General features: G+C 45.1%; 1 protein-coding gene and 1 pseudogene across 1 annotated transcript; one reads left to right on the top strand and one right to left on the bottom strand.

The window, feature by feature from the left end:
- The first annotated feature begins 42,731 nt into the window (after positions 1-42,731).
- Positions 42,732-71,151, top strand: CHRNB3 (cholinergic receptor nicotinic beta 3 subunit). The gene is made up of 5 exons (XM_004046969.5): positions 42,732-42,883; positions 44,404-44,448; positions 63,587-63,696; positions 64,316-65,198; positions 69,121-71,151. Exons 2-5 carry the CDS (start codon positions 44,422-44,424, stop codon positions 69,253-69,255), a joined length of 1,155 nt encoding a protein of 384 aa, XP_004047017.4. The 5' UTR covers positions 42,732-42,883; positions 44,404-44,421; the 3' UTR covers positions 69,256-71,151.
- On the bottom strand, positions 58,557-59,256 carry LOC101144857 (ribosomal protein uL30-like; annotated as a pseudogene).
- Positions 71,152-72,089: the final 938 nt, after the last annotated feature.

Genomic DNA, 72,089 nt, shown 5'->3' with positions numbered 1-72,089 from the left:
ATAATTTTTAAAAAATATAAGAAGATTTATTGTTTACTTAACAATGAGTCTAGGCTGCTTAGAGCTTGTTTAGCAGCTCAGCAATGGCATCAAGGATCAGGTGACTTCAAACACCCTGAGTGTGTTGACATCTCGTCCTCATGCTTGCTGACTCCTGGTCACAGAGTGGCTGCGGCTGTTCCAAGCACCACAGCCTCACACTGCACCCACAGCAGGAAGCAGCCAGGAAGGATGTGGGCAGAAAAGGGCTTTATTTTTAGCAGACAGGAAAAACATCTTCGCAGAAGTTCCCCCGTAGTTTCATTGGCCAGAACTCAGACATGGCCCTGAGTCTCAGTTTCACTTTTTTCTCTGGCCTCCCAAACAAGAGCATTTCTCTGAATTCTTCAGTCAAACTTAAGAGGTCTTCTGTGTGTCCTCTCCGCCTCATGTCTACCCCCATCACAGAACCTAATGCTTTTCATAGCACCAAATGCCTTCCTTTTTTTCTTTTTTTTTTGGAGAAGGAGTCTCGCTCTGTCACCCAGGCTGGAATGCAGTGGCGCGATCTCGGCTCACTGAAACCTCTGCCTCCCAGGTTCAAGCGATTCTTCTGCATCAGCCTCCCGAGTATCTGGGACTACAGGCACGCCCAGCTAATGTTTTGTATTTTTAGTAGAGATGGGGTTTCACCATGTTAGCCAGGATGGTCTCGATTTCCTGACCTCGTGATCCGCCTGCCTCAGCCTCCCAAAATGCTGGGATTACAGGCTTGAGCCACCATGCCTGGCACACCTAATGCCTTTCTTCCTCAATAAATGCCACCTTTTCATCTTTTTATCCCCCTGGTTCTTGTAGCTTATAGGCACTTACACACGCATTTCTGAATGAATGAGTAAGAAAGGAAGGGAGAAGGGGAAAGACTCTATCCCAAGTGCTCCTCTTTTTCTTTTTCTTCTGTTTCTGTTCTGCCGGGGACATTATCTGTTTTCACAGCTTCAGCCCTGACATGCCTTCCAGTCTGAAGTCTTGCGTTTTTGACTCCTGCTGGAGTTGGGAAGCTCAAATTCAACACATGTAAAATGGAACTTATCATCTTCCATCAAAAATAAAGCTTCTGAAATGGAAATAATATTTTTGGAAATATGTCAGTTGCTTTTCTCTATTGCAGTCCCGTGTTTGATTTCTGGCCGTTCCTCTGCCTCTGGGAGGGTTAGGATTGTTGCAGAAGGAATGCAAGGAGGAGGAGGAGAATGTTCAGCTTTGGATACGCAGAGTAGGTTTTCAATAACAATCGCTTATCATGGAAAATTCCAAATATATCCAAAAATAGACAGAAGGGTACAATGATTTCTCATGTACTCACCACCCAGCTTCACTAGTTATCAAGCCATGATGAATTCATCCATATAACTCACCTACTACCACTATAAAGAAATCATTTAATATCCAACCTGTGTTCAAATTTTCCTTATTTCCTTATTGTGTTACAATTTGTTTGAATCGTGATCCAATTAAGATTTTTAAAAATTTTTTTTTGTTTTTTAATGGAGTCTCCCTCTGTTACCCAGGCTGGAGTGCAGTGGTGCAATCTCAGCTCACTGCAACATCCACCTCCCGGGTGCAAGCAATTCTCCTGCCTCAGCCTCTGAAGTAGCTGGGATTACAGGTATGCACCACCAGGCCTGGCTAATTTTTGTATTTTTAGTTGAGATGGGGTTTCACCATGTTGGCCAGGCTGGTCTCGAACTCCTGACCTCAGGTGATTCGCCCACCTCGGCCTCCCAAAATGCTGGGATTACAGGCAAGAGCCACTGAGCTTGGCTAATCCGATTAAGATCTATACGTTGAAATTTGTTGATATGTTTCCTGTTTTTCAAAAAAGCTATTGGTTCCCTTTTATTACTCTTTTTCCTTGCAATTGATTGTTGAAGAAACCTGGAGTTTCTCACAGACTGGTTTTTGCAGATCACGCCCCTGAGGGGTGGTTTACGTATTACTCTGTCCACTGTATTTTCTGTTAGTTGGTGGTTAAATTTAGAGCTGTTCAGATTCAGGTTTGAATTTTTTGGCAAAGAGGCACACAATGTTTGGTGATGTTAGCAGCTGTTGGTGACCATTGCCTAGAACGATAAAGTAGACGTTGCAAAATTATGATATTTTATTATTCCTTCTTCATTTATTAGATAGCCTACTTCTTTTTTGTTTTTTTCTTTTTTTGAGATGGAGTCTTGCTCTGTCACCCAAGCTGGAGTGCAGTGGCACGATCTCTGCTCACTGCAACCTCCGCCTCCCGGGTTCAAGCGATTCTCCTGCCTCAGCTTCCTGAGTAGCTGAGATTATAGGTGCGCGCCACCACACCCAGCTAATTTTTATATTTTTAGTAGAGATGAGGTTTCACTGTGTTGGTCAGGCTGGTCTCGAACTGCTGACGTTGTGATCCACCTGCCACGGCCTCCCAAAGTGCTGGGATTACAGGTGTGAGCCACCGCGCCCTGCCTAGGTAGACTAATTCTTTAAATAAAAAACTTCTCTCATCAACTCTTTGGTTATGATGAGGTACAATTTTATGAGGGAAGCTGGGCAAATGAATTCCACCCCCTGCTCCATGGTTCTTTTTAGTAGGAAATGATACCATGGTTCCTTTTAGTAGTAAATTATATTTATTTGTTTATTTATTTAGAGACGGAGTTTCACTCGTCGCCGAGGCTGGAGTGCAGTGGCGTGATCTTGGCTCACTGCAACCTCCACCTCCCGGGTTCAAGTGATTCTCCTGCCTCAGCCTCCTGAGTAGATGGGATTACAGGCACACACCATCACATCCCGCTAATCTTTGAATTTTTAGTAGAGACAGGGTTTCACCATGTTGGTCAGGCTAGTCTCAAACTCCTGACCTCACGTGATTCGCCTGCCTCGGCCTTCTAAAGTGCTGGGACTACAGGCATGAGCAACCGCACCTGCCTCGAAATGCTATTTAAATATTACAGTCTGGATGGTAGGACAGCTTAGGGATGGTTGCTGTTTGTAGGGCTTTTCAGTGGATGGTATTAAGAAACACATTTTTCAAAGATAAAATACACAATGAATTCATTCATTAATAGATTCAGATAAGTGGAAGTCAAATTCAGGACTACATTGTCCTTTCTTAGGCCTTTCAGTCTCACACCTGTGTCTCCTTTCTCCCATGCCCAAATCCTGGTTCTCAATGACACTGTGATAATTACTAGTTTGCTTCATCTCACACCCCGAATACACCAATCTCAAAATAGTAATACCAACACTGTTATCAAGATGAAGACTGAAAAGTTGTTTTTTTTTTTTTCATTTTTGTAGTTCTTTTTGTCCTTAGGATCTATTTCACTATGGATATATGATCAAATTTCTATGAATTAACATCTCCTGAACTATCTCACCTCTGTGGGTTATGTCACCGACTTAACATATAGATCCATTTGTTTCATTGTTTGCTATTTTTAGGGATCGCTTTTTTCCTTTTTAAATTTAATTTTGTTTTATAATTATGCAGAATATTTACCTGCTTTCAAAAATTAAATCTACCAGACAAAGTAGGGTCAGAGAAGTCTCTCCTTTATACCTATTCTCTCAACTCTACTCTTGTTTTCTCCATTTGAGTAGGCCTTTTCCTCTTAATGGTGGGTTGTCGTTGTTGTTTTTTAAATAGTCTGTTGCCCAGGCTGGAGTGCAGTGGTGTGATCTTGGCTCACTGCAACCTCCACCTCTCGGGTTCAATGGATTCTCCCACCTCAGCCTCCCAAGTAGCTGGGATTACAGGCATGTGCCACCACACCCGGCTATTTTTTGTATTTTTAGTAGAGACAGGGTTTCTCCATTTTGGCCAGGCTGGTCTCGAACTCCTGAACTCAAGCCTCCACCTGCCTCAGCCTCCCAAAGTGCTGGGATTACAGGCATGAGCCACAACGCCCAGCCCCACTTTATGGTTTTTCTATTTTTAAAAATATGAGTTCAGATGTATTTAAAGAAAAATGTGTGTGTGTGTGTGCGTGTGTGCATATTCATATCCCTCCTTTTAATCATATAAATCACATAGGTCTATCACCTAAATGGTATACACATTTATATGCTATATATGTTTTTCCATTTGCTTTTTCCATTTATAGATATAACCCAGAAATAACTACATAGTAATAATATGTAGAAATATCTTCTTTTTCAGTTGAATGGCTCTCCATTTTGTAAGTGTACCATAAGTCATCCACCAGACCTTCTACTGAGGGACAGCTAAGCGGTTGCCTCTTAGTGAAGTAGTGCTGTAATAATAGCCAAGCGCATGCATCTTTTCATATTTTTGCCACATTATCTTTGGGATAAATACCTAAAAGCAGAAAAGCCAGCTCAGTGAATGACTGCATATGTAGTTTTGCTAGATATTGCCAAATTCCCCTCCATAGCAATTCTACCATTTTACATTCCTACCAGCAGTGTATAAGAATGCCTGCTTCCCCACAGCTTGGTCAAGAATATGTTAAACATTTTTTACTTTTGCCAATCTGCTGGGTGAGATATGATATCTTGGTGAGTTTTTTATTTATTTATTTATTTTTATTTTTTATTTTATTTTATTTTTTTGAGATGGAATTTCACTCTTGTTGCCCACGCTGGAGTGCAATGGCGTGATCTCAGCTCACTGCAACCTCTGCCTTCTGGGTTCAAGCGATTCTCCTGCCTTAGCCTCCCTAGTAGCTGGGATTACAGGCGCCTGCCACCATGCCCAGATAATTTTTTGTATTTTTAGTAGAGACGGGGTTTCACTATGTTGGCCAGGCTGGTCTTGAACTCCTGAGCTCAAGCGATCCACCCGCCTCAGCCTCCCAAAGGGCTGGGATTACAGGAGTGAGCCACCGTGCCCGGCTGTATCTTTGTGAGTTTTAATTTACAGTTTTCTTATTATAGGGAAGACTGGGAATTTTTTCATACGATTAAGGGCCATTTGGATTTCATTTTCTATGACTTGTCTATTTCTCTAGTCCAATTTTCTATCAACTTGTTGGCCTTTTTCTTCTTTAATTTAGAAGCTATTCATATATTTAGGGATGATAACCCTTTGTCTAGAATATTTTTCCCAGTATGTGATATGCTGCTTATGGGTTTTTGGCCATGCACAGTTGTTTTAATGTAATCAAATTTATCAATCTTTTTCTCTCATTGCTTCAGGATTTTAAGCCTTAGGAAAGTTTCCTCTGTGCAAAAGTTTCAAAGGATTACACTCATGTTTTCTTCTATTAGTTGTAGGGCTTAATTTTGCACACGTAAGTCTCTGATCTGGAATTTATCCCAGTGTACCATGTGAAGAATGGAGTCCATGTTATATTTTTCTGCATGACTATCCAGATACCCTAAAACCACTTTTTTCTTTTTTATCTTTTGGAGACAGAGTCTCACTCTGTTGCCAAAGCTGGTGTGCAGTGGCAGGTCATAGCTCACTATGTCCTTGAACTTCTAGGCTCTTGCCTCAGCCTCCTGAGTAGCTGGAGCTGCAGGTGTGCACCGCCAGGTTTGGCTAATTTTTATGTTTTATTTTGTAGAGATGGAGTCTCACTATGTTACTCAGGCTGGTCTCCAATTCCTGTTCTCAAGGATCCTCCTGCCTCAGCCTCTTCAAAGTGCTGGGATTACAGGCATAAGACCACCTTGCCTGGACCTAAAACCACTTTAAAAAATGTCCTTCTTTCTCCACTGATTTGAGTTGCCTCTTTTATTATATACTAAGTTTCCATAAGCAATTGCATCTTGTTCTAGATGTTCTAGTCTGTTTCTTGGTCTGTGTGTCTATTTATGTGCCAACACCACACTGGTTTAACCACAGAGGCTTTGTAATATTTTTCCGTTTCTCCCATTCCTGTTACACATGTTTAGCAGAGGCTTCCTGGCTATTCTTGCTTTTATGATCTTCTAAATAAGCTGTTCATTCTTTTACAATTTATACAATTACAAACTTCATAATCAACTTTACCTCCATGAGGTCATCAAGAGCCCTGGTGATCCAGCCAATTCCAGCTCTGCATACCTAGATGCCTCTTGGAGAAAGACTAGAGGGCTGGGAGGTACCAGTGGGGTCTGGGTGGAGACTGAGCATTTGTTCAAGAAATCAAAGCATCCAGAGACTGAGGTACCAATCTTTGGCAAACTTTTTTTTTTTTTGAAGTGGAGTTTTGCTCTTGTCACCCAGGCTGGAGTGCGATGGCGCGATCTCAGCTCACTGCAAATTCCGCCTACCATATTCAAGCGATTCTCCTGCCTCAGCCTCCCAAGTAGCTGGGATTACAGGCACGCACCACCACACCCAGCTAATTTTTGTATTTTTAGTAGAGATGGGGTTTTTCTGTGTCAGCCAGGCTAGTCTCCAACCTCAGGTGATCCGCCCACCTCAGCCTCCCAAAGTGCTGGGATTACAGGTGTGAGCCACTGCACCTGGCCAATCTTTGGCAAACTTAAAGCCCAAGTACAGTTTCCTGTTACCCAGAAAATGGGATCTCACTTGAAAATTTCAGTTGGTTATGGAGAAATAAAGAAATTACATTTTCTTTACATATCAGCATAGGAATGTGAGTATATTTGTGATGCAACTCCTCTTTCTCTTGATTTTCTTTTTCTTTTCTTTTCTTTTCTTTTCTTTTTTTTTAATAGGGTTTCACTCTGTCACCCAGGCTGGAGTGCAGTGGCGAGATCATAGCTTACTGCAGCCTGGAACTCCTAGACTCAAGTGATCCTCTTGCCTCAGCCTCCTGAGTAGCTAGGACTACAGGTATGTGCCACCACGCCTGGCTATTTTTTTTTTTTTTTTGTAGAGGGTCTCGCTTTGTTGTCCAGGCTGGCCTCTAACTCCTGGGCTCAAACGATCTCCTGCCTGGACTTTCTCTTGGTTTTCTTATTTATCTTAGTAGCATGACCATTTTCCTTGTCATCCAGTCAAGAAACCTCAGGGTTGTCTCTGCACCCTCTCCTTCACACTTCTCATCCAATCAGTCATCCAGAGCTATAGCTTCTGCCTTCACAATGTCCTCTTGGTTTTCAGGATAGATGATCCTCAGGACTTCAAGGCTTTCACCATACTGTTCAGCTGCAATTTTTAAAAATTTATTTATTATTATTATTATTGGAGACAGAGTCTCCCTCTGTCGCCCAAGCTGGTGTGCAGTGATGTGATCAGGGCTCACTGCAACCTCTGCTTCCAGGGATCAAGAAATCCTTCCACCTCCGCTTCCTGAGTAGCTGGACCACAGGCGCACGCCCCCACTCCTGGCTATTTTTTAATATTTTTTGTAGAGACGGAGTCTTGCTGTGTTGCCCCAGCTGGTCTTGAACTCCTGACCTCAAGGCATCCTCCCTCCTTGGTCTCCCAAAGTGTTGGGATTACTGGCATGAGCCATCACAACCAGCCTCACTGCAACTTTTAAAAGAAATGCATTATTTCCAGAGCCAACTCCATGTATACATACACACATACTCTTCTAATCAATTTTAATTTTAATCAATTAGCTTTAAGGAGCAAAGTACACCAAACTCCCTTCATGGCCTCATCTGCTCGCTGTGTAGCATACATGTTGATGGTGTTCATTGTGTGACTTCAGAGCAAAACAGCATGCCTTCTGCAAACTGGTGCCAGTCACAATTAAAAATCAATTTTCTGTGGGCTGCAGATAGATCTCTGTAATAAATATCAGTACACATATCCAGAGATTTTAAAAAATGTATCTTCAGGAACAAAGATTTTAGAATCGAAAAATACTATCAGATTCTAGTCCTGAGTATTTAGCAAGGGTAATAAGCACACATGTCCACCAAAAGACATGCAGAAGAACTCTCATAGCAGCTTTAGTCACAATAACCCCAAATGGCAAACAACCCAAATATCCATCAACAAGAGAATAGATAAATACATTGGAGTGTGTTCCTTCAATGGCAACACAGCAATAAAAAGAATGAACTGCTGCTAAATGCATCAATACGGTGATTCACAGACATTAAGATGGGCAAAAGGAGCAGACCAGTGGGAGGGTCCATGCTGTATGGTTCCATTTTTATGAAGTTCAAGCCATCAAAACCAACTTATGTGACAAAGTCAGAATAATGGTTATGGGAGGGGGTATAGTCAGGGAATCGGCATGAAGGAACCTCCTGGGGGTGGAGATGTTCTATATCTTCATTTACAGGGAGGGCACATGAGTGTATAGCTATGCAAAACTTTACTGAGTTGTATATTTAAGATTTGTACACTTTCCTCAATGTATATTATACATTAATAATAAAAAATAAAATCTCAGATAACCTATCCTCCTGAATCCCCAAAGACAGAAAACTTCTCTAAAATCTCCGTGTTCCCAAATACCTGGCACACTAAAAACCAATATCGTTGCCCAACACCGAAGTCAGAGAATATTCTATGTAAGGGTGCCCCCTGGAGCATAAGTGGATGCACGTTTTACATTCCAGTTGAAATGGAATCTCTCAGCCTCTCATTTCCCACCTTCCCCAGTCACCATGTGAGCGAAGAAAATCTGGCTCAATTTTTGGATATGCAACATGATAGAATGCTACTAGAATTTCCATAAAGGAAAATAGAAACTATCCTGCAAATACATAGCTGGATGCACAGGCAATTGTAAATTCCCTGAAGGTACAGAAACATCATCCTATTAATTGTTTTGTCCTTAGAGCTTTTTGCACTGTGTCTTTCCTGAACACAGTAGAAAATCAGAATGGATGGATGGATAGATAAATGAATGGATGGATGGATGGATGGATGGATAAATGGATGGAAGGATGGATGGATAAATGAATGGATGGATGGGTGGATAAATGGATGGATTGGATGAATGGATGGATAAATGGAAGGATAGATGGATAAATGGAAGGATAGATGGATGGATGGATGGATGGATGGATAAATTGATGGATTGGATGAATGGATGGATAAATGAATGGATGGATGGATTGATAAATGGGTGAATGGGTGGATGAACGAATAAATGAATGAATGGATGGATGGATAGATGGATGGATTGGATGGATGGATGGATGGATGGATGGATGGATGGATGGATGGATGGATGGATAAATGAATGTAACTTTACATTCTCAGTGAAACAAAGTCTAGTCTTTCCTAAATGCATGTTTTCTTTGTGGCAAGTCCTCTGCAGGACTTTATAATTAAACAAGCCTCCCTCATATTCTCCCATCCAGTTCTATTATGTCTTTGATTAAATCGAATTATACCTAAATAGTTTTCTCAGTGTTCTTCCTTGTTGAAATACATCCTGTTTTCATGATTTATGTCATGTGGTGAAATTTTCCGGTGATAAAAGCTTGCATCTATTCTCTCATTTTCTTTCCTGGGAACTGGCGACACCCGCAGTTAGAGTTAAGTTGGTTTAACATACACAAGCTATATAGATATTGGGATTTCTTGTTGACATCTTAATCAAACCATCAAGCATTTCAACCTAAGAAGAGTGAATTTCTCTTTGAGAACCAGCCACATCAGCTGGGGCCCAGGGCAACTCAAGGCCCTTTCACGCTGTGAAGGGGTTGAGTTAACTGGGACTTGTCCCTAGTGCTGGTCTCCCAGCCTTTCTGAGCCCGGATATTTAGCTCCTTGTTTGACTTCACACACCCCTCCCCCTGGGATCCCTCCTATAAGACCCCTTCCACCTTTTATTATTCTAAGCGAGCATGGGTTGGAGTTTATCCATTGGAACCAAGAAAGTGCTGGTTATCACAAACTGTAGACTTCACAAGGCCAGGATTCTGTCTTGCCGTTTTTTGTGTATCACTGATGGTTTCTATGACAGGTGGCCTCAAAATTGGTTTTTGAAGAGATACCTGTCGGCCAGGGGTGGTAGCTCATGCCTGTAATCCCAGCATTTTGGGAGGCTGAGGCAGGAGGATCGCTTGAGCCTGGGAGTTTGAGACGAGCCTGGGCAACATGGGGGCAAAACCCCATCTCTACAAAAAATACAAAAATTGGCTTGGCATGGTGGCACGAGCCTGTGATCCCAGCTACTTGGGAGGCTGGTGTAGGAGGATTGAGCCTGGGAGGTTGAGGCCACAGTGAGCTGTGATCGTGCCCCCACTCCATTCCAGCCTGGATGACAGAGTAAGACCCTATCTCAGAAAAGATATATATCTATCTATATCTATATCTATATACATAAATTCTTTTTTTGGTGGGAGATTGGGGGTGGGGGAGACAGGATCTTGCTCTGTCACCCAAACTGGAGTGCAGTGGTGCAATCATGGCTCACTGCAGCCGTGACTTCTTGGGCTCAAGTGATCCTGCCACCTCAGCCTCCCGAGTAGCTGGAACTACCACCACACCTGGCTAATTTTAAACTTTTTACAGAGACACAGTCTTGCTATGTTGCCCAGGCTGGTCTCAAACTCATAGTGATTGGTTCTTAATATTGACATCCAAAGAGCAGCAGTTCTTAGATGGCTTCCTGTTGTTGCCTCAAACCTCCATGCCTTTGTCTTGCCTGCAAGAGATGGTGCTGATACATCAAAGGACGGCCTATCTGGGACAGGTCAACTGCTTTTCTCCAGGGTGGCGTAGAGGATCTCCTTGGGACATGGTGTCTTCCCGCCTTGCATGACTGTCACATAGGAGGCTGTCTAGTCTAAGAGGATAATCTTTGATGTGTGGAAAGACTGTTCTGTCGTAGCTGTGTTTGGAGTAACCTGTTAGAGCCTATATTAGATGGATAATGGTATCTTTTTTTATTTTAGATGGAGTCTCACTCTGTCACCCACGCTGGAGTGCAGTGGCGCAACCAGCCTGGCTCACTGCAACCTCCCCATCCCGGGTTCAAGCGATTCTCCTGCCTCAGCCTCCTGAGTAGCTGGAATTACAGGCATGCACCACCACGCCCGGCTAATTTTTGTATTTTTAATAGAGATGGGGTTTCACCATGTTAATTAGGATGGTCTCGAACTCCTGACCTCAGGTGATCTGCCCGCCTCAGCCTCCCAAAGTGCTGGGATTACAGGCGTGAGCCACCGACCCCTGCCTGGTATCATTTTTAACACCTATGTTAGTATTTAGTTTACAACTAATAAATGCATATATACATACATAATTGTGTCAATAGGTGGCATGTGGAATTGAAAACTCATTCCATGCTCCTCAAATTCCAGGTTTTGAATGTTCCTCACACCACTCATAAGGACCAAAAAGTGCGTGGGGGTGGAGAGGGGTCTCTGTGGTGGCTTCCTCATCTGCTCAGGGCTCCTGAGGTGGCTGCCCTAGGCCGATCCTTCTCTCCACTGTCGAGATCTTTGCCTCTAGCCCTTTAGGGATAGAAAACTCGACATTCCCAGTCATTGATTGGGTCCTCTGAATAACTAAAATCCATAACTCGAAAAACCCTGTCTTACCAGTGAGGAAAAGGACAACCTGGATCCCCTTTCTCTGGGGCCACCATGTTTGTTTTTGTGATGTTCACAGCTCACCCTCTCCATGTTCAGTATCTGCATCCCACGTATCTGCTGGCCGCAGGTGATCTCCTGTGCTGCTGCATCAACCTATCAACCTGTCTCCCAGCAACAGAGGCCAGGACCCACAACTCCAAAGCTGTCTGCTGTTCAGGCATTTATCATACCTTGATCACTTACCCTACTATCCCAATCAATGAAATGGTGTGTTTAATCAATACTACTTATTTGTCATGGATCCGTGCTGAATCTCAGTGGTAACCTTCATTTGTCTAGTAAGACTGTCTAGATTTTGTTAGAGATTGATATCCATGTGTAAGTCTCTAGTTTCTAGACTGTGTCTGCCTTTCCTTATTCAAATATTTCAGTTCAGGCCAGGCACTGTGGTTCACGCCTGTAATCCCAGCACTTTGGGAGGCTGAGGCGGGCAGTCACCTGAGGTCAGGAGTTCGAGACCAGTCTGGCCAACATAGTAAAACCCTGTCTCTACTAAAAATACAAAAATTAGCCAGGCATGGTGGCAGGCGCCTCTAATCCCAGCCACTTGGGAGGCTGAGGCAGGAGAACCACTTGAACTCAGGAGGCCGAGGTTGCAGTGAGCCGAGATTGTGCCATTGCATTCCAGCCTGGGCAACAAGGGCAAAACTCTGTCTCAAAAAAAAAAAAAAAAAAATCAGTTCAGAACTGTTGGCCAGGACCCATCACCCCCGGAAACTGGAGTAAGGTAACAAATTGGCTGAAAGATTCTTTCCTTGATTTTCAATGAAATTTCTGTGGTTCTAGTCATGGCCAAAGAGAAGTAGCAGGTGGGAACATACTTGGTTATTCCTACTTCATGTTTTCTAAGAAAAATCCCTTTACTCAACCACTACACGTGAAGTTTTATACTTGCCAACTTAGTATTGCTTCAGGTAAGAACTCACAAAAATGAACTCAAACTAAAGCTTAGCACAAGCTGAAACAACAGAGAAAGGAAGTGAGTTCCTTACTTTCTGATGTTTGACACTTTCCCCAGAGAATTGAAAATCATCTCTAATAGGTCTGATGAGCTGTTTCAAAGAACACACCTCCCTACCACTTATAAAACCTGAAAGCTACTTTCCTTAATACAGAGAGTTAACTGAGAGCCAGAGGGAAGAGCAGGGCAAAAAGTCCTGCCGGGTCATCAGCAACCCTCTCAGAATTTGTCTGTTTCCTTCCAGGATCAAATCCAGCATGCAGGTGACTACAGTCCCATCCCCCGGCGTTATCTCACAGTGGTACAGAAGGTCTGTGAGCTGCTGGAGACCCCATGAGCTGGGACAAAGGAGCCGACGGGCAGCAAAGGCTGCTTCCCCAGCCCCACCCTCACTTCCACTCCAGTTCCCCCAGGCAGAAAATTGAAGCCACCGGAGCCTGCTTTGTAATTCCCTACTCACTAAAGAAGCAAAAGGAAATGAAAAGTCCACAATTATCTTTCTGTCTCCCTCTATCAGCCCATAAACTTGGGTAAGGGGCACATTGTTCTTGGAATGGACTCAACAGAATAGTTATAATATCAGAATGACTTTCTTTTAGGTAACCCTTAGCAATAAAGAGATACCCACACACCTTAAAAAGGTGACTAAAGTCCTAATATAAGCAGGCTTAGATTTGCCTCATTCTCATTCAACAAAAGTTTTAAGAGATTTTCAATCCAGGTGCAGTGGCTTATGCCTGTAATCCCAGCACTTTGGGAGGCTGAGGCAGGAGGATCACTTGAGCTCAGGAGTTTGAGACCAGCCTGGCCAACAGAGTGAGACCCCCATCTCTACAAAAAAATTTAAAAATTAGCAGGTGTTGTGGTGCACACTTGTAGTCTCACCTACTAAGGAGACTGAGGTGGGAGGACTGCTTGAACCTGGGATGTCAAGGCTGCAGTGTGCTAAGCCCTGTCTGAAATAAAATAATAAAATTCTATGATTTACAGAACTGTGCTAAGGGTAGGCTCATGCACCTCACTAACTAGAAGCTTAATTTGTGCAGCTTATAGGCCCCTGCCAGGTTAGGGGTGTAATGACCAAACAAAAGAGGGCTGAAGTTTATGCTAGCAGCAAATGAACACTTAAAACACAAAAACAAAGAAAAAACTTTTATGTCAGAAAAAAACTTTATGTCATAATTGCATCCAAACAACGTAATTGCACTCAAACAACAGCTATTTGGGGTTTTGTCTTTGTTTTTGTTTTTTGAGACAGAATCTCCCTCTGTCACTCTGGCTGGAGTGACGTGGTGCAATCTTGGCTCACTGCAAACTCTGCCTCCTGGGTTCAAGCGATTTTCCTGCCTCAGCCTCCTGAGTAGCTGGGATTACAGGCATGCACCACCATGCCAGGCTAATTTTTTGTATTTTCAGTAGAGATGGGGTTTCACCATGTTGACTAGGCCGGTCTTGAACTCTTGACCTCAAGTGATCCATCTGCCTTGGCCTCCCAAAGTGCTGGGATTACAGGTGTGAACTACCGTGCCCAGCCTCAAACAACAGCTATTTGGATAAGACAAAGTATTCCAATAGTCCTCAGCAGTTGCAAAAACAAAAACAAAAACCCAACACTTTGGATTCCCATATTATTATGCCTTATTGCTCCTTGACATCATTTGGATATTTGTCCCCACCCAGTTTTCATGTTGTGGGGCCTGCTGGGAGGTAATTGGATTATGGGGGTGGATTTCTCATGAATGGTTTAGCACCATCCCCTTGGTGCTGTCCTTGCAATAGTGAGTGAGTTCCTGTGAGATCTGGTTGTTTAAAAGTGTGTGGCCCCTGGCCAGGTGCGGTGGCTCATGCCTGTAATCCCAGCACTTTGGGAGGCTGAGGCAGGCAGATCACGAGGTCAGGAGTTCAAGACCAGCCTGGCTAACATTGTGAAACTCTGTCTCTACTAAAAATACAAAAATTAGCTGGGCATGGTGGCGCGAGCCTGTAATCCCAGTTACTTAGGAGGCTGAGGTAGACAACTGCTTGAATCCAAGAGGCAGAGGTTGCAGTGAGCCGAGATCATGCTGCTGCTCTCCATCCTGGGCAACAGAGCGAGACTCCATCTCAAAAAAAATAAAAAGTGCGTGGCCTCTCCCCACTCGCTCTCTTGCCCCCCCTCTGCCATGTGGGATACCAGCTCCTGCTTCACCTCCTTCTTGGAGTAAAAGCCCCCTGAGGCCTTATAGGAAGCTGAACAGATGCTGGAGCCATGCTTGTACAACCCGTAGAACCGTGAGCAAATTAAACCTCTTTTCTCTATAAATCACCCAGTCTCGGGTATTTCTTTATAGCATCTCAACAGTGGCTTTACACATTCCTTCAACCAAGGTACATTTACTCTGTCATTTTGGAAAATGATGGGTGAGATTTCAGAAGCACCCAAGAACTCACCTAGAGGTCTACCCTTAAAACCTGATTGAGAATTTAGTTCATTCTGGTTCTTGGCTCAAGAAAGATCCTGGTAGTTTTAAGAAGGAAACAGCTTGCCACATGGGTAAGATGATTGTTCTATATGATGGAGGATTGGATAAGAGCAAACGAGGAAGGCACAGATAGGTGAGCTGAATAAAAGAAGAAAGTGAAAAAGGAGAAAGCAGAAAAGCTGGAGGGTGAAAGAAATCCCCTCAAAGCATAGGTCAGGTTTCTGTTTACAAGTGCATTTTTCTCCTCTCCCCCACTCAGCTCCCATTAAAAGAGTTTTATTTATTTATTTATTATTTTTTTATTTTTTTGAGATGGAGTTTCACTCTGTCGCCCAGGCTGCAGTGCAATGGGAATGGCACGATCTCGACTCACTGCAAGCTCTGCCTCCCAGGTTCAAGCGATTCTCCTGTCTCAGTCTCCTAAGTAGCTAGGATTACAGGCGCCTGCCACCACACCTGGCTAATTTTTGTATTTTTAGTAGAGACAGGGTTTCACCATGTTGGTCAGGCTGGTCTGGAACTCCTGACCTCAGGTGATCCGCCTGCCTCGGCCTCCCAAAGTGCTGGGATTACAGGCATGAGCCACCACACCTGGCCAAGAGAGTTTTAAAAACTGCATTTGCACAAATTTCCTTAATCATACAGCTTAAAAGCCCCATGGCCTAGGAAGGCTACTATCAAAATAATAATAATAATAATAATAATAATAATAATAATAATAATGTGTTGGTGAGGATGTGGAGAAACTGGAACACTTGTGTGCCTCTGGTGGATATGTGAAATGGTGCGGCCGCTGTGGAAAACATTATGGTGGTTCCTCAAAACATTAAGAATAGAATTACTATGGGATATGGTCCAGGCGTTCCCCTTCTGAATATAGAAAATAATCAAAAGAGGTTTTATATGTCCATCGTCAGTCTGTTTTGTATTGCTATAAGGGAATGCTGAGACTGGGTAATTTATGAAAAAAAATGTATTTGGCTCACAGTTCTGTGGGCTGTACAGGAAGCACAGTGCCCCATCTGCTTCTGGGGCAGCTTCAGGAATCTGCCAATCAGGGAGGAAAGGGAAGAAGGGGCAGCGTCTCTCATGGTAAGAGAGGGAGCTAGGGAGAAGGATGAGGTGCCAGCGCTTCTAAATTACCAGATTTTGTCTGAATTCATAGAGCGTGAACTCACTCATTACTGTGAGGACAGCACCAAGCCATTCACGAGGGACCTGCCTCCGTGTCCCAAATACCTCCCACCAAGCCCCATCTTCAACACTGGAGGTCACTTTTCAACATGAGATTTGGAGGGGACAGAACATCCAAACCAAGTCACCCATTGCAGCATTATTCAATAGCCAAAAGATGGAAGCAACCCACATGTCCATCTACAGATAAATGGATAAACAAAATGTGGCCTGCACATTCAATGGAATAGTATATTCCACGCCTATAATCCAGCACTTTGGGAGGCCGAGGTGGGTAGATCATGAGGTCAGGAGTTCAAGACCAGCCTGGCCAAGATGGTGAAACCCCATCTCTACTAAAAATACAAAAAATTAGCTGGACATGGTGGTGGGCACCTGTAATCCCAGCTACTCAGGAGGCTGAGGCAGAGAACTGCTTGAACCTGGGAGGTGGAGGTTGCAGTGAGCCGAGATCACACCCTGCACTCCAGCCTGGGTAACAGAGCAAGACTCCATCTTAAAAAAAAAAAAAAAAAGGGAAGGAGGTTCTGGCACAGGCTGGCAAGTGCCTGTAATCCCAGCTACTTGGGAGGCTGAGGCTGGGCGCGGTGGCCCATGCCTGTAATCCCAGCACTCTGGGAGGCCGAGGCAGGCAAATCACCTGAGGTTAGGAGTTCGAGACCAGTCTGGCCAATATGGTGAAACCCTGTCTCTACTAAAAATACAAAAATTAGCCAGACGTGGTGGCAGGTGCCTGTAGTCCCAGCTACTCAGAAGGCTGAGGCAAGAGAATCGCTTGAACCCAGGAAGCAGAGGTTGCAGTGAGCTGAGATCATGCCACTGCACTCCAGCCTAGGGTATGGAGCGGGACTGTATCTCCAAAAAAATAAAAAATGAAAAAAAAAATTAAAAACCTGGATGAACCTTAAGGATATTTTGCTAAGTGAAATCAGCCAGTCACAAAAAGAAAAGCAATGTATGGTTCTACTTAGATGAGGTCCCTAGAGTACTCAAATTCACAGAAACAGAAAGTAGAAGGTCTTTGCCAGGGGAAGAGAGAAGGGAAAGGTGGGGAATTATTGATTCATGGGTATAGAGTTTCAGTTTTGCAAGATGAAGAGGTCTGGAGATGGATGGCAGTGAAGGTTGAATAACAATGTGAATATATTTAATACCACCGAACTATATGCTTATAAATGGTTAAGATGGGAAATTTCATTCTGTTTATTTTACCACAATTGAAAAGGAAGCCCCACAGCCCATAAGACAGGTTCCTCTCCTGGAGTTCGATGTCCCAGCTGCCTTATCTCCCTGCATTGCCCTGGAATGTGATGGGTAACACATGAACCTTGCTGGAAACACAAATTATCAGTCCCACCCAGACCTCCTGAATCAGAAACTCGACCCTTGGGCCAGGCGCGGTGGGTCTCACCTGTAATCCCAGCACTTTGAGAGGCCGAGGCGGGTGGATCACCTGAGGTCAGGAGTTTGAGACAAGCCTGGCCAACATGGTGAAACCCTGTCTCTCCTAAAAACACAAAAAATTAGCCAGGCATGGTGACCCAGCTACTCAAGAGGCTGAGGCAGGAGAATAGCTTAAACCCAGGAAGCAGAGGTTGCAGTGAGCCGAGATGACACCATTGCACTCCAGCCTGGGCAATAAGAGCAACTCCATCAAAAAAAAAAAAGAAGGAAGGAAGGAAAGAAGAAAGAAAGAAAAAGAAAGAAAGAAAGAGAGAAAGAAAGAAAGAAAGAAAGAAAGAAAGAAGGAGGGAGGGAGGGAGGGAGGGAAGGAAGGAAGAAAGAGAGAGAGAGAAAGAAATTCAGGCCCCAGAAATTAGGATGTTAACACACCCACCAGGCGATTCTGATGTCCCTCAAGACTGAGAAGCACAGCACTTGGGTGATAGAAGTGGAACAGTTAGAAGGGGTATGTTTTGAGAGCCGGGATATGTTTTGAAGACGGAGAAAATGTGTCTTGGAAGTGGATTGGAAGTGGGGTAGACAATGAAAGAAATCAAGAGATAAGGTTGAACAGATACTTGCTGAATGAATGAATGAATGAATGTCTTTTAAAGCTGTTCTGCTCTTAATTTTTCTTTGTTTTCCTCTTGAGTCAGGAAAAAAAAAAAAGCATGCCTTCTCAAGCATCAGGTTGGAGAATGGGAAACAGGCCAGCATGGTTGATGTATAATCTTTAGAAATCTGGGAACAAAGATCAAAAGAGACAAAGAAGGCCATTACATAATGGTAAAGGGATCAATTCAACAAGGAGAGATAATTATCCTAAATATATATGCACCCAATACAGGAGCACCCAGATTCATAAAGCAAGTCCTTAAAAACCTACAAAGAGGCTTAGACTCCCACACAATAATAATGTGAGATTTTAACACCACACTGTCAATATTAGACAGATCAATGAGACAGAAGGTTAACAAGGATATCTAGGACTTGAACTCAGCTCTGCACCAAGTGGACCTAATAGACATCTACAGAGCTCTCCACCCCAAATCAACAGAATATACATTCTTCTCAGCACCACATCGCACTTATTCCAGAATTGACCACATAGTTGGAAGTAAAGCACTCCCCAGCAAATGTAAAAGAACAAAAATTATAACAAACTGTTTATCAGACCACAGTGCAATCAAACTAGAACTCAGGATTAAGAAACTCACTCAAAACCGCACAACTATATGGAAAGTGAACAACCTGCTCCTGAATGACTACTGGGTACATAACGAAATGAAGGCAGAAACAAAGATGTTCTTTGAAACCGATGAGAACAAAGACACAATGTACCAGAATCTCTGGGACATATTTAAAGCAGTGTGTAGGGGGAAATTTATAGCACTAAATGCCCACAAGAAAAAGCAGGAAAGATCTAAAATCGACACCCTAACATCACAATTAAAAGAACTAGAGAAGTGGCTGGGCGCGGTGGCTCACGCCTGTAATCCCAGCACTTTAGGAGGCTGAGGTGGGCAGATCACGAGATCAAGAGTTCGAGACCAACCTGGCCAACATGGTGAAATCCCGTCTCTACTAAAAATACAAAAATTAACCAGGCATGCTGGCAAGTGCCTGTAATCCCAGCTACTCAGGAGGCTGAGGCAGGAGAATCGCTTGAACCTGGGAGGTGGAGGTTGCAGTGAGCCAAGATCATGCCATTGCACTTCAGCCTGGGCAAAGAAGTGAGACTCTGTCTCAGAAAAAAAAAAAAAAGGACTAGAGAAGCAAGAGCAAACAAATTCAAAGCTAGCAGAAGGCAAAAAATAACTAAGATCAGAGCAGCACTGAAGCAGATAGAAACAAAAAAACCCTTCAAAAACTCAAGGAATCCAGGAGCTGGTTTTTTGAAAAGATCAACAAAATTGATAGACCGCTAGCAAGACTAATAAAGAAGAAAAGAGAGAAGAATCAAATAGACACAATGAAAAATGATAAAGGGGATATCACCACCGATCCCACAGAGATACAAACTACCATCAGAGAATACTATAAACACCTCTACGCAAATAAACTAGAAAACCTAGAAGAAACGGATAAATTCCTGCACACATACACCCTCCCCAGACTAAACCAGGAAGAAGTTGAATCTCTGAATAGACCAATAACAGGCTCTGAAATTCAGGCAATAATTAATAGCCTATCAACCAAAAAAACTCCAGGACCAGACGGATTCACAGCCAAATGATACAAGAGGTACAAAGAGGAGCTGGTATCATTCCTTCTGAAAATATTCCAATTAATAGAAAAAGAGAGAATCCTCCCTAACTCATTTTATGAGGCCAGCATTATCCTGATACCAAAGCCTGGCAGAGACACAACAAAAAAAGAGAATTTTAGACCAACATCCCTGATAAACATTGATGTGAAAATCCTCAATAAAATACTGGCAAACCGAATCCAGCAGGACATCAAAAAGCTTATCCACCACAATCAAGTAGCCTTCATCTCTGGGATGCAAGGCTGGTTCAACATATGCAAATCGATAAACGTAATCCATTATATAAACAGAACCAATGACAAAAACCACATGAATATCTAAATAGATAAAGAAAAGGCCTTTGACAAAATTCAACAGCCCTTCACGCTAAAAACTCTCAATAAACTAGGTATTGATGGAACGTATCTCAAAATAATAAGAGCTATTAGGCCGGGCGTGGTGGCTCATGCCTGTAATCCCAGCACTTTGGGAGGCCGAGGCGGGCAGATCACAAGGTCAGGAGATCGAGACCATCCTGGCTAACACGGTGAAACTCCATCTCTACTAAAAATGCAAAAATTAGCCAGGTGTGGTGGCGCATGCCTGTAATCCCAGCTACTCAGGAGGCTGAGGCAGGAGAATCACTTGAACTCGGGAGGCGGAGGTTGCAGTGAGCCAAGATCGCGTCATTGCACTCCAGCTTGGACAACAAGAGAGAAACTCTGTCTCAAATAATAATAGTAATAATAATAATAATAATAATAATAATGAGCTATTTATGACAAACCCACAGCCAATATCATACTGAATGGGCAAAAACTGGAAGCGTTCCCTTTAAAAACTGACACAAGACAGGGATGCCCTCTCTCACCACTCCTATTCAACATAGTGTTGGAAGTTCTGGCTAGGGCAATCAGGCAAGAGAAAGAAATAAAGGGTATGCAATTAGGAAAAGAGGAAGTCAGATTGTCCCTGTTTGCAGATGACATGATTGTATATTTAGAAAACCCCATAGTCTCAGCCCAAAATCTCCTTAAGCTGACAAGCAACTTCAGCAAAGTCTCAGGATACAAAATCAATGCACAAAAATCACAAGCATTCCTATACACCAATAACAGACAAATAGCCAAATCATAAGTGAACTCCCATTCACAATTGCTACAAAGAGAATAAAATACGTAGGAATCCAAATTAAAAGGGATGTGAAGGACCTCTTCAAGGAGAACTACAAACTGCTGCTCAACGAAATAAAGGAGGACACAAACAAACATTTCATGCTCATGGATAGGAAGAATCAATATTGTGAAAATGGCCATACTGCCCAAGGTAATTTATAGATTCAATGCCATTCCCATCAAGCTACCAATTTCTTCACAGAATTGGAAGAAACTACTTTAAATTTCACATGGAACCAAAAAAGAGCCCGCATTGCCAAGTCAATCCTAAGCCAAAACAACAAAGCTGGAGGCGACACGCTACCTGACTTCAAACTATACTACAAGGCTACAGTAACCAAAACAGCATGGTACTGGTACCAAAACAGAGATAGACCAATGGAACAGAACAGAGGCCTCAGAAATAACACCACACATCTACAGCCATCTGATCTTTGATAAACCTGACAAAAACAAGAAATGGGGAAAGGATTCCCTATTTAATAAATGGTGCTGGGAAAACTGGCTAGCCATATGTAGAAAGCTGAAATTGGATCCCTTCCTTACACCTTATACAAAAATTAATTCAAGATGGATTAAAGACTTAAATGTTAGACGTAAAACCATAAAAACCCTAGAAGAAAACTTAGGCAATACTATTCGGGACATAGGCATGGGCAAGGACTTCATGACTAAAACACCAAAAGCAATGGCAACAAAAGCCAAAATTGACAAACGGGATCTAATTAAACTAAAGCTTCTGCACAGCAAAAGAAACTACCATCAGAGTGAACAGGCAACCTACAGAATGGGAGAAAATTTTTGCAATCTACCCATCTGACAAAGGGCAAATATCCAGAATCTACAAAGAACTTAAACAAATTTACAAGAAGAAAACAAACAACCCCATCAAAAAAATGGGCAAAAGATATGAACAGACACTTCTCGAAAGACATTTATGCAGCCAACATACACATTAAAAAATGCTCATCACCATTGGTCATCAGAGAAATGCAAATCAAAACCACAATGAGATGCCATCTCACACCAGTTAGAATGGTGCTCATTAAAAAGTCAGGAAACAACAGATGCTGGAGAGGATGTTCAGAAATGGGAACGCTTGTACAGTGTTGGTGGGAGTGTAAACTAGTCCAACCATTGTGGAAAACAGTGTGGCAAATCCTCAAGGATCCAGAACTAGAAATACCATTTGATCCAGCGATCCCATTACTGAGTATATACCCAAAGGATTATAAATCATGCTACTATAAAGACACATGCACATGTATGTTTATTGTGGCACTATTCACAATAGCAAAAGCTTGGAACCAACCCAAATGTCCATCAATGATAGACTGGATTAAGAAAATGCGGCACATATGCACCATGGAATACTATGAGTTCACGTCCTTTGCAGGGACATGGATGAAGCTGGAAACCATCATTCTGAGCAAACTATCACAAGGACAGAAAACCAAACACCACATGTTCTCACTCATGGGTGGGAATTGAAAAATGAGAACACTTGGACACAGGGCAGAGAACATCACACATTGGGGCCTGTCACGGGGTGGGGGGCAGGGGGAGGGATAGCATTAGGAGAAATACCTAATGTAAATGACGAGTTACTGGGTGCAGCAAACCAACATGGCACATGTATACCTATGTAACAAACCTGCACGTTGTGCACATGTACGGGTACCTAGAAGTTAAAGTATAATAAAAAATAATAATAAAGAAAAAAATAAAAAATAATTTAAAAAAAAAGACATCTGGGCAAGGTAGGTTTCACACAAATGTGTACTTCCAAGACTAGCAGTGTTGAGCAGGTGGGCAATGGAATCATACACTTGCTTCCTGGTGTCCTGATGGTCACCCACAAAGCCCACACACATGAACACACACCCCAGAGTGTTCTAAGGATGCCTCTTCTTTCTTACATACTGATGTCAGAGGGGGAATGATGTGGAATGTGGCCAGGGACTGAGGAGATTACTGGGACAAGGGACTTTCTATTTCAAAACTGGGGAAGTCCTAGGCAAACCAGGAAGCTGGGCCGCCCTACCTGTAACACGGACTTGTGGAATTTTCAAACCTAAAGAGAGCTTCGAGCTCATCTATTCTGTGGGTTCACCACTCTGGCTATGGATGAGAATTACCTGAGGAGCTTAAAAAAACAAAAAGGCCAGGCACAGTGGCTCACGCCTGTAATCCCAGCACTTTGGGATGCTGAGGCAGGCAGATCAGGAGATCAGGAGATCGAGACCATCCTGGCTAACATCGTGAAACCCCGTCTCTACTAAAAATACAAAAAAATTAGCCGGGCGTGGTGGCACCTGTAGTCCCAGCAACTCGGGAGGCTGAGGCAGGAGAATGGCGTGAACCTGGGAGGCAGAGGTTGCAGTGAGCCCAGATCACGCCACTGCACTCCAGCCTGGGCAACAGAGCGAGACTCCATCTCAAAAAAAAAAAAAAAAAAAAAAAAAAGAAGTTCCTGGGTCTCTCATCATGAGAGGTGACAGCGTGCTGGCAGTCCTCATAGCCCCGGCTCACTCTCGGTGCCTCCTCTGCCTGGGCTCCCACTTTGGCGGCACTTGAGGAGCCCTTCCGCCTGCTGCTGCACTGTGGGAGCCCATTTCTGTGCTGGCCAAGGCCGGAGCCGGCTCCCTCAGCTTCCCGGGAGGTTTGGTGGGAGAGGCGCGGGCGGGAACCGGGGCTGCCTGCAGTGCTTGTGGGCCAGCGCGAGTTCCGGGTGGGCGTGGGCTCGGAGGACCCCGCACTCGGAGCGGCCGGCCGGCCCCACTGGCCCCGGGCAGTGAGGGGCTTAGCACCTGGGCCAGCAGCTGCTGTGCTCAATTTCTCGCCGGGCCTTAGCTGCCTTCCCACTGGGCAGGGCTCGGGAGGTGCAGCCCACCATACCTGAGCCTCCCCCGCCTCCCCCCGCGCCTCCCCCCTCGCCCCCCCGCCCCCCCCCCACCCCCGCCTCCGTGGGCTCCTGTGCAGCCTGAGCCTCCTCGACCAGCGCTGCCCCCTGCTCCACAGCACCCAGTCCCATAGACCACCCAAGGGCTGAAGTGTGCAGGCACCCGGTGCGGGACTGGCAGGCAGCTCCACCTGCAGCCCTGGTGCGGGATCCACCGGGTGAAGCCAGCTGGGCTCCTGAGTCTGGTAGGGATGTGGAGAACCTTTATGTCTAGCTCAGGGATTGCAAATACACCAATCGGCACTCTGTATCTAGCTCAAGGTTTGTAAACACAGCAGTCAGCACCCTGTGTCTAGCTCAGGGTTTGTGAATGCACCAATCGACACTCTGTATCCTAGCTACTCTGGTGGGGACCTGGAGAACCTTTGTGTCCACACTCTGTATCTAGCTACTCTGGTGGGGAGGTGGAGAACCTTTGTGTCTAGCTCAGGGATTGTAAACGCACCAATCAGCGCCCTGCCAAAACAGCCCCCTGGGCTCTACCAATCAGCAGGACGTGGGTGGGGCCAGATAAGAGAATAAAAGCAGGCTGCCCCAACCAGCAGCGGTGACCTGCTGAGATCTCCTTCCACACTGTGGAAGCTTTGTTCTTTCCCTCTTTGCAATAAATCTTGCTGCTGCTCACTCTTTGGATCCACACTGCCTTTATGAGCTGTAACACTCACTGTGAAGCTCTGTAGCTTCACTCCTGAAGCCAGCGAGACCACAAACCCACCAGAAGGAAGAAACTCCAGACGCGCCACTTTAAGAGCTGTAACACTCACCGCGAGGGTCCGCGGCTTCGGTCTTGAAGTCAGTGAGACCAAGAACCCACCAATTCCGGACACAATCAGACCAATGAAATCAATATATCCAGGTGCAAGGCCCAGACATCAGTACTTTCTAGAAGCTTCCCAAGAGCAGTGAGCAGCCAGCATGAAGAACAGTGGATCTAATCCAGCTTCTCTCCACGATAGGCAAGGAGTCTGATGCCACAAAAGGTTATTTGTCTAAGGTCACACAATTATTAAGAGGCAAGCTCAGAGTTCCGGATTCTTAGGCCAGTGTCCTTTGCATAGGACACAGTCTTTTTATAGATGTTAATTACTGACTCATTACCTGCAGTCGACCCCAGTGCTGTTAATCAGGGCAAGGCGCCCACACACCACCAGTCTGGCCTTCAATAAAGCAGCGCTTTGAGCTTCCAGCAGGGTTTGTTGGGGGGTGGGGGGATCCCAGGCCTGTCCTTCTCTGCTCCCTCCTGATCTTCCTCCCCACACTGTTCTTAGTTCAGCAGTCCCGAGGCTGATCTTTCAAATTCAGCCCTTACTCCTTGCTCAGGGATAAGATTCAGCCCCTACTCCTTGCCCAGGGATTGCCTTTGCTCTGATTTACAGACGTGGCCCCAGCAGTTTGATGGCAGTCCTCTGTCCCCTCAGCTCTGGGCGTCCATCTGCTGTGGACACTGGGGTGGCTGACCGGGGCCAGAAGCCCAATACACCCGCAGCCTGTTTGGCCCATCCGCACCCAGAGGAGCTGGGACAAAGCTTCTTCAACCCCAAAGCCTATCATGGTGGAAAAGCAGACTTCAGTGCCTGGCCAGTCTGAGCAGGACACTTCCTGGTCCTCCGACCAGGCTGCAGCCCTGAGGAACAGTGGCGGCGGCGAGGACAAAGTGTGGACGCTCCTGTCGGTCAGACAAGATGAGGGGAAGCCTCAAAAAAGAAACAGAACGACTGAAGGATGAAAGGAGAGGCGAGGCGCCCCTCTTCAACCAGGGGTCCCGTGCTGCACTCCGCGCCCCTCCCAGTGCCCCCCATATCTCCGGGATCTTCCTGGTCACGGGCACCCTCCTGGCACGTGGTGCTTCAGTGCGATCAGGCCCTGCGGCCACTGAGCCTTTCCTCCTGGTCTTTGCGGAGGTTTCACTTGGAAGAGGAGGCCAGCGCGGTCAGGGTCTGGGACCCTGGCTGCTCTCAGAGAGCCCAGGCCCTGTTCCAGACCACCGGATCAGACTGCAGTGGAAAACAACCAGGAATTCGTCTTTCTTTCTTTTTCTTTCTTTCTTCTTTCTTTCCTTCCTTCCCTCCCTCCCTCCTTTCTTTCTTTCCTTTCTTCTTTCTTGAAATGTACTCTCGCTCTGTCGCCAGTGGTGCGATCTCGGCTCACTGCAACCTCCGCCTCCCGGGTTCAAGCGATTCTCCTGCCTCGGCCTCCCGAGTAGCTGGGATTACAGGCGCCCACCACCATGCCCGGCTAATTTTCGTATTTTTAGTAGAGACGGGGTTTCACCATGTCGGCCAGGCTGGTCTCGAACTCCTGACCTCAGGTAATCCGCCTGCCTCGGCCTCCCAAAGTGCTGCGATTACAGGTGTGAGCCACCGCGCCCAGCCGAATTCGTGTTTCTTGAAAGCTCCCCAGATGGTTGGGAAGCACAGGGAGGTTTGGGAAATGCTGCTCATGTGATCCATTTAGACGGTTTCTTTCTGTTCGAACGCTTCTTCCCGCGCACACCTGGGTTCCCCCGGGCTGCGGCCCAGCGATTGATTCCAGCTGGGTCCCGGGCACCAACTCTCCCCTTTGAGGAACGCGCAGGCCTTCTCGGCTACAGCTCTTCTGGGTTTGCGCTGCCCTCCTAGCAAGCGGTACGTGGAAGGGCAGAGCTGTTAAACCAACAGCCCATTGCCTTCCAGTGCTTAGTTTGTGATTTACTCGGGCTGTTACTACCTTTTTATTTAAAATTTGAGGAGCAAATACCGTCTGAAGCACACACCCTTTAAAGGCCTGCAGTGTGAGGAGTGAGCCACCAGAGGGCACCCGAGCCCCACAACTCACCCTGGTCTAAGGCCCCCGCAATGCCCAGCCCAGGGAGGCCGTGCAGCGCGTCCAGGAGCCTGCGGCTTCTGAGGTCTGATCCCAGGAAAGAATTGGACACTTATTTAAAAGCCGGGTACGGTAGCTCACGCCTGTAATCCCAGCACTTTGGGAGGGCGAGGTGGAAGGATCTCTTGAGCTCAGGAGTTCAAGACCAGCCTGGGCAACATGGCAAGGCCCTGTCTCTGCCTAAAAAATAAAAGCCATGGTTTTCCCATCTCTACCAATAGTGAGAGGTGTGGCTATTGAAAAAATGTCATTTGTGTGGATAGAGCCCAGGAAGAAAAAGGGTTGGCTGATTGGATTAAAGTGTTATCCTGCCCAGTGGTGGATGTAATAAGATTTAAACCAAAACAATTATCTCTAGAGTGAAATTTTAGGCATCAAGAGATGAGAGGTTATTTAGGAGGGCAGTGAGAATTTCAAATTCAGATACTTTGGATCCTGAATCCAGACCTTCTGAATCCTGCGAACGCTGACAGCATCCCTGCTCCCTCCCACAAAACCTCCCTACTGGTAGTGAGAAGAGGATCGGAGTATTTGAAATGCTGGCTGGCTTAGAGCCAGGCAGGCTACAGCAGGAATGACTGAGGTTAGACATAAGAAAGGCCCCGAGGAAGGGAGCACTGGTAAACCCTGATGGGTGACTGAGGAAGGGGGAGCTCATGGACCTCCAGAAGGCAGGGAGTGTGTTCTCTCCATGATGAACTGGCACACTCTGGTTAGTGGGATTGCTTATTAAGTATCATGGTACAGAGACGGTGAGAGCACCAGGCTGTGGGAGGTGTGGTCCCAGCCCCAATCCCGCCCCCACCTCACTGTGACTTCACCTCCCCAGGTGTTGGTGAGGAGCAGGTAACTCACAAGTAAGCTTTTTATAGAGGAAAGACAGTTCCCTTAGACTTGTTTGTTTTGTTTTTTGTTTTTGTTTTGTTTTGTTTTGAGACAGAGTTTCGCTCTTGTCCCCCAGGCTGGAGTGCAAATGGCGCTATCTTGGCTCACTGCAACCTCCACCTCCCGGGTTCAAGCGATTCTCCTGCCTTAGCTTCCCGAGTAGCGTAGCTGGGATTACAGGCACACGTTGCCACGCCCAGCTAAGTTTTGTATTTGTAATAGAGATAGGGTTTCACCATGTCGGCCAGGCTGGTCTCAAACTCCTGACCTCCTGTGATCTGCCTGCCTCGGCCTCCCAAAGTGCTGGGATTATAGGCGTGAGCCACCGTGCACAGCCAGGCTTCTTTTTTTCTCATCTAAACTCCTTGCTTTTTAATCTTTTCTCATAAGTCTTCCTTTCTAGATCCCAGGTCTCTCGATGTCCCCACAATAAACATATTTAACTTCCTAACTGTGTTGTCCTAAACAAAACAGTGCCCTAAGACGGCTCCAGACAGGCTGGGGTGCTGCTAGGAGTGCCATTCGTAGGGTGACCAAGTGACTGTCAGTATCATGTAGTTATATTCTTTGCAGTTAAGGCAATTAATTAAATAAATACCTCAATGTGATTTTGTTTTTCTAACTGTAAAAAGATACAGAAATAAAATAATAAAGCAAAAAGACATTTTGTCCCAATTCACATAAATGTGGCCAAGAACTAAGCCAATCTATCTTACCAGCATGGGCCCAGCACCCCCCACTTCTGAGGTCGCTGGGTACTGTGATTCTGTCCTGCATGGTAGATAAGCGGGTACGGTTTCACACTGGAAGGGACCTTGGCAATTGGGCTGGCTCTCTTATTTTTGTTATTTGCAAATCCACTAAGTGTATCTTCCATGCCTTCAAGATGTTAAATGTGTTAGATCCACGCAGCCCACCACTAAAGACCCTCTTCCAGGCTTGACATCCGTTTGTTAATCCACACCCTTGTTTACAGTTGCTTAATTAGTTCTGAGTCCCCTTACACGTACTACAGAACCAACCACAATGCTCCTTTTTGTCCCCTTAGAGGTCATGAAATAATTTCTCAAAGTTTCTCCTTTTCTCATCATTAATACCAAAATGTCCTTTTCTTTAAAAAATCTTTTGTCTTTCCTGCCTTAATAACCTTTTTAATGGTGTTGAGTTTTATATTATAAAAAGTAAAAGTTATAAAAAGCTCAGTTGAAGGGTGTTAACTCATACATCAACTGGGTGACCACAATGCTATCGTGCATGTTAGTGTGTGTGCTTGTGTGTGTGCACTGGAAGGAAGTAAAGCATTGATGGTGATTGGATTAGAATCATGGACTGTAAGTGGTCTTGAAATGTAGTATTAGGATTACACTGCTTTCATGATTACTAAATGCCAATCAGAACTTACATCTTCAATTGAAAGCACACCTGGCCGGGCTCGCGCAGTGGCTCACACCTGTAATCCCAGCTCTTTGGGAGGATGAGGCAGGTGGATCACTGGAGGTTGGGAGTTCAAGACCAGCCTGGCCAATATGGTGAAACCCTGTTTCTACTAAAAATATAAAAATTACCTGCACGTGCTGGTGGACGCCTGTAATCCCAGCTACTCAGGAGGCTGAGGCAGGAGAATTGCTTGAACCTTGGAGGTGAAGGTTGTAGTGAGGCGAGATTGCACCACTGCACTCCAGCCTGGGCAATAGAGCAAGACAGCCTCTTTTCCTGTGTCTATTTGATGTCTGCTTTTCCCCCCAAAGTCTAAACTCAATGGAGAGATGATTTGAGGTTTCTACAGTGGGATGGTGAAGAGTTGAGTATCTTTGGAGGGAGAAAGGTGGCTGTAAAGGGAGACAGAAAAGAACTTCCCAAGGCATAGGAAGGGGCTGGCAGGTCCTTCTGGCAGCAGGACCGTGCCCTGCTCAGGGTTGCACTCAAGGGGTGCAGTCCTCAGCAGGCCGGGGTTGTGTGGGACCCAGGGAGGCAGGGTCCTGTTACCGAGGCCTCCGGTCTTGGCAGAATCCTGGGTCTTGGCAGAATCCTTGGCATCGGAGAAGGCAAAGAGCAGCCGAGCTGTTGGCTCCACGGGACCGTGTGGGTGGGGCATGGACCCCAGCTGTGGTCAAGGCAGCCTGGAGGATACAAGACTGTGCCATATTTTGGGGACCACAAAAGGCTTCCAGATTCAGTTGCTCCCCTAGGGAGAGGGCTGCAGGGCCTGCAATGACTGAGATTGGATTTCCAGCCAGTTCCATGGAAGGCTAGCTTCATTTTACTCAATTTCTTGAAAATAAAGGTGAAACTTCCTGCACACTTGGATTGGTGGTGGCTGAATTACTCCTGAGACCATTACAAATTCTCAGCAGGCTGGGAGCAGTTGAGATGGACAGGAGGAAATCAGTGCGTGGCTCCTTCCTTCCTCCTTGCATTCCCGCAACGTTCTCAAGCATTTGCAGGTGTCAGGCCCTGGACACAGAGAGACACAGAGGAGACTCCAGAGGGCTGGGGACCAAGCCCTCCTGCAGGAGCTGGTGGTCTAGGAACGGAGGCCAGGCAGGGCAGCGACATTGTGATGTGAGGGGCTCTGAGACAGGGGCCCTGAGGAACAGACAGGGCTCAAAAGCTCAGGGTCCCGGGGTCCTGGGCTAGACCTCTTTTCCACACATGATGGCTCCTTACCGAGCACCCTCTGCGTGTCTCAAACTCACTAATGGCACACAGAGGAGGGTTAAATTAAGAAATTTAAAAATTGGACTAAATCACTGCCGCTAAGACGGAATTCCTCCATGCCCTGGAGTGGGTTCCTCCAGCACTCAGTTCCCAACCAGGTAGGTCTTGGCTCCCACCTGGCCCTCTTGTCTGTCTAGCCCTGACTTTGTACTTGCCATTCATTTGATGTATCACACATTTATCAAGGGCCCTCTGGGTGTGCACAGCACTGAACTAGATGAAATCTGATCAACTGTGAAGATGAAAGGATGGTGTTATTAGTGTCCAAGTCTCATACATAAAACACCACTAACCTCCCACCCTACTGTCCCCTGCAGTGACCAGAAGGTGGGCCTGGTGGGGTCAAGGGAGCCACAGAGAATGTGCTGATATTAACACATGTGGGAACCAGCAGAATAGGGAGGCTCCAGGACATACTCATGACTTCAGGTCCAACTGGAAAAGAGAATAGAGAGGCTGGGCGCAGTGGCTCACGCCTGTAATCCCAGCACTTTGGGAGGCCGAGGCGGGCGGATCTCCTGAGGTCAGGAGTTCAAGACCAGCCTGGCCAACATGGTGAAACCCTGTCTCTACAAAAATACAAAAATTAGCTGGGCATGATGGCAGGTGCCTATAATCCCAGCTACTCAGGAGGCTGAGGTGGGAGAATGGCTTGAACCTGGGAGATGGAGGTTGCAGTGAGCCGAGATTGCACCATTGCACTCTAGCCTGGGTGACAGAGAGAGACTCCGTATCAAAAAAAAAAGAATAAAAAGAAAAAGAAAAGAGAATAGAGAAATAACGGGGATGAGAAACTTTTCACTATGGATGTGGTAAAGTGTGGTTCTTCTGTACACAGATCTCCAACTGTAAGAAAAATAGCACAGAACATTCAGAAGTTGTCTAGTTTCATCCTTTCTCCAGTGCCCCGCATCTCTTGCAAGGGAGTAAATTAATAAGTCAGGAGTTAGGACCCAGAGATATGTTTTAGACTTACACGATCTGACAGCTGACTGCAAATCAATGAAGTGCACTTTGAGAAGCGGCGCACTCGGCGAGAGGGGTTGAGATTGTTTTATTCCACTCCAGGTGTTGCTGTCCTCTTGGGTTCCACTTCGGATTTTGAACCCCTGTATTTTCTTTTCAAAACCCCCTTTTCCAATGGAAATGCTCTGTTGTTAAAAAGGAAGAAATTGTCTTTCTGAAACTGACATCACGATGCTCCCAGATTTTATGCTGGTTCTCATCGTCCTTGGCATCCCTTCCTCAGGTAAGCACAAGTCACAGTAAATTAAAACTACAGTCGCAGAATTATTTAAGCAGAGGAGGCTAAACTATGGTGTTGATAATGTTAGAATTACAACATGTAATGCACAAGATACATTTAGGATAACCTTTAAAATGTGGCCCAAATGAGTAATTCTGTGAGATGTGGGGTTTTTTTGCTGAAGAAATCATAGCTATGATTTTCATAATGTTTATGTTTTTGTCATTTGCTGCGTTTCTCCTTCTGAATCACTATGAGCTTGGTAAGAAAATACAAAAGCAGGAAAAACATTATTGAATGCACTGAGCATTACTCAGAGAATTGTTCAAATATTTGGCACAGAAATTTACTATATCAACATTTTTCTATCATATTTACCAATAATTTCTATATCTGCGTGTAGATATTTAATTTTGTCCAATATGCCCTGTAGGCCTATATATTTTAATAAATCTGTGTATGTAGGTAGATTTAGCATGTTTATATATCACAATTAAACACCAATGTATCAAAACTCTATGAATATGTGTTTTATGTGACTATTATCAACTGAAAATAGAGGAAGTTTTGATAAGGATAAAGGACAAATAAAAGGAAAAAGTGAAAGATAGAGACAGAGATGCAGAGAAAGAACAAAAAGAGAAAAAGAAAGGGGAATAAAGTACTGAAAGGCTTTGGGGATTGGTCATTTGCACCTGCCAATTTCCTGGGTTTGGGAATCTTTTCACTTTTTGTGTAACTTGAGAACAGAAAGTTTTCCCCCATTGAATCAGAAACCATCTGAAACCGCAGCCAGATGGTGAGAAAAGTGTCAGTTCACTAGCAATTTGTATTAATTTCTCAGTAGTATTTTTGCCACATTTGATTATTGTAATTTTCAAATGGAGAACTGGAGACACTAAGGGAGATTTGCCCAAATCCAGAAATAAATTCTACATTTCAAGTTCCCAAGGCTGCGAGGCACCTGAACATTATCCTATTGTCAAAAACGCCTTTTCTCAGACCAAGGACTCAAAGTCAAACAGGAATTTCTAAATGCACAAAGCCTCAAACTCACTTTCAAATATCATGAAATTTGGACTTTTCAAAGTCTTGAATGCAGTTTGCCAATCACAAAAATGATAAGAAAATTCTGTGTGTTTGAGCTTACCATTAATGTACGTGTATCTGATGTTTTTCTGTCTTTATTATTCTATTTATTATAAAACAATTGATTCTTACCACTCTTTTCCCAAGGAATGATTTCTCTCAATGGTTAGCGAGGGTGTTTAGCATAAACTCTCTTGGTTCAGCTAAGTCTCGTCCTCTGTGTACAATCATGATTACATAAGAAAACTGGAATTGCTTGGCCTCTGGCATTGGTCTCCATTGTGTGGGCTGGAAGAGTTTGGGAAGATTGTGTAATCTTTCACAGATCTATAACAAATCTAATAACCTGTGATAAATCTTACATCTGTATTTCTAGATCCATCAGCATCTGCTCATATTTTTAAATCTGTCCCATATTTCCTTACATTTTTTAACTTTACTATTCATTGTAAACAAAATAGTTTCTTTTTGTTATGCAAAACTACTTTTTTCAAATTACAAGAGGCAACCCCTTCATTTTTATATTTCTGGCTTTGGTAAAAAGGATCCTCGGGTGTGGCCATGGGTTGTCTCTCATATTGCTATTTCATATTTTGTGTGTGCTATCTGCTCTCAAAAAGCAGGAGGTGTATCTTATTTATCTTCCCATCTCTCTTACAACATGATGATATGATAAGACATAATGTGTTTATTCATTCAATAAATACTTATTGGGCATCTACTGTATCCTAGGAATGGTTCCAGTGTCTAGGAATGCAAGAGGAAATAAAAACAAAGCCATTTTCTAATAAGCTCTCAGCTGGGCATCATGGCTCACACCTGTAATCCCAACACTTTGGGAGGCCAAGGTAGGCAGATCACCTGAGGTCAGGAGTTTGAGGCCAGCCTGACCAACATGGTGAAACTCCGTTTCTACTAAAAATACAAAAAATTAGCCAGGCGTGGTGGCACACGCCTGTAATCCCAGCTGCTCGGGAGACTGAGGCAGAAGAATCGAATCGCTTGAACCTGGGAGGCAGAAGTTGCAGAGAGCCGAGATCACACCACTGCACTCCAGCTTGGGCAACAAGAGCGAAACTCGGTCTCAAAAAAAGAACAAAAAGGTCTCAAGCTATCAAGAATCCATTAAATATGCATTCTTTGATTTCACCATGAGGGCTAGCTCCATGGGTGACGGAAGAGGCTGCCATATTTGTGGTATGCTTTTCTTTTTTTTTTTTTGACGAGGCGGCAATAGTGGAAGGAAGAAACAAAATATACCAGAAGGCATCAAAGCAAAAAAATCCACATTTCCCAATCGTCTTTGCTGAGATTTGGAATTCTTCAATAATTTCTTTTTTTTTTTTTTTTTGAGATGGAGTCTCGCTCTGTCACCCAGGCTGGAGTACGGTGGCGCGATCTCTGCTCACTGCAAGCTCCGCCTCCTTGGTTCACGCCATTCTCCTACCTCAGCCTCCAGAGGAGCTGGGACTACAGGTGCCCACCACCACGCCCAGCTAATTTTTTTTGTATTTTTAGTGGAGATGCGGTTTCACCGTGTTAGCCAGGATGGTCTCAATCTCCTGACCTCGTGATCCACCCACCTCGGCCTCCCAAAGTGCTGGGATTACAGGTGTGAGCCACCGCGCCCGGCCTTGTTTTTTGTTTTTTGTGGTTTTTTTGAGACGGAATCTCGCTCTGTCACCCAGGCAGGAGTGCAGTGGCAATCTTGGCTCACTGCAACCTTTGCCTCCCGGATTGAAGGGATTCTCCTGCCTCAGCCTCCCGAGTAGCTGAGATTACAGGTGCCCACCATCACACCTAATTCTTTTTTATTTTTAGTAGAGATGAGGTTTCACCATGTTGGCCAGGCTGGTCTCAAACTCCTGACCTTAGGTGATCCACCCGCTCCGGCCTCCCAAAGTGCTGGGATTACAGGCATGAGCCACCATGCCCGGCCCAATTATTTCTTTTCTGTCCTGGCTGAGGATAAAAAAATGGCATTATCAGTAAAACCATAAATAATCCTGAAGATTTTTATGAAATCCTGTTCATAAAATTATGGACAGATGTTGATGGATCTAGAAATACTCACAGATCTGAGATTTATAACAGGTTATTGGATTTAGTATAGATCTGTGAGAGAGAAAAGTTTTATCTGTTAAGTCTTATCAGTTGTTTGTACCTCAGTGTGAGTTTGTCAAATTTTGCTAAAAGTGGATGTTGATATGGAGGTGGGAAGAGAGCAGGGGTGTCTGAGAGACTGAGGAAAGGAAACAGAATCAAGAATAAAGAGACTGGTCGGGTGTGGGGCTTACGTCTGTAATCCCAGCACTTTGGGAGGCTGAGGCGTGCAGATCACGAAGTCAGGAGGTGGAGACCATCCTGGCCAACATGGTGAAACCCCGTCTCTACTAAAAACACAAAAATTAGCTGGGCGTGGTGGCACATGCCTGTAATCCCAGCTACTTGGGAGGCTGAGGCAGGAGAATTGCTTGAACCAGGGAGTCGGAGGTTGCAGTGAGCCGAGATCACGCCACTGCATTCCAGCCTGGCGACAGAGCGAGACTCTTGTCTCAAAAAAAAAAAAAAAAAGAATAAAGAGACCAAGGATGCTGCAATGGTTCACGTCTGTAATCCAACATTTTGGGAGGCCAAAGCAGGAGGATTACTTGAGCCCAGGAGCTCAAGACCAGCCTGGACAACATAGTGAGAGACATCCGTCTCTACAAAAAATTTAAAAATTAGCCAAGCATGGTGGCATGCTCCTGTAGTCGCAGCTACTCGGGAGGCTGAGGCAGGACGATCACATGAGCCCAGGAGGTTGAGGCTGCAGTGACCCATGATCATGCCACTGCACTCCAGCTGGCAACAGAGCAAGGCCCTGTCTCTATTAAAAAATAAAAAGAATAAAGAGACCAGAAGGTCAGGTCTTCAATTCCAAAGGAAAATTTCTTTGTCTTAAGGTGTTACTAGGGACCTTATCAATATCTTTCATGATTTCATTCAGTGAGGCTGAGAGAGCCCCAACCCCCTCACAGAGGTGTCTCTCCAATCCCCTGGTAGCTGTGTTACTTTTACCTGACTGCTCTGTTGAGATAAACAGCAGCTGTGAGTGAAGGGCTGCTCCCCAGTCATATACACATCTTAAAACTCTGACAGTCTTTTGTATCTTGAAAACAGCAAATATCTGGGGTTAATAGGCCACATTTTGTGGATGTTTCATAGACACAAAGACCCTAAAAGCCTGGAAGGTGTGAGCTGCTGGAGGCCTCAGCCATCACCCATTTCCTTTTCTTATTGGGAGATGTTAACTGCTTGGAATCAAGACCAGAACCCATGGTCTCTAAATCAGAGTCCAATGCCTCTCATTATTGAATAAATATTTGTTGGATTCTCCTCCTAATGAGTGATGACTTCGGAAAGGGAATCAGCCTTCTGAGCCAGCAGCAGCACACTCTCCCAGAGCCTGTTCCAGCCTGAGCTCAGTGCACAGGAGATGACCAGCATCAGGCCAAGTGCGCTCCATCCCTGTCTCTGCCTCCGAACTGAAGCCTTCGCATTCGCTCTCTGCCTCTCCATCTTCCTTCCTCTGCCCATGGAGTTGTCTGTCTGGCCCTAAACGAAATATATATATATTTATTTAAAATAGAAATAAACATTTATTTATTTATTTATCAGAGCTTCTCTGCACCACCCAGGCTGGTCTCAAACTCCTGGCCTCAAGCAATCCTCCTGCCTCAGGCTCCCAAGTAACTGGGATTTACAGGTGTGAACCACCACACCCAGCCCCACAGGAAATATTTTGACAAAGAAAAATGAGACAAAGATTAAGCAAGGAGGCCAGGCACGATGGCTCACGCCTGTAATCCCAACACTTTGGGAGGCCGAGGTGGGATCACCAGGTCCGGAGATCGAGACCATCCTGGCCAACATATTGAAACCCTGTCTCTACTAAAAATACAAAAATTAGCTGGGCATGGTGGCACGTGCCTGTAATCCCAGCTACTTGGGAGGCTGAGGAAGGAGAATTGCTTGAACCCGGGAAGCAGAGGTTGCAGTGAACCAAGATTGCGCCACTGCACTCCAGCCTGGCAACAGAGTGAGACTCTGTCTCAAAAAAAATAAAAAGAATATAATTCTTCCAGGTAGTAGATTGCTCTAAATAACAGTAAAGCATTCTGGAAAATACAATGCTAACAGCAAAACATCAAAAATAGCAATAACAGCAAATATATGTATATCGAATTGAATTTTTGCAATAAGGGAAGATGGCTGGCCTGGCCGCCAGAAGACCACGCAGGCCACCATCAGCTGGATGGCCCTGGGCAAGGCTCCTCTCGATGCCCCAGTATCTTCATCTGTAAAACGAGGGGCTGGGATGGTCCTGGAGGTACTTCTTGGCTTTATTGTCTTAGCTTCATTATCAGTTCACTTTTCCTTCCTCTTTCATTGAGGCTGAAATTGGGTCCAAGCTTCTGTAAGAGATGCATCCATGTCCGGGAGTGGTGGCTCATGCCTGTAATCCCAGCACTTTGGGAGGCCAAGGCGGGCAGATCACTTGAGGTCGGGAGTTCAAGACCAGCCTGACCAATGTAGCGAAACCCTGTCTCTACTAAAAATACAAAAATTAGCCGGGCATGTTGGTGCACGCCTGTAATCCCAGCTACTCAGGAAGCTGAGGCATGAGAATTGCTTGAACCCAGGAGGCAGAGGTTGCCGTGAGCCAAGATCATGCCACTGCCCTTCAGCCGGGGTGACATAGCAAGACTTCGTCTTAAAAAAAAAAATATATATATATATATCTCCACAATGGGGGACACTCATCTTCTGAGAAAAAATTCTTGGTTTTTCAATGGATTACTGAGATGGATCTTAGAATATAGTGATTAATTTAAAATATAAGTTATTTTGCAAATTTTGGTCTATGCACAACTTTCCAGGAATCCTTTTATTCCATAATACAAAGACCACTTGTCCTGGAAACCTTGAGCGCATCTGTGATTTTACATCTTCGGGAGCAGTGAGCCAGGCTGGCTCTACCTCATTCCCCTGGGTCACAGAAAGCCCCGTTATGGCCTTTTGTTCATGTGTTCATTTGTTCATTCATCAAACATCATCAAATATTTATGGAGGCCCTGGTCTCAAAGGATCAACTGTGAGAAGCACTTGGCCTTTCTCATAATGTTCTATTTCACAAGAAGGACAAACCAGAAACATTTCCAGGCTTGTCCTCTAAGTCTGCTCCAATAATGCCAATGACTTCAGCTTCTATTTTGGAAAGGTTCTGGAAATTTGAAGATATTAGGCAGAAATAATTTAATCTTTGGCTTTTTTTGTTAGGGGGATAAAGTCTGTTTTGGTCAGAACAGATTTGCATTAGTCAGGCTGCCATCACAAAATACCATAGACTGATTAAAAACAGACATTTATTTTCTCACAGTTCTGGAGGCTGGAAGTCTGTGATCATGTGCTAGAAAGTCAGTTTCTGGTGAGGGCTCTGTTCCTGGCTTACAAACAGTTGCCTTCTTGCTGTGTCCTCACATGGTGTGTCCTCTGCGCCTCCTCCTTATAGGCTCTGTCTTTAAATATAGTCACGTTGGGGGTTAGGGCTTAAACATTTGGTTTTTGAGGGATATAAACATTCAGTCCCTAACAGCCAGTATGGTTCATGCTTTTTGTTAATTCAGATGGAAAGTGCACCTTCTGACAGTGGTAACACAGGTGGAGATGTATGCTGTGCGTGAAAGAGCAGAGCTGCTTGCTGCCCCTGGATCTTGGTGAAGAGCAGGATTCCTGTACCTTCACAGGGAGCACAGCTGCGTAAGTGCAAACGCTAAGCATGTCAGGTCAGAATTCTAGATTTCCCCTCCCAACGTGCAACTCCACCTCCTTTCAGAATGACTGGACAGTTTTTCTTTTGGGAAAGGAAGTTCATGGTTACAGTCCCTGCTCATCTTCAGGAACCCTCTCTCTTATGTGTCCAAAATTCTCCCGGCTCACGGTTGTCTGAGCTAATAGGTGTGTGTGTGTGTGTGTGTGTGTGTGTGCTTGCATGTGTTGGTTCAGGCATCATTCAGTTGTTCTCGGCCTCCCTGGAGTGCCTCTATCCATTGTGAGATGGTGTCTTCAGTAATTTGTGCTAATTTGGCTGACCTGGGACTCAGGGACTCTGTAAGAACTTCAGCATCTCAGCAGCTAGTCAGGTGGTGCAAGCAGCCATCAGGGCTGTGTTCAGATGTCTGTCAGTGGCTCCAGTGGCTTAACCAAATAGGAGATTGCTTTTCTCACATACCAAGAAATTTGGAGACCAATAGTACAGGGCTATCAGAAACCCAGGTTCTGTGTGTCTTTCCATTCTGCCCTCCTATGTGTGTAGCTTTCATCAGGTTTTCAAGACAGATAAGTGGCCAAATCTCCAGTTTCAGACAAAAAGAAGGAGGCAGACATGTCAGATCAAGTCCATCCTTTTTAACAACCTTTCCTCTAACCACTCCAATCCCAACAGCTTCTGTTTGTATCTAACTGGCTACATGTGCCATAGGCCATTCCCAGATGCAAGGGAGCCCAGAGCTGAGCTTTTTAAGCTGGCACCATGCAACCCTGAATAAATTTAGCATCTGTTGCCAAGGAAAAGGGGGAATGCCTGTTGGGCAGGGAACTGGCAGTGTCTGCCACAGTGCTGCTGTGGTTTGAATGTGTTCCCCAAAGTTCAAGTGCTGGAAATTTGACCCCCAACGCAGTAGTGTTGGGAGGTGGGGCCTAATGGTAGGTGTTTGGGTCATGGGGGCACCACCCTCATGAATGGATTTATGCCATTATCATGGGAGGGGTTGGCACCCTCTTGTCTCTCTCACCCCCTCTTTGCCCTTCCATCATGTTTGATGCAGCAAGAAGGCCCTGACCAGATGTCAGTGATCTCACCAGATGCTCATGATCTTGGACTTCCCAGTCTCTAGAACCATAAGCCAATAAATTTCTATTCATTATAAATTCCTCAGGTTGTGGTATCCTGTTGTAGCAGCACAAAATAAGTGAAGACAAGTGCCTTTCAAACAATATTCTCTGCCTTAGAGGAGGGGGCTGCCTGACCTGGGGATAGATGGAGGAGGACAGCTGTGTCCTCACTGCTTCCCTCTTCTCTTGAGCAGTTCACCTCTGGTCCCAACTCTCCAGATGCCCCTCAGTAAAACAAAGTCCACGAAGCTGACTGCATTGTTGCTCGAGTGGTTGTCCACTCAATAGCCATTAGCTCAACAGCTGCTGGGTGACAGTCACTGTTCTAGGAGCCGGGAATACAGGAGTGAGGAAGACAATCCCCAACTTCCTGGAGCTGGCATCATCTAGGGAGGGGAGACAACAATAAACAGATAAATGTGATATGATTAGGTTCTCTACTGGAAGATGAAGTACCCTAAGAGGATAGAGAGGAGAGGGACTTTAAATAGTGTAACCTGAAATGACTTACTCAAGGAAATGACATTTGAGCAAAGACTGGACAAGTGAAGGGATGGCTGTGGGCTCTCCAGGTAAGGGTAAGAACTTTCCCCAAGCAGATGCATTCTGGCTTGTTCTGGGAATCGCAGACTGGCCCGAGGGCTGGGGAGGAGGATGTGGGCAGTATGGTGGGGGTGGTGCACAGTTAGGGCCATATGGGGTCAGGGAGACTGTGGAGGGACTTAGGATGATTCTTTCTGAGTGTGATGGGAAACCATCTGGAGCGCTTAGCAGGGAACTGACATAATCCTCTAGCTGCTGTGTGGGGAATGGACTGCAGAAAGGTCAAGAGTGGAAACAATTAGGAAGCAGTGCAGGAGCCCAAGAGAGAAAGCATCTGTGCCTTCAGCGTGGCCCCGGTGGAGACAGTGGGGAACAATCAGGGCTGGGATGTATTCTCAAGGACATTAAGACCCGACGTAGGGTGGGAGAAAAAGAGAGGAGTCAAGGATGACTTCAAGAATGTCCCTCTGAGCAAATGCCCCCTAGAGCCTGTGGGGTTCCAGGAAGGTTTCCTGGCTCTTTACAGACTGACACCCTGGTGGCTGCCCAGCTGGCTGCTCCCAGTGCTGCTCTTGGTACTAATAGTAATCAACAGATCAGTTTTTGTTTATTAAAAAAAATTTTTTTTGAGACAGGGTCTTGCTCTGTCACCTAGGCTGGAGTGCAGTGGTGCTACCACCACTCACTGCAGGCTTGACTTCCGGGACTCAAGCCATCCTCCTGCCCCAGCCTCCCAAGTAGCTGGGACTATAGGGGTGTGCCACCATGCCCGGCTAATTTTTTTATTTTTGTAATACAGGGTCTTCCTATGTTGCCTAGGCTGGTCTCCAACTCCTGGGCTCAAAAGATCCTCCCACCTTAGCCTCCCAAAGTGCTAGGATTACAGGTGTGAGCCACCATGCCTGGCCCACAGTTTTTAAGTAAATAAGCACAAATGTAAGGTTGCGTCTCTCCCTATCACTCATTTGCATTTTATGTGGAGGAAAATGGGGCTGGGCACCGTCAGAGGACACAGCCCACTTCACCCACGCCTCTGAGGTGCTGGGACAGAGGCACCTGGAATTGCTCCTCTCTTAGGAAAGTGCCTACAGAAGCCTCCTGCACACAGGTGGATGGTGCACTGTTGTGCTTTTCTTCCTAAAAGAATCCCTGGATTTTGAGTGGGCAAACCTGGAGGGTATGTCCCTCATGAGATCATTACCCAGCATGTGGGTATCTCAGTGGGAAGAAAAAGGTTTTCTATGGTCAGGACATGGTGCAGAATGAGTTGCTGTAGGATATTAATCGGGTGCTGAACAGACAAGGAGGGGCAGGTTAAAACTCCCATGCTGATCAGTAATGGGACTGCACCTGTGAATGGCCACTGCACTCTAGCCTGGGCAACATAGTGAGACCCCGTCTTCTTTTTTTAAAAGTAGGGGCTTCCTTGTTTTAAATGTGATAGCACGGCTTTGTAAGGAAATAGAACTCTACTTTGGGACTGCATTCCTAAGCCATTTCCCCAACTGGAGGGTTAAAGCTTAACACTCGGTGTTTCTGAGGTTCTCACATAGTGAGGCGCTGGGCAGAGTGTGACATCCTGGCTGCTGACCAAGGAAGGACTTTGTAAGGAAAGACTCTTCCTTGGGAAAAGACAAGAGGACCGTGAGGGGCACACGGCTGGTGTTCAGTGAGCATGTGCCGACTCTGACATCTACTAACACACATAAAACGAACACTCACTATGGGCCAGGCACTGTTCTAGGTGCTGGGTAAACATGATCAAATATAACGCCCATTGCTCCCATCGTCAGGGAGCTCCAGAGGAAGACTGGTGTGACAAATGACAAGAGACTTCCAAAGGGAGATGCTGGAGGCTCAGGGACCGAGAACAGCTTGGGGGCAGGGCCCATCTCTGTGAAGAGGGAGTGTTGCAGATGGGACCAGAGGTGGGGGTCGGGGTGGCTGCAGATGGAGCTTTTGGGACCTGGGTGTTGACCCCATGATGGGAAAATCTCCTGAGAGAGTGCAGCTCTGGGTAAAATGTGGATTCTGGGCCGGGCGTGGTGGCTTACGCCTGTAATCCCAGCACTTTGGGAGGCTGAGGCGGGCAGACCACGAGGTCAGGAGATCGAGACCATCCTGGCTAACACGAGGAAACCCCGTCTCTACTAAAAATACAAAAAATTAGCCGGGTGTGGTGGCAGGCACCTGTAGTCCCAGGTACTCGAGAGGCTGAGGCAGGAGAATGGCATGAACCCTGGAGGCGGAGCTTGCAGTGAGCCGAGATCGCGCCAATGCACTCCAGCCTGAGCAACAGAGTGAGACTCTGTCTCAAAAAAAATTCACACACACACACACACACACAAAATGTGGATTCTGTTTTCAGCTGTGTGTGTTTGGAGGGAGGTGGGAGTGGACGTGGAGACTCTTGCATGCTCCAAGTTACCTTTCAGGAACTGGGCTGTTTAGAAACAGACACAGCCTGTGGTGCAGGAGGCCAAGGCCACAGGAGCCACGGGACACTCATCCAGGCATCGTGCCCCTCCCATTAACCCAGGTCCGCCCATGATTCTTTTACAGCCACCACAGGTTTCAACTCAATCGCCGAAAATGAAGATGCCCTCCTCAGACATTTGTTCCAAGGTTATCAGAAATGGGTCCGCCCTGTATTACATTCTAATGACACCATAAAAGTATATTTTGGATTGAAAATATCCCAGCTTGTAGATGTGGTGAGTAATCCTTGGCACTTGGCTAAAAAGAACATGCATTCCTTAACCTGTTTATGAGTCTAAAATATATTTTTCCCTATGTCTGCCATTTCAATTTTAAAAATAATTTACTGTGAGAGAAAGTCTGCCCCCAATAAGCCACTAAAATGACCCAAGGAAAGAACGAGAAGTTGTCACGGCGTAAATTTTCATTGCAGCACTGTTAGTGTGGGACGATTTGCTGCGGGGAGGATGTGGTTGCTAAGATAGTCATCGCTCCTGGCCCCGGTTTGCTGAACACCCAGGGAGGAGGGCTGGGAACTGCAGAGAAGAGGGGCTGAGCCTTGGGCTGACGTGCTGTGATCTTCGATCCTCCCTGGCTGTGCCCTGGGCTGGTAGGGGGGTCTGCAGGGAGACAGGGTGGTAACAACAGTGCCCAGAGCAAGGCCCATTCCTACTGTCCCTAGGCAGCCCCGTCACCTCTTCTGAACTCACCCATGCCTTCACATTCTAATTTTCCTTTTGAGCTTGCCTTTCTGTCATGATTGTGTTCTTAGAAGAAACCAGTGAACTTTAACTCCCTAAATGCAACAAAATTGTCCTTCTATGATCCCCAAAGCCTCAGAAGAATCCTCCTATGTTGTCCATATTCTCCACCCCACTACACACATGTGCGCACACTCACCTGCCCTGGCTGGCTCAATACCCCAAGATTCCTTCTAGGAAGTCATGCAAAGCCCGTCTCCAGTTTAGCTATTATTTCCCTCTACTTTGTACCTTCATTATTATTATTATTATTGTTGAGACAGAGACTCTGTTTCACACAGGCTGGAATGCAGAAGCACGATCTTGGCTCACTTGCAACCTCCGTTTCCCAGGTTCAAGTGATTCTCCTGCCTCAGCTTCCTGAGTAGCTGGGTTTAGAGGCATGTGCCATGATGCCCAGCTAATTTTTGTATTTTTAGTAGAGATGGGGTTTCGCCATGTTGGACAGGCTGGTCTCGAACTCCTGACCTCAGGTGATCCACCCGCCTCGGCCTCCCAAAGTACTGGGATTATAGGTGTGAGCCACTGCACCCAGCCTACTTTGTACCTTTAAAGTGCCTTCTGGGTTATCCAATTGTATGTAAATATAGCCACAATGAACTGCTACTTGTTTCAGTTGTTTTTCATTTTAAGCAAAATCCGCATGCCATTTGACTATTTATATGCCATTTGACTGTTTACATGCCATTTGACTATTGTAAATTGAGAATCTTTTGCACTTTTAACACCTCAAAGGTAAGATTCAGATAGATTTTTCTGATCGAAACCAAACAAAAAACAACTGGGTGTGGTGGCGTGCACTTATAGTCAGCCCCTTGGGGACTGGGGTGTGAGAATGGCTTGAGCCCCGGAGGTTGAGGGTGCAGTGAGCTATGGTGGCACCACTGCACTCCAGCCTGGGCAACATCTTGAGATCCCATTTCTAAAACAACAACAAAAATCACAACTTATTTTCACTTCAACTTACAGTATTTTTTAAATTTTCATTTTCTTAGGATGAAAAGAATCAGCTGATGACAACCAATGTGTGGCTCAAACAGGTAAATTTCAATCCAAGGATTGTGTCTGCTAACCCAGTCACTTATTTTCTATTTATAAAGGCTCCCATCTGAAAAACAATTATTTAAGAGGGCATATTGTGTTCCTCAGGGAGATTTGTGGGAAGGGTCTATGGCTTTTATTTTCCGTTGTGAGTGTTGGGGAGCTGATCCTGGCAAGCCCCTGGGTACACACTGTTGTGCGTGGTTGCTCTCAGCAGTAGAACTGCTCGTGGAGCAGGCAGAGGTGACTCTACTGCCATAAGGCCTGGGGATGGGCCCTGGGACCACTTAGAGAAAACAACAAAGAGCCTCCAACATGCACCACTTTCCCCCAGGTAGGGAACTGCAGCTAGGTAGGAGAATCAGGGCTACATCCTCCCTAGCCTTCTCTGGTCCTCTGTGGATAGAATCTACCTCTAATACCTCTTGTTGCTTCCAAGGAAGAACTGAGCCCTGAATGGGGGAATAACGGGGCTGCCCATTATTAATTTCAGAACAGAGTGAAGCCCAAAACAAAATGATGAATACGTGTTTTCCTGACATCACTGAAAATGCATTTTGAATCGTTTTCAGCTTTCTTCTTAGATAATTGCTTTTAGCTTGGCTAGAGCTTATTTCCCAAAGTCAGGGGAGTGTGCCCAAAGGAGTTTGTTCTAGGATTGTCAGTAAATAATTACCATTCAAATCCCAGTTTCGCATATGTTATCTACAAAGAGAAAATATTGACATTTGATAGCAGGTAAGAAGTTTGGTTTATCCCAGCTATTCGGGAGGCTGAGGCAGGAGAATTGCTTGAACCCAGGCGGCAGAGGCTGCAGTGAGCCAAGATCATGCCACTGCATTCCAGCCTGGGTGACAGAGCAAGAGCCTGTGTCAAAATAAATAAATAAATAAACTTGGTTTAATTGCTTGTGTTTTTTATTTTGCCAGTGGTTTTTTTTTTTAATTTAGTTTTCTCATATTCATTTACATATTTATCTGAGACACAGTCTCATTCTGCCACCCAGGCTGGAGTGCAGTGGCATGATCTCTGCTCACTGCAACCTCTGCCTCCCAGGTTCAAGTGATTCTTGTGCCTCAGCCTCCTAAGTAGCTGGGATTACAGGTGCCCCCCACCATGCCCAGCTGATTTTTGTACTTTTAGTAGAAACAGGGTTTCACCATGTTGGCCAGGCTGGCCTCAAACTCCTGGCCTCAAGTGATCCGCCCACCCCAGCCTCCCAAAGTGCTGGGATTACAGACTTGAGCCACTGTATGTATGTATTTATTTTTTAGATTCAGGAGTTACATGTGTAGGTTTGTTTCATGGATATATTGCGTGATGCCGGGGTTTGGGCTTCTAGTGAACCCATCACCCAAATAGTGAACATCATACCCAATAGGTAGTTTTTCAACTTATTCCCCTCCCTTCCTCCTTCCCTCCCTTCCCCTTCATCACTTTTGGAGTCCCCAGTGTGTTTTGTTCCCATCTTTGTGTCCATGGGTACCAGTTGTTTAGCTCCCACTTCTAAGCGAGAACATGTAATATTTGATTTTCTAAAGTTTTTTGTTTGTTTGTTTTTCTTTTTCTTTTTTTTTTGAGACCGAATCTCACTCTGTCACCCAGGCTGGAGTGCAATGGCGCAATCTCGGCTCACTGCAACCTCCGCCTCCCGGGTTCAAGCTATCCTCTTGCCTCAGCCTCCCGAGTAGCAGGGACTACAGGCACATGCCACCACGCCCGGCTAATTTTTGTATTTTTAGTAGAGACGGGGGGGTTTCACCATGTTGGCCAAATTGGTCTTGAACTCCTGGCCTCAGGTGATCTGCTCACCTCGGCCTCCAAAAGTGCTGGGATTACAGGTGTGAGCCACCGCACCCACCCTAAGTATTTTGTCCAGATATTGCCTAATTTGCCCCATCGTTTTAAAATATTCCTCGTGGGGTATCTTTCTGCTAATGCTTTATAAGGAGCAATGGATACAAGAAACAGCAAGGAGCTTCCCCCAGCTTCATTTCATGTCATCAAATTTCTCCCACCCAACAACTTTAGTGAGATTTAGAGAACTATCATGATTTTCAGTGCTTTCTACTTATCTGATTCTCTAATCAGTAGAAACGGTCTGAATATTGTTTTACTTGCAAATAAAAATACCCAAAAGAAAATAATAAGCTTGGAATGTATATATAAAAATACCATTTAAATAAGCATATCTTGCTATACACCCATCTCATTCCCCAGTGACTTACCCACTTTTGCAATTCAGAGGCCTTAGAATTGGGAAGTATTTTGAGTTGATAAAGGCCAAGAAGAAATCCTATATTCAAGCTTGCAGGGGAGAAAAGAATCCACACTTTCCTCTTAAGGTGAAAACAGGCTTAGAAGTTAACAAAAAATCAAACAAACACACAAACCTTTACTTCCTGCACACCTCCTTCCCCCACTGCTCTCTTTTTTTTTTTTTTTTCTTTTGAGTCTGTGTCTCACTCTGTCGCCCAGGCTACAGTACAGTGGCTCGATCTCGGCTCGCTGCAGCCTCTGCCTCCTGGGTTCAAGAGATTCTTCTGCCTCAGCCTCCTGAGTAGCTGGGACTACAGGCCCGTGCCACCATACCTGGCTAATTTTTGTATTTTTAGTAGAGACGGGGTTTCAGCATGTTGGCCAGGCTGGTCTCGAACTCCTGATGTCAGCCCAAAGTGCTGGGATTACAGGCATGAGCCACTTTGCCTGGCTGAGATTAAGCTTTAATCTCTCACATAAAGCAGGGGTCCAGGGACTCTGGGCCTTCACATGGGTATAGTAGGTCTTTTCACTTTTCTTGTGCTTTTGAAAATAAGGAGTCGTTTTGGCCAAAGAGAACAGCATTAGACACAAAAGAGTGGGCGCCGAGGACCCTGAGGGCCTCAGCTACAGCTTTGGAAAGGACTTCCCACAAAGTGTGCCACCAGAATCCCAGAAGCCTGGTGGGTGTCTTCAAACCAAGGTGGAATTAAATCCTAAAAGTCAATTCAATACCCAAAACCAAGCAGGAGAAATCCACAGGCATGGAGCACACTGACACTTGGAAAAGTCAGCCCACTGACTGAAGTTCCCATTTAATAGAAGCAATGAGAATAATCGACTTTTTTGGGTATAAATATGTAAGGTACAAGTGCAGTTTTGTTACACAGATACATTTGTAGTGGTGAAGTCTAGGCTTCTAGTGTATCTAAATACTAATGTACATTGTAACCATTAAGGAATTTCTCATCCCTCATCCACCTCCCACCCTCCCACTCTTCCGAGTCTCCAATATCTATTGAGATTAATATACTTTAATTGTGTTTAATTCACAAATGCATAAATGAGGTTTATCTCATTTAAACCTCTCTACCACCTGACTTAGGAAAAGAGACATCATTACCCCTGTTTTATAGAGATAGAGGAGTCCAGTCCTCATCCGGCAGGAACCTGGGTTTCCTAACCCCTGGCCAGGATCTTTCTGGCCATATGCAGCCTCCTCCCTGAACACTAAGCCCTGCTTCTAGATCACAGGAGGAGCCAAAGCAGGAGAAACGAAGCTTCACATTCCAGAAGACTACAGAGGATATAGTCATTGCGACGTCCATTTGCACAGATTGAGTTTGGAGTGGGAAATGTTACAGTGGATATTAGTTAATACGCGCTGTTATGGCACAGACAATGTTGGGGCAGAAAAGAAAGGTCATTTTTATAACAGTGGGTGGCAAGAAGGGAAGGCTGCCTGCAACAGGAGGCATTGAGCTCTGCCATGATGTTATTTTTATGCTTTTTAAAAAGAGCTTTTTGGCTGGGCGTGGTGGCTCACGCCTGTAATCCCAGCACTTTGGGAGGCTGAGGCAGGTGGATCACAAGGTCAGGAGATTGAGACCATCCTGGCTAACACGGTGAAACCCCATCTCTACTAAAAATAAAAAATAAAAAAAATTAGCCAGGCGTGGTGGTGGGCACCTGCAGTCCCAGCTACTCGGGAGGCTGAGGCAGGAGAATCGGTTGTACCTGGGAGGCAGAGCTTGCAGTGAGCCGAGATCGTGTTACTGCACTCCAGCCTGGACGACAGAGCAAGACTCTGTCTCAAAACAAAACAAAACAAAACAAAACTTTTTAAAGCTATATGGATTAAAGAAAGCTGAATGATTAAAAAAAAAAACCATGAAAAAAAGAAAACCAAGATAAAACAGATATTTATAAAAAGCTATCATTGGTGTTTTACACAGATCTTAGTTCCAGAGCAGCTAATAATAATATTTAAGATTTACTGAGTACTTATTAAGTGCCCAGGCACTATGCTAACTGTGTAACGGGAATAATCCCATTGAATTTTCACAGCCATCCTATAAGGGAGGTTCTATTATAATCCTAACTTTGCAGATGAGGAAACAGAACTGGAGAGTGGAAGTGACTTGCCCAGGGTTAAGCACTGTTAGGGAAGTCGACTTATGTAGAGAAATCTTTCACTTGCCTTAGACTGGAGGGAGAGTTTGGAGAGTGTCCTGTTCTCCTGTTAGTCCTGTTCCTGTATAATTTCCTAACCCTGGTCTCCTAAGGCTTTGATTCCTCAGTCTCCGGAACATCTGATGGAGTTGGTCTAGAAAGAATTCAGGAGAGAATGAAGTTAAGATCCACTCCATCTTCCATCCATTCACCAGGATTTATTGACATCCTATGTGCCAGGCGCCCTGCTAGATCCTGGATGTATAAAGAGCAACACACAGCACCGCCTGAAAGAAGAGGACATAGTGTTAGTTACCAAAAAATAATTACCATGATAAATAGCACAAAGAAAGTACATATAAACCACTGTGGAGCTTAAAAAATGACAATGAGACAGGAAGAAAGTCAGGGAAAGCTCCCAGGAGGAGGGGATATTTAATTTGAGTCTTACAGGACTAACAGAAGTTCTACAAGCCAAAAAGGTGGAGAAGTTGTGAACCAACTGAATAGTGAATAGTAGTCCAATAACACCACTATCCAAAAGCTCTCACATTTGAGCAAACCCATTGGTAGCTCTTTGCAATCATCTCTGTGTCCCTCAGTCAAAATGAAAACAAAAATGCCCAATTCCCCCTCTTTCCTCATTTGCCTCCCAGACACTGAAAAATGTTCTCTAATTCATATCCACATGGAGAAGAAAATTCTACATACTTGGAACAAAAGCATGTTCCATGGTAGTGCATGCAAATGAGATATTTGTGGGGTTTTTTAAGTCAATTCTCCTGTCTTATCCTGTTTCCATAGCTCTCCTCTGGTATATTTAGACACTCTTCTTCTACCCTCTCAACCAAAGAAAGAACTTTATAAAGCACAAATCTAGTGACATCCAGAGGAAGTCTTCTACATGGTGCTATTTTTATTTTATTGATTTTATTTTGCAAACTAGTTTGTCTTCCTCCTTTGTACTTCCAGACAGTAATCAAAACCCTATAAACTATAAATATATTGTTAACATTGACTCACTGGAACTATGTGAGAAAGTACTTACTGCCCCAGTCCCTCAGATCCTGCTCCATCATATCAAGGTTAGGAAAACGTGGAAAGCACCTTAGAGACAATGAAAATTAAACTGACCTTTTTTTTTTTTTTTTTTTTTTTTGAGATGGAGTCTTGCTCTGTCACCCAGGCTGGAGCGCAGTGGCATGATCTCGGCTCAGTGCAACCTCCGCTTCCTGGGTTCGAGTAATTCTGCTTCAGCCTCCCGAGTAGCTGGGATTAAAGGCGCCGGCCACCATGCCCAGCTAATTTTTGTATTTTTAGTAGAGACGAGGGTTTCATCATGTTGGCCAGGCTGGCCTCGAACTCCTGACTTCAGATTATCCACCCGCCTTGGCCTCCCAAAGTGCTGGGATTACAGGCGTGAGCCACTGTGCTGGGCGAAACTGACCTTTGTTGAAATGACACAAGGGTTGGCCGTTTTGCCTAGATGTTACAATAGAAATAATCGCTATGACAACAAATGCCAAATTTACTCAATCCGTATTTCCTGAGAGCCTGCTCTGCACTGTGTAAGTGATGCAGGGCAGATGAACCCCAAAATTGGGGCTTAGTCTGGCTTCATCGAGGAAAGAACTCAAGGACAGCGGCAGCAGAGATACTGCTCCCTACAGACCACGGCTACCCACCAGCAGTGCGCCCAGGCGAGGGCTGCAGGCATATTTATACCCACCTTTAATTATATGCAAATTAAGAGGCAGTTTATGCAGAAATGTCTAGGTGGGTGGTAACTTCCAGGTCATTGCCATGGAAAGGGGTGGTAACTTCCGGGTATTGCCATGGCGATGGTAAACTGACATGGTGCCCTGGTGGCCCTGTCTTATGGAAAGCCGCTTCTGCCCGGCCCTGTTTAGCTAGTTCTCAATCTGGTCCGGTACCCGAGTCCCCGCCTCCAGAGTCAGTTTCACCTTCTGCCTCATAAGGCCCTGAGCTGGGCGCTGTTGCATATAAGAATAAGGCAATGAGAGGACTAAATGACCCGGCTTCACTGTAGCTGAGACAGTTTGTTCTCCTCTCCCCATGACAATCCTGAGGAAAATAAAACTGCTGGAATGTCTGCCAAGGCCAACATCTTAAAGTAGCGTCTTTCCAACAGCTGATGTCTGTTTTAGATCAACAAAAAGTCCAGCAAACATGAAGGTCTTATTGGATAGACCCCTGGAGCTGATTTCCCAGGAAAAGTAAGAAGCAGACCTGTTGTGGAAAGGTCAGGCTAGTACTAGAGGTCTGGGTGATCTCCCCAAAAGTCTACCATCCGCAACCTGGAATGGCACTTACAAGTTCATGAATTCATCTCAGATCTTTACTCATGATCTGATTTTCCTTCCTTTTCTGCAACCTTACTCTGACCTTAGCAAAGGAGGCCAAGTTTGGACTTCTTACTCAAGTGGACCCTGGTAAGAATTGAGTAGGGGTCAAAAGGCCTACTGTATAAACTTGGGCAAGTCACTTCACCTCTCTGACCCTCAGTCTCTTCATCTATTAAATAGAGATGATGCCTAGCTCACAGTGTTGTCTGGGGGGTTACATGAGATAATGTATATGAATGTGACTAGCTCAATAAATGTCACTTTCTGTTGCCACCTTTGAGCTTTCTCATCCTTTTTTTTTTTTTTTTTTTTGAGGCAGAGTCTCACTCTATCGCCCAGGCTGGAGTATGGAGTACAGTGGCGCGATCTCGGCTCACCGCAACCTCCGCCTCCCGGATTCAAGTGATTCTCCCACCTCATCCTCCTGAGTAGCTGTGATTACAGGCATGTGCCACCATGCCTGGCTAATTTTTGTATTTTTAGTAAAGACAGAGTTTCACCATGTTGGCTAGGCTGGTCTGGAACTCCTGACCTCATGTGATCGCCTACCTGGGCCTCCAAAAGTGCTAGGATTACAGGGGTGAACCACCACGCCTGGCCTTCATCCTTAATAACAAATCACATTTCTTGGCCTTAACAACTCATGAATTTAACAGGAATATGAAACATATAATATGTCATGTTGGTGCCTTTAAGATTAAAATGAATCAACAAGAATTTGGCTTCAAGAATTTCACATCTAAGATGACTAGAGATCCCAGGGATGTCCCAGAGACTGCAAATCAAGACAACAGCAAAGGATATTTGTTCCTTATTATCTTTTGGTCCTATTAGCATTGAAGTAAGAATAATTTGGGGACTTGGCCGAGCGCGATGGCTCACACCTGTAATCCCAGCACTTTGGGAGGCTGAGGCAGGCAGATCACGAGGTCAGGAGATTGAGACCATCCTGGCTAACACAGTGAAACCCCGTTTCTACTAAAAATACAAAAAATTAGCCGGGCATGGTGGCGGGTGCCTGTAGTCCCAGCTACTCGGGAGGCTGAGGCAGGAGAATGGCGTGAACCTGGGAGGCAGAGCTTGCAGTGAGCCGAGATGGCGCCACTGCGCTCCAGCCTGGGTGACAGAGCGAGACTCTGTCTCAAAAAAAAAAAAAAAAAAGAATAATTCGGGGACTTTGTTTATAGTTTTTTTAAAAAGCCTTACGATTTAGGTTTAAATAAAATTTGGCTCTGGGTTGTGGTTTAGCTAGACATTTATGAGTGATCGTTCAGGTAATACATGTAAGAAAAGACAATTTTAAGGGATTATATATATTTGATATGGATTTGAAATTGCAATTTTCTGAATGAGGAAGCCTAGAGTTGGAGTGTTTTTCCATTTTTTTCTTAGTCATAGATTAACTTTGATATTTGGCTCTGATATATCCTGTGCGATCCTGTTTCCTGCAAAAACACAGCTCTCAAGCTGGGAACTGCTGTGATGTGGAGCTGGTGTTTGACGACGGCTTTGAGCATCTCAGCTAGAACACACTATGCAAACACAGAATATTATTTCTCATCTCTTACCCTAAGAAGGGAGAGACAGGAGCTTCATCCCCAGATGCCACCAGGGTTTCAGAGAGAACAAAGAAGTGACCAGAAAACCTCGCAGCCCCTTAGAGAATGAGATATAGGTTTGGGCTCTGGCTGCTCAGCTGGGCACTGCTGACTCTGCCACTTGCAAATGTCCTGTGGCTTGTGCCATTCTAAACCCACAGAGGTCCTGGTCTACAGGGCACAGCCAGCTCTGTGGTGAACACACATCCTGGCAGGAATTGGGTGGGCTGGGCATGGTGGCTCCTGCCTGTAATTCCAACACTTTGGGAGGCCAAAGCAGGAGGATCATTTGAGGCTAGGAGTTTGAAACCAGCCTGGTCAACATAGGGAGTCCCCTGTCTGTACAAAAAATAAGAAAAATTAGCCAGGCGTGGTGGTGCATACCTGTAGTCATAGCTACTAGGGAGGCTGAGGTTGGAAGATGGTTTGAGCCCAGGAGGTTGAAACTGCAATGAGCTATGATCACACCACGGCACTCCAGCCTGGGCGACAGAGTGAGACCCTGTCTAAAAACAACAGAAAAGAAACTGGATGAGCCCTCTGATGGGAATCTCAGGGAGAACGCTCTGTGATTCCCTGTCTGATAGCAGAAGGACACTAAGGTTGTGAAGAATACTCTCTCACTCTTGCAAAGCAATGCAGCAGCTGGAGATCAGTGACTCGTCCAAGTTGTACAGATAGTAAAGCACGGTCCTAGTGTGGAGCTCAGGGCTTGTGAGTGGAGTCCAGTGTGCTTTCTCTTTTGAGGCCACCAGTGTTAGCAGTATTGACCACAAGTCCCACCTAGCCTCTTTTTCTTTACTGGTTAGGAGCAACTGAGTCTGCTCTAGATCCCTTTAAAATCCTCCTCAAGGATCTGAAGGCAGCCCGCATTCATGATCTCCTTCCTTCCTGCCCCAGCACCTTCCCATAGGCAGTTCCATCTTTGGCCAGCCTTCCTTCCCCACACAACCCTGCCCCACTCAGAAGCCTTCTTTTTTTTTTTTTTTTTTTTGAGATGGAGTCTTGTTCTGTCACCAGGCCAGCGGCACGATCTCGGCTCCGCCTCCCGGGTTCAAGCGATTCTCCTGCCTCAGCCTCCCGAATAGCTGGGACTAAAGACACGTACCACCACGCCCAGCTAATTTTTGTATTTTTAGTAGAGACATGGGGTTTCACCATGTTGGCCAGGATGGTCTCGATCTCTTGACCTCGTGATCTGCCCGCCTTGGCCTCCCAAAGTGCTGGAATTACAGACATGAGCCACCACGCCCAGCCCTCAGACTCCTTCTTACCCTGCATGTTTAGTCTAAATGTCGTCTCCATGGAAATGCCTTCCCTGTCTACTCCACTGTTCTGTATCCCATACCCAAACTGTCTCCTTTATAGCAACTGTCAGGAGGTGTGGGTATTTGTTAGTTGACTGGTTTATCATCTGAGTCAGCCCCAGGATAAGAGGTCGAGGCAGCTGTGCTCAGTGCTAGTACATGCCTTGCATATTTGATGAATGAATGAACTCTTTGAAAACAGTGAGCCCCATAAACCACTATCTCTGTTTTATCTCTGGTCACAGCTGTTAATCCTGCTGTTGAAGGTCAGGTAAGCAACACAAATCTTTCTGACTTAAAAATACCTCCCCCTGAGGCTTGCCCTAGTTCTCTTAGAACAATTTATAAAGCTGGTATTTGTTTGCTGCAGTTTTGCAATTTGCAACAAGATAGAAGTGCTAGAATTTTAGTCATCCCCCATCCTCCTTTGCAGGATAGAACTGGGTGTAGGTAAAGACCTTCGGTGCCTGTAGAAGGAAGGAAACTGGATCCAAGAAGCAGGTGATTTCATTTCCATCAATCTTTAGGTTCCAGATGGAGGAGCTGTGCATTTGGGCTCATTAGCTGTGCTCACTAAAGATGGACCTGGAGCATGACAGCACAGCCCTAGCTGGTCTGCCCCAGTCTGTGCCTGTCCCCAGTGCTCTTAGCTATGTGCTTGCAGCGTGCTGCAGCTGCATAGCCACCCAGGTTCTTCCCAGGATCAGCTGAGAACATTTTAGTTGCAAGTGACAGAAAACCTCACATAAACTAACACTAGCAAAAAGAGAACTTATTAGCTTTCACAATCGGAAAAGTCCAGGGACAGGGCTGGCTTTACCTGCAGCTTCATGCTGGGCCCCTGCTATATTCCCAGGACCTGGTTCCTCTCTGGGAGTCTCTGGGCTCCCTGTCCTCTGTGTTGATTCCATTCTCATCCATACCCTCCCCCGGAAGCAGGATGTCTACATCAACTCCAGACTCAAAATGCTTCCTATAAGCCAGGCGCAGTGGCTCACACCTGTAATCTCAGCACTTTGGGAGACTGAGGCAGGTGGATCACTTGAGCTCAGGAGCTGCAGACCAGCCTGGACAATGTGGCAAAACTCTGTCTCTACAAAAAATACAATAATTAGCTGGGCATGGTGGTGCACTCCTGTAGTCCCAGATACTTGGGAGGCTGAGGTGGGAGGATCACTTGAGCCTGGGAGGCAGAGATGCAGTGAGCCGAGATCACACTACTGCACCCCAGCCTGGACAAAAGAGCGAGACTCTGTCTCAAACAAAACAAAATAAAACAAAACAAAACATTTCCTGTGTGCAAGTTCATCAGGGTAAGAGTGTCCCACCTCTTTTCCAGTGGTCTCAGAAGCCCTGTGGTGTCTTGCCAACTCTGATTTGGTTGCCTGTTGTCCCTGAAAATCACAGTGGGCAAGTCTGAGAGGCAGGCCTGGAGCGGAAGGATGCATCAGCTCCCCCAAAAGCTGATGGATTGAGAGTGGAGTGAGGTTGTTCCACAAAAGGAAACTGGGGTTCTGTTACCAAGAGAAAGGCAGGTGAATTCAAGGCAGCAGACATAGCACATGTCCTTTTTATCTCCTAATCTGTTTTCCTCCTCTTTGTATAAAGATCTCTTGGTGGCCAGGCGTGGTGGCTCACGCCTGTAATCCTAGCACTTTGGGAAGCCGAGGCGGGTGGATCACTTGAGGTCAGGAATTCGAGACCAGCCTGACCGACATGGCAAAACCCCATCTGTACTAAAAATACAAAAATTAGCCAGGCTTGGTGGCACATCCCATCTACTGGAGAGGCTGAGGCAGGAGAATGGCTTGAACCCAGGAAGCGGAGGTTGCAGTGAGCAGAGATCGCGCCACTGCACTCCAGCCTGGGCGACAGAGTGAGACTCCATTAAAAAGAAAAGAAAAAAGAAAAAAAAAAAGATCTCTTGGTGTGCCCCTCCTTCCCGTGGCCTTGCCGAAGCAGAAGATGACCAAAGGCCTGTGTCCCTGTGGTGCATTCCTCATCTCATAATTCTCCCATTGTTCATCACTGCACTTGGACACAGTACAGTATGATTTTTTGTATAATTCCCCTGACTTTTATTCATGTATTTACTTATTTATTTTGAAACAGGGCCTTGCTCTGTCTCCAAGGCTGGAATGCAGTGGTGCAATCACAGGTGCCTGCAGCCTTGAACACCCAGGCTCAAGTGATCCTCCCACTTCAGCCTCCAAAGTAGTTGGGACCACAGACACACAACTACACCCAGCTAATTTTTGTTGTTGTTTATTTTTTTAAGAGATGGAGTTTCCCTGTGTTGCCCAGGCTGGTCTCAAACTCTTGGGCTGAAGTGACCCACCTGCCTCAGCCTTCCAGAGTGCAGGGGATTACAGACGTGAGCCACCTTGCCCAGCTCCCCCTTGGGGGAGGGATGGCTTTAACAGATATTTTACTGTTACTTATATATTTTACTATTTAGATATTTATTCATATATTTTACTGTTTAGATATTTACTAACATATTGTAAGTAATAGGATATCCTATTACTTAGATATTTACTAAAATATCTAAGTAATTGAATCCCGTTTCCCTCACTGACTAGCTGTGTGGCCTTGGACAGGTATTTGAACTCTCTAAGCGCTGGTTGCCTCATCTAATACAGCATTAATAAATATTTATTATATTTTAGTCCGGTTGTGGTGGCTCACGCCTGTAATCCCAACACTTTGGGAGGCTAAGGCAGGTGGATTACCTGAAGTCAGGAGTTCAAGACCAGCCTGGCCAAAACGGTGAAACCCCATCTCTATTAAAAATACAAAAATTAGCTGGGCGTGATGGTGGATGCCTGTAATACCAGCTACTAAGGAGGCTGAGGCAGGAGAATCGCTTGAACCCTGGAGGCAGAGGTTGCAGTGAGCCAAGATTGCGCCACTGTACTCCAGCCTGAGCAACAAGAGCGAAACTCCATCTCAAAAAAAAAAAGAAAAAGAAAAGAAACCTAGGCTGGGCGCAGTGGCTCACGCCTGTAATCCCAGCACATTGGGAGGCTGAGGCGGGCAGATCACCTGGTCAGGAGTTCGAGACCAGCCTGACCAACATGACAAAACCCCAAACAAACCTCAGGAAACTAGTAATAGAAGGAATCCTCCTTAATCTAGTAAAGGATATTTACAAAAACCCCCAACACCTAACATAAACACTTAATGGTGAACAACTAAATGCTTTCCCCCAAAGTTCAAGAACAAGGCAAGGATATCCTACTTAACATAATACTACTCAGTAATTTTTTTTTGGAACATAGACTCACAGCAGAGACAAGTGAACATTTATTTTTGTGCCTTTCTTCCTATGTATATTTCAAGTCTTTTTCAAACAAAGGCCCCAGGAATCTCCAGATTCAATTATGTCCCTGGGGTTGGTCGACTGCTACAGGAGTCTTAGGGAGCCTTGGACAAATGCTAGAGTTACTCATTTACCAACATTAAACTCCAGGATAGAAGATGCAGCAAAGCAGGACTCCTTCCTCCATGGAATGTTCTGATTTCAGACGAGGCGGCAGCCAATGTAGAAAACGCTGGATTTGGCCGGGCACGGTGGCTCACGCCTGTAATCCCAGTACTTTGGGAGGCCGAGGCGGGTGGATCACCTGAGGTCAGGAGGTTGAGACCATCCTGGCCAACACAGTGAAACCCCATCTCTACTAAAAATACAAAAAAAATTAGCTGGGCATGGTGGCAGGCGCCTGTAGTCCCAGCTACTTGGGAGACTGAGGTGGGAGAATTGGCTTGAACCCAGGAGGCGGAGGTTGCAGTGAGCCGAGACTGTGCCACTGCACTTCCAGCCTGGGCAACAGAGTGAGACTCCATCTCAAAAAACAAAAAAAGAAAACACTGGAACTTTTTCCTTGGAACTGGACTGTGATGAGAGGTGCTTGCCATGAACATAAGCTACTGTCTTTTCTTTTTTCTTTCTTTCTTTTTTTTTTTTTGAGACAGAGTTTTGCTCTTATTGCCCAGGCTGGAGTGCAATGGTGCAATCTTGGCTCACCGCAACCTCCACCTCCAGGGTTCTAGCAATTCTCCTGCCTCAGCCTCCCTAGTAGCTGGGATTACAGGCATGTGCCACCATGCCCGGCTAATTTTCGTATTTTTAGTAGAGATGGGGTTTCTCCATGTTGGTCAGGCTGGTCTCAAACTCCCGACCTCAGGTGATCTGCCCACCTCGGCCTCCCAAAATGCTGGGATTACAGGCGTGAGCCACCGCACCTGGCCAGCTACTGTCTTTTCTTTGACCCTTCCTTTCCAGTTTTTGAAGATAAAGCAGGAAATAATCTTCTCTGAAGATACTTGATAAAAATTCCCCAAAATACAAAAACACATGCTTCCACTTCATTGATAAAAATTTACTGCAGTTTGGCACCTGGGTCTAGTTCAGCTGGCAGATGAGCTGGTTGATGCATTCACCCCGATAGCCAGGTATGCCCATCTCCTTGAGGAAGCCCACTCTATTTTTGGTAGCATGACGGGCCACTGAGAGGTGGAAAGGGCACAAGAACCATGAGATCTCCTGGAAATGCTTCTCCAGGTGCTCCTCAATCACTGTGTTGTCTGTCAGAGGGATGGTCTTATTCTTGACCTTGACTTGTCCACGTTTCAAAATGAGTTCCCAGACAGACTTCAGATTTGGAAATCCCTAGGTCACATAAGTTTCCACTATACGCAGCATTTTTAGGTTCTGGGGGGTGACTTTTACAAAGACACCACTAAAAATTTTTTTTAGGCAAAGTCTCGCAATGGTTCTCTGCACCAGTAAACTCACGCCATCAATCCTTTCGATGCGTACAACAAAGGCCAAGGAATGTTTATCTGGCAATTCCAAGGTGTGGTTTCACTTCTAGTCATCTGAGACGTACCTTGTCATGTTTCTGTCACCAGGAATCTTGTAGGAATGATTCCAGTTGTTTAAACCTGAGCCCTTTTCCTTTTCTCTGCTCCTTCTTTGCCAAAAGTGCCTGCTTTGCCTGGGTGGCTTTGAGGGCTTGATAAGCCGTCCTCATTTTCAGGAGATTTTCTGGAACCAAAGGGATTTTTCTCTGCTCTTGCCCCACCATCTTTCTAGTGTTGCAGCTACTACTACTCAGTAATTAAGGCAAGGAAAAGCAGTCAAAGTTATTCAGATTGGAAAGGAAGAAATAAAACGCTCCACTTGCAAATGACATAATTGTCTATGTAGAAAATCTACAGAAAAGATCCCAAAATTAAGTGAGGTAAGCCAGGTCACAGGACATACGGTCAATATGCAAAAGTCGATTGTATATTTAGATACTAACAATGAACGACTGGAATTTTAAAAATTAAATGACTTTTTTTTTGTTTTGTTTTTGAGATACAGTCTAGCTCTGTCATCCAGGCTGGAGTGCAGTGGCGCGATCTCAGCTCACTGCAACCTCCGCCCCCAAGTTCAAGCGATTCTCCTACCTCAGCCTCCTGAGTAGCTGGGATTACAGGCACCCACCATCATGCCCGGCTAATTTTTGTAGAGACAGGGTTTCACCATGTTGGCCAGGCTGATCATGAACTCCTGACTTCAGGTGATCCACCCGCCTTGGCCTGCCAAAGTGCTGGGATTACAGGCGTGAGCCACCGCCCCTGGCCTATTTAGGTATAAATCTAACTAAATATGTGCAATGCCTGTAAGCCTAAAACTGCAAAACACTAACAAAACAACAACAACAACAAATCAAGACCTAAGTAAATGGAGACATAAATAATATTCCTGGGCCAGGAGAATCTATATTATGATGCCAGTTCTCATCAAACTAATCTGTATATTCAAATCAATCACAATTAAAATCTTGGCAGGATATCTTATAGATAGCCACAAGCAGATTCAAAAATTTGCCTAAAGCTATAATAACCAAGACAGTGTGATATTGTCAAAAAGACAGATGCACAGGGCCGGGCGCTGTGGCTCACACCTGTAGTCCCAGCATTTTGGGAGGCCAAGGTGGCTGGATCACTTGAGGTCAGGAGTTCGAGACCAGCCTGGCCAACATTGTGAAACCCTGTCTCTACTAAAAACACAAAAATTAGCCGGGCGTGGTGGCACATGCCTATAATCCCAGCTACTTGGGAGGCTGAAGCATGAGAATTACTTGAACCTGGGAGGTGGAAGTTGCAGTGAGACGAGATCCCACCACTGCACTCCAGCCTGGGCGATAGAGTGAGACTCTGTCTCGAAAAAAAAAAAAAGAAAGAAAAAAGAAAGACAGATACACAGATCAGTGAAACAGCCCAGAATGGACCCATGCACATACACAGTTAACTACATTTTGACAAATGTACAAAGGAAGTTCCGTGGATAATGTTTAGTCTTCTCCACAAAAGGTGCTGACAATTGGACACTCACATGCAAAAGAAAATGAACCTCAACCCATTCCTGCACCTTTATAAAAGATTAATGGAAAATGGATCTTAGACTTAAGTCGAGGCTGGTGGGTCACAAGGTCAAGAGATCGAGACCATCCTGGCCAACATGGTGAAACCCCATCTCTACTAAAAATACAAAAATCAGCTGGGCATGGTGGTGTGCACCTGTTGTCTCAGCTACTCGGGAGCCTGAGCCAGGGGAATCGCTTGAACCCAGGAGGCAGAGGTTGCAGTGAGCCGAGATTGTGTGACTGCACTCCAGCCTGGCGACAGAGCAAGACTCTGTGTCAAAAAACAAACAAACAAACAAAAAACTACAAAATTTCTAGGAGAAAGCATACGAGAAAATCTTCGTGACCCTGTGTTAAGCAAAGATTTCTTAGATATGACACAATCCATAAACAATAAAACTGATAAAATGAACTTTTAGAATTTCTGACTTGTGAAAGACATTAGTAAGAGGAAAAAAAGACTGAGAGAAGATGTTTGTAAATCAAATATTTGACAAACCACTTTTATTCAGAATGTATAAAGAACTCTAAAAACTCAGTAAGAAAACAAACAACTTGATTAAACATTATGCACTTCACCAAATAAGATACATGGATGGCAGATAAACACATGAAGATATTCATGATTAGTCATTAGGAAAATGCATATTAAAAAGCACAATGAATCTGGGCTCCATGGCTCATGCCTGTAATCCCTACACTTTGGGAGGTGAGGCAGGAGAATTGCTTGAGCCTAGGGGTTTAAGACCAGCCTGGGCAACATAGGCAGACTTCATTTCTACAAAGCAAAACAATTAACCGGGTGTGGTGGTATACACCTGTGGTCCCAGCTACTTGGGAGCCTGAGGCAGAAGCAGAAGGATCACTTGAGCCCGGGAGGTTGAGGCTGTAGTGAATCATGATGTCACCATAGCACTCCAGCCTGGGAAAAAGAACAAGATCCTGTCTCAAATTAAAAAAACAAAACAAAACAAAAAACAAACATGAATAATCTAAATGCATTGCTAAGTAAAGAAGTCAGAATTGAAATGTTATGTTGATTCCATTTACATGACATTCTAGAAAAGCTGAAATTATAGAAACAGAGAACAAATCAGGGATTTCCGAGGGCTGGAAATGCGGGAGGGGTTGATTACAAAAGGGCAGCACCTGGGAAATATTTGGGGCAAAAAAACTGTTTTGGCGTCTTAATGCCTGCAGTTATTATACAGCTATTTGCATTAATAACTGTAAACCAAACAGTGAATTTTATTGTAAGTAACTTTTTACGAAGTGCATAAAGTGGAATTGAAACAAACCACAAATGCTACTGTAAGTGAGTTCCCTCCAAGATCTCTCAGACTCAGACCTACGAATGATAGTAAGAGTCTCCTTAGCAGGAGACAAATTATTCCTAGGAAGGAGATTATATTTGCTCTTCAAAATAGGAAGAGGAGGAAGAAAAAAAGAGAAGCCCATGAGCACCAAGTAAACATGGTGAATACTTTATTATTGGGCTCTTAAATTGTCAGTTTCATATGCATGATTTCCCATAAATATCATGCCATTGGCTGGGCACGGTGGCTCACACCTGTAATCCCAGCACTTTGGGAGGCCGAGGCGGGCAGATCATGAGGTCAGGAGATCGAGACCATCCTGGCTAACACGGTGAAACCCCGTCTCCACTAAAAAATACAAAAAAAATTAGCCGGGCGTGGTGGCTGGCACCTGTAGTCCCAGCTACTCAGGAGGCTGAGGCAGGAGAATGGCATGAACCTGGGAGGCAGAGCTTGCAGTGAGCCGAGATCATGCCACTGCACTCCAGCCTGGGCAACAGAGCGAGACTCCGTCTCAAAAACATAAATAAATAAATAAATATCATGCCATTTTGTTATACTTCAGATTCTAGCTTTTTAAAGGCCCATGCATCTTAAACTTTGTTTTTTGGGGATCAAGTCTCAAAAATGTTGTCTAAGATAGACAATGTTTCCTCTGGGGTGTGGAGTTCCATCATTTGTCAGGCATCATGCATATTTCAGTATTTTACCATCTAGTGACATCATCCATCTGCTGACTCCTGATGTTTTAATGACAAAGTTGGCATCACTGGGCTCCGGGAAGCGTCATGCTGGGCATGCCCTTCTAACTCTCTGAACTCCTGCATCCTTACTCACCTATCCACATGAGGGGCTGTAGAATAGAAAATTTTAATTTTCAGGTCAGATTTCCTATGATTCTGGACCCTAAAATCTTTCTAATAGAGTCCACTCTGCTGTGATTGGGTCATCCATACATCATCCTCTTGACCTTCACAGTCTGATCAATTCATGATCAGGTTTATTTATCTGGATTCATCAGCCCCTGTAAAACATGCCATGTGATTTCATCCTTATGAAGAAAAATGTGTAAGCGCCTGGAGGCTAACGATATTAGGAATGCAATTTAAAATTATAATTGGGAGCTCCAAAAATAAATTCAGATTAAAACTTAAAAGAAAATGCTGGGAAAACATTTTTTTACTGGATACAAGTTCTAATGTGATCAGGAAGAATTCATGGAAAATGGATGTCTCATATTAACATAGCAGGTGGATGTTCGTCCAAGCCTCTTGAGTGGTGCTTAAAATCACTTGTACCTGTTAGCGTGTGATTTAAGTATCACTGGACCCACCCTCCTAGAATAAACTGAATTAGACACATCATTGCTTTTCTTTTGTTTGTTTGTTAAGAGAAAATAGGATGAAAAGATAGATCATGAATTAGTGGCGTTTGTTGTAGAGCCTCTTCATGGTGAGGCAGATACAGTAATTTTGGAAATATGTAACATGCAAAGTGTGTGGGCCTGGGTGAGATCAGAGGCCAGGCTGGCTCAAGGTGAATCCTGTACTGAGTCCCCAGTAGGGTCACGCAGTCCAACCGGGACAATTTCCTTTTCTTAATAAAACAGTGGCTTGGTAAAGCTAACAGAAACTTGAAGATTTCAAGATCTAATACACTGAACTTTTGGAATAAAATCACAGTGTACTAATTTCATGCAGGAATGGACAGACCACAAGTTACGCTGGAATCCTGATGATTATGGTGGGATCCATTCCATTAAAGTTCCATCAGAATCTCTGTGGCTTCCTGACATAGTTCTCTTTGAAAAGTAAGTATCACATTGTTTCTTACTTGTGGGGAAAAAAATAAATTTTTTAAAAAGTGAAAAAAAGAAAAGTAAGTATCACAGAAGAAAACTATTTTGGTCAGATTAACACTAGGAATAGAAAATTCTGATTCAGGCAAAATACTTAAAAGAAATATTCAATTTTAAATAAAAAAAATTGTTTATTAAAACAGTTACCTGGCGTTGTTGTAGAAAAGTCCTAAAATAGGGCAGGGTGAGGTGGCTCATGCCTGTAATCCCAGCACTTTGGAAGGCCGAGGCGGGCAATTCATGAGGTCAGGAGTTCGGGACCAGCCTGGCCAACATGGCGAAACCCTGTCTCTACTAAAAATACAAAAACTTAGCTGGGCATGGTGGCCGGTGCCTGTAATCCCAGCTACTGAGGAGGCTGAAGCAGGCAAATTGCTTGAACCCGGGAGGCGGAGGTTGCAGTGAGCCGAGATGGCGCCACCGCACTCCAGCCCGGGCGATAGAGTGAGACTCCATCTCAAAAAAGAAAAGAAAAGAAAAGTCATAAAATAGAAATGGTCAATGCTGGGAAAAAGAACAAAAACTAGCAGGTGCTCCACTGACTGCTAAGGTGAAACTGCTTTGATTGCAGCGCTGACGGCCGCTTCGAAGGCTCCCTGATGACCAAGGTCATCGTGAAATCAAACGGAACTGTTGTCTGGACCCCTCCCGCCAGCTACAAAAGCTCCTGCACCATGGACGTCACGTTTTTCCCGTTCGACCGACAGAACTGCTCCATGAAGTTTGGATCCTGGACTTATGATGGCACCATGGTTGACCTCATTTTGATCAATGAAAATGTCGACAGAAAAGACTTCTTCGATAACGGAGAATGGGAAATACTGAACGCAAAGGGGATGAAGGGAAACAGAAGGGACGGCGTGTACTCCTATCCCTTTATCACGTATTCCTTCGTCCTGAGACGCCTGCCTTTATTCTATACCCTCTTTCTCATCGTCCCCTGCCTGGGGCTGTCTTTCCTAACAGTTCTTGTGTTCTATTTACCTTCGGATGAAGGAGAAAAGCTTTCATTATCCACATCGGTCTTGGTTTCTCTGACAGTTTTCCTTTTAGTGATTGAGGAAATCATCCCATCGTCTTCCAAAGTCATTCCTCTCATTGGAGAGTACCTGCTGTTCATCATGATTTTTGTGACCCTGTCCATCATTGTTACCGTGTTTGTCATTAACGTTCACCACAGATCTTCTTCCACGTACCACCCCATGGCCCCCTGGGTTAAGAGGCTCTTTCTGCAGAAACTTCCAAAATTACTTTGCATGAAAGATCATGTGGATCGCTACTCATCCCCAGAGAAAGAGGAGAGTCAACCAGTGGTGAAAGGCAAAGTCCTTGAAAAAAAGAAACAGAAACAGCTTAGTGATGGAGAAAAAGTTCTAATTGCTTTTTTGGAAAAAGCTGCTGATTCCATTACATACATTTCAAAACATGTGAAGAAAGAACATTTTATCAGCCAGGTGAGTAAACTGGTATTCCTGATAATGCTGCCATAAAGGTAGGCCAAAGACAAATATTTTGACATCTGTTTACAATAAAATATTGTCGTGGTTTAAATGTGACATTATATAAGACATGCTTTTTATACATATAACATTTAAAGCAAGCCCTGACATAACATAGCAACATTAGTATGAATTTTTAGGAAGTAGTTCACAAAAACATAAGGAGCAAAAGTGAAGCAACTGTTGATTAAGCATTGTTTCTTATAATTCTATATTAAATAATTCAATTACACATTTTAAGTTGGTTAGCCTGGTTTCTGGTAATTTATCTTTCATTTTTCATTGGATGATAAATATGTTCAACCACAGTATTTAGAAATAAAAGATCAGAAAGAATGAGATTTTTAAATTAATATAAAATGTAGTGTTACAACAGATATTTTGGTGAGGAAAGAGGACGTGGTTATTTAGTTTACAGATTTTTTTTTTTTAAGTGTGAGCCAGGCACAGTGGCTCATACCTGTAATCCCAGCACTTTGGGAGGCCAAAGCAGGTGTATCACTTGAGCGCAGGAGGTCGAGACCAGCCTGGGCAACATAGTGAGACCCTGTCTCTACAAAAAATTTAAAAATTAACTGGGTGTGGGTGGGCGTGCTTGTCCTAGCACTTTGGGAGGCTGAGGCAGGAGGATGACTTGAGGCCAGAATTGAGACCAGCCTGGGCAATAAGCAAGACCCTCATCTCAGAAAAAAGAAAAAGAAGAAGATAAAAGAGAAGGAGAAAGAAAAGAAGTAGTGTGGGAAGAGTGTGAATTTCAGACTGAAAACAGTCCTGGGTTCAGATCATAATCTGAATGACTTAAGACAAGTTACTTAAACTGAGCCTCAGTTTTCTGAACCCTACCTTGAAAAGTTTGTGTGAGGATTAAATGACATAAAATACAAACATGCACAGTGTACCCAGCATGCAGGGGCTCAGCTCCGTTGTATAAGCAGTCAACAAGTGTGAATTCTCACCTTTCTAATTATCATCCTCATCCTTCTTCTTTTTTTTTTTTTTTTTTTTTGAGATGGAGTCTTGCTCTGTTACCCAGGTTGGAGTGCGGTGGCGTGATCTTAGCTCACTGCAACCTCCTCCTGCTGGGTTCAAGCGATTCTCCTGTCTCAGCCTCCCGAGTAGCTGGGACTACAGGTACACACCACCACACCTGGCTAATTTTTCTTGAATTTTCATTAGAGATGGGGTTTTGCCATGTTGGCCAGAATGGTCTCGAACTCCTGACCTCGGGTGATCCACTGCCTCAGCCTCCCAAAGTGCTGGGATTACAGGCATGAGCCACCGTGACCAGCCCATTCTTCTAAACAGTCCTTCCCCAGTGGAACGAAAATATTATTTGACCTGCAGATATTCAGCGTAAAAAGTGATCTGTTGGGCCGGGCAAGGTGGCTCATGCCTGTAATCCCAGCACTTTGGGAGGCCAAGGTAAGTGGATCACGAGGTCAACAGATCAAGATCATCCTGGCCAACGTGGTGAAACCTGATCTCTACTAAAAATACAAAAATTAGCCAGGCGTGGTGGCGGGCGCCTGTAGTCCCAGCTACTTGGGAGGCTGAGGCAGGAGAATCACTTAAACCTGGGAGGCAGAGGTTGCAGTGAGCTGAGAGTGCACCACTGCACTCCACTCCAGCCTGGTGACAGAGCGAGACCCCATCTCAAAAAAAAAAAAAGTGATCTGTTGCCTAAAGCAAGTTACATATTTTCAATTTATATAATAACTTCAATTTATAGGGTTCAAGTATTTTACTCTAAAATTGATGAAAATTAGTGCCAAGAGCCTGATCCCGTAAACAAACTGATGAAAGAATTTTTTTTTTTTTTTTTTTGAGATGGAGTCTCGCTCTGTCGCCCAGGCTGTGCAGTAGCTCGATCTCAGCTCACTGCAAGCTCCGCCTCCCGGATTCGTGCCATTCTCTAGCCTCAGCCTCCCGAGTAGCTGGGACTACAGGTGCCCACCACCACGCCTGGCTACTTTTTTGTGTTTTTAGTAGAGACGGGGTTTCACTGTGTTAACCAGGATGGTCTCGATTTCCTGACCTCGTGATCCGCCCACCTCGGCCTCCCAAAGTGCTGGGATTACAGGCCTGAGCCACCACACCTGGCCAAGAATTTTTTTTAGAAACATCCTTCTACATTTTCTCTTGCGTTCACAGACACTGCCTCATATATCCTCTCTCTTAACAATCTGTCATGTTTTTCATCCACTTAAAATTGTTTTTAAAAGCACTAGAAAAGTGAGTGCTGCTAGACAAGAAACATTCAGCTGTCAAGTTGGGAGAATTTTTTTGTTTATTTCTTAACATCTTTTAAAAACACTAATACAGGGCCGGGCGCGGTAGCTCACGCCTGTAATCCCAGCACTTTGGGAGGCCGAGGCGGGCGGATCACGAGGTCAGGAGACGGAGACCATCCTGGCTAACAGGGTGAAACCCTGTCTCTACAAAAAATACAAAAAATCAGCCGGGCGTGGTGGCCGGCGCCTGTAGTCCCAGCTACTCGGGAGGCTGAGGCAGGAGAATGGTGTGAACCCGGGAGGCGGAGCTTGCAGTGAGCCAAGATCATGCCACTGCACTCCAGCCTGGGCGACAGAGCAAGACTCCGTCTCAAAAAACAAACAAACAAACAAACAAACAAAAAAACACTAATACAGGCCGGGTGTGGTGGCTCACGCCTGTAATCCTAGAACTTTGGGAGGCCGAGGCGGGTGGATCACCTGAGGTCAGCAGCTCGAGACCAGCCTGGCTAACATGGTGAAACCCCGTCTCTACTAAAAATACAAAAATTAGCTGGGCATGGTGACGAGTGCCTGTAATCCCAGTTACTCGGGAGGCTGAGGCAGGAGAATCACTTAAACCCAGGAGGTGGAGGTTGCAGTGAGCCAAGATTGCACCACTGCAGCATGGGTGGCAGAGCGAGACTATGTCTCAAAAAAGCAAAACAAAACAAAACAAAAACCTAATACAAAGATTTCTTTTTTTTTTCCCCAAGACGGAGGACATTGATTTACTCTAGAGGGATGAGGACTCCCCTTCCTTTCAGACTTCCCCAGCCAGTCGTGCCTTGACTTTGTGTTTATGGACCTGTTGCCCATTCTCTGCACCTCCCCTTCCTAATAAAGGGGACTCAGTCTCTTGTCTCCTTCATGAATTCCTGTCTTGTCCTGGTCGGTTCTCCTCCTTGGCAGCACCCTTCCTTCTGGAGCTGCAGCACAGGTGGAGTGGAAGAAAAGAAAGCCTGTGACATTTGGCCACAAAAACTCTTAAACTATAAATTTGTGATTCTTTTCATACGTGAATCAGGAAGCACCCTAGTAAGATATACTGGCTTACTAAGATATGCTCCGTCTCCTGGGTTCAAGCAATTCTCCTGCCTCAGCCTCCCAAGTAGCTGAGATTACAGGTGCCCGCCACCATGCCCAGCTAATTTTTGTATTTTTAGTAGAGAGGGAGTTTCACCATGTTGGCCAGGCTGGTCTCGAACTCCTGACCTCAGGTGATCCCCCCCCCCACCCCCAGGCCTCCCAAAGTGCTGGGATTACAGGCGTGAGCCACCGCACCTGGCCTATACTGGCTCTTTATTCATGTGAAAATCAGACTTTTCCCATTCTGATCAGGAATGTTGACATATGCATACAGAATTCTATTGTTTCTATTTTCCTTCTTCAGTGCTGATGAGAGTGTTCCAGGCTGCTTCTTTTGGGCACAATTAGCAAAGTCCCTGAAAGAACCTGAGCCTGTAGTGTGGTTGGGACATTAGATGCATTTTGAAAACTTAAGTAAATGCTATAAATCTGAATGTTACTCTTTTTAAATCCCTTGAGATGAATACAGAACAGTTACTCAGTGTCTTCAGTGAAAGGCATCTTTTTCTCTTTTGCAGGTAGTACAAGACTGGAAATTTGTAGCTCAAGTTCTTGACCGAATCTTCCTGTGGCTCTTTCTGATAGTGTCAGTAACAGGCTCGGTTCTGATTTTTACCCCTGCTTTGAAGATGTGGCTACATAGTTACCATTAGGAATTTAAAAGACATAAGACTAAATTACACCTTAGACCTGACATCTGGCTATCGCACAGACAGAATCCAAATGCATGTGCTTGTTCTACGAACCCCGATTGCATTGTCTTTGTGGAAATGGAACATCTCCTCATGGGAGAAACTCTGGTAAATGTGCTCATTTGTGGTTGCCATGAGAGTGAGCTGCTTTTAAAGAAAGTGGAGCCTCCTCAAACCCCTGCCTTGGCTTTCCCAGACATTCAGGGAGGGATCATAGGTCCAGGCTTGAGCTCACTTGTGGCCAGAGTGCACCAAAAGGTGTTGCTACTTGGTGGAGGAACACCTCCTAGAAGCAGCAGGCCTCGGTGGCGGGGGAGGGGGGGATCCACGTGGAATTAAGGAGGTCTCGGTGTCGAGCTATCTGTGTGGGCAGAGCCTGGATCTCCCACCCCGCCCTGGCCTCCTTGGTGGTTTTGTCTGAGCTGCAAACTGGGGCCGTGTTATGCTTCTTAGCAATGGGCCAGGCAAATCTCAACAAGGGTTTGGGGATTACACTGGCAGGACAGCTGGCACTGCACACTTAACAATAACACAGATTCCAAGTTGCCTGGCCTACCGAAGCAGGTGTTATTCATGGTTTATTCCCAGCATGATAAGGCTTTCAGATGGTGAAACTGGAGCCCACTGTGAGCTGTGACTTGCTTTAAGGTCATGCATACCAAAATAACTCACAATAGAAACAAAGCCCTTTGCTACCAGAAGTGGATTCATTAATACCCATTATCTTTTCCTAGTAAACTAGTGTACAGAACATTCTCTGATTAATGGTTTTTTATGTCACCTCATCTAATCGGATCCATACCAACACTATCCCCTAGGCTCCACCTGCTGTTTCCCTGTCTCCTGGCACCTGGGTGGGCTTCAACCCCACCCACCATCATTCCTTCTCTAAGACTCCGAGGGGAGTCTGCTCAGGTTCTTCTTGCCCTCCAAAATTGCTGCCGCTGCCCAATCCTTCCTGAATTTTAGCTTAAAGCAATTTTTCTCTCTGCCCAGTTATAAATCCAAATCCCTTTCTGGAGTACTTTTAGGCATGGCTCTTGCAAGCAGTTTGCAATCTAGGCTGGGTGGACTGGCTCACACCTGTAATCCTAGCACTTTCAGAGGTCAAATCAGGAGGATTGCTTGGGAGTTTGAGACCAGCCTGCTCTCTACAGCAAGACCCTGTCTCTACAAAAAATTTAAAAAATTAAAATTTTAACAATTTTAAATGGTGATGTGTGCCTACAGTCTCAGTTACTCAGGAGGCTGAAATGGGAGGATCACTTGAACCCAGTAGTTGGAGGCTGCAGTGAGCCATGATTGCTCCACTGCACTCCAGCCTGGGCGACAGAGCAAGACGCAGTCTCTTAAAAAAAATCTAAGTGGCTGGGCGTAGTGGCTCACGCCTGTAATCCCAGCACTTTGGGAGGCCAAGGTGGATGGATCACAAGGTCAGGAGATCGAGACCATCCTGGCTAACACAGTGAAACCCCATCTCTACTAAAAATACAAAAAATTAGCCAGGTCCATGCCTATACTCCCAGCTACTTGAGAGGCTGAGGCAGGAGAATCACTTGAACCCGGGAGGCAGAGCTTGCAATGAGCCGAGATCGCATCACTGCACTCCAGCCTAGGCAACAGAACAAGATTCCATTAAAAAAAAAAAAAAAATCTAAGCATGAAACACCTTCACATATTGTTACCACTGATGTATTTCGTCTTATTAATGCCATTTAGTTTGTGCTTTCTGTATAACATTCTCTTGTTCCTTCACCTTTTTCCCTTCACCTTTTCCCCCCCTTTTTCAGCCTTGGCCGAGTTTGTAATTTGTCCATTCCTTCTTTGCCTTTAATGGCTTGAAAGTTACATGTCCACTTCTATTAATTTATTAATAAACATTCAACTTTTTAAATCAATGTTGAGAATTAGTGTTTGTGGCTGCCACTTTCTATATAAAATAATTTCTTTAGGACCCTCACTTCCCCTCACCTTCATTTCACTTTTATCACCTTCCACATTTTCTTTAAATCATCCAGAATTTTAGTTCTACATGATTAATTTTTATATTATGTGTTCCTTTCCCTAAGAACCATGTATTGACCACACATTTTGTCCACAACCACATGGCAAACAATTTCATTGATTTGTTCATCACTGTTTTTTATCTTAAGCATTCCTCTTTTCCTGCTTCATTTCTTCCATTATTTCAGAAGAACATGTCTTCAAGTAATTCTTTCAGGAAATATTTGAGTGTGGTAACCTTCTTGAACCCTTGCTTTTCTGAAATTATAATTTATTTTGCCTTCACATTTAAATAATGGATTGGCTGGGTATGGAATTCTGGTTCAAAATCATTTTCCCTCGGAGCTTTGAAAACATTATTGTATAATATCCCGTGCTCTAGATGGGAAGCATGCTGGGGTTGATTATTATTCCTTACTCGATAGGTCCCTCTAGGGTTTCAGTTTCCCAGTCAGTAATAAGAAGTATCGACGAAAAGAGTCAAACTCTGCAAAATATTTGAAGAGATGTATTCTGAGCCAAATATGGGTGATCATGACCTGTGACACAGCCCTCAGGAGATCCTGAGGACATGTGCCTAAGGTGGTCAGGGCACAGCCTAGTTTTATACATTAGGGAAGACAAGAGACATCAATCAAATACATGTAAGGTTTACAATGGTTCTTTTTTTTTTTTTTTTTTTTTTTGAGATGAAGTCTCACTCTGTCACCCAGGCTGGAGTGCAGTGGCTCCATCTCGGCTCACTGCAAGCTCCGCCTCCCAGGTTCACGCCATTCTCCTGCCTCAGCCTC

The sequence above is a fragment of the Gorilla gorilla genome, chromosome 7 (assembly GCF_029281585.2).
Source record: "Gorilla gorilla gorilla isolate KB3781 chromosome 7, NHGRI_mGorGor1-v2.1_pri, whole genome shotgun sequence".
Lineage (NCBI taxonomy): Eukaryota > Metazoa > Chordata > Mammalia > Primates > Hominidae > Gorilla > Gorilla gorilla.
This window is presented reverse-complemented; position numbering and strand designations above follow the sequence as displayed.

What these genes read in the sequence shown, in the direction of transcription:
- CHRNB3 (XM_004046969.5), top strand. Translation starts at nt 44,422, where the DNA reads ATGACAACCAATGTGTGGCTCAAACAG. An exon ending in GACATAGTTCTCTTTGAAAA is followed by an intron (nt 63,697 to 64,315) that starts GTAAGTATCACA and finishes CTTTGATTGCAG; the next exon opens with CGCTGACGGCCGCTTCGAAG. An exon ending in AAGAACATTTTATCAGCCAG is followed by an intron (nt 65,199 to 69,120) that starts GTGAGTAAACTG and finishes TCTCTTTTGCAG; the next exon opens with GTAGTACAAGACTGGAAATT.